Here is a 72089-nt window from a genome sequence, read left to right on the forward strand (position 1 = left end):
ATTGCACTTTGACGTTAGAATAGTGTGTAACATGTTTATCCAAGGAGATTCACTGACCTTATTATTTTAGCTCATTGTTGACTTCTAAAATTCAGATTTCTTTTATCCAAAATATTTTGAAGATTCGATATATGTGTAGAGTTTTGATAATGCATATTCCCTTTGCTAGGAATTTCATGTAGCATTTAAGAGACTTTAATTACTCTTGATAAAATCAGAAGAATAATTATGGCAACATCCCTGTTTCTTAATATGAGTTTAATTATTCTGTTATGGTTATATCAATAATACTGTTTTCTGATATGGGATACTTTTGCCCAGTGCTTATCAGTAGATTTACTGCCTAGAGATTTTCAATATCATGTGAAGTATGTAATGAATAAACAATAAAGCTAAAATGTTTCCTTTTCTGCTTTGTTTCAAGACTTAGGGAAACGTGACAGAAGTAGATCTATGTTAATTCCACCTACCCTTTGATATTTAAAGAGAGGAGTGAAATGAGAGGGATCTCCTCAGTAGGATTGTAAGGGAAATGTGGTCTCTTCTACACTTTTGTCACCAAGTTAGAATTCTTATTTCATATTTCATGCAAGTTTTAAATCCATTCTGCATTTGTTTTTAATTAACAGCCTCTACCCCTTTGTGATGATCAAACTTATATCTTCTTTTGTTTTCTGGTGAAAAAAATGGTTACTTTTCACTTTTGTTGTAAAATGAATGTGACAAGATATGATAAGATCAAATAATGATTGCATGAAGCACTGAGACATGTACCCTGAAAGGGATGGATTTGAAGAATATTCCTTAAACCCAAACAAAATTATTTTCTATTAAAAGGCCCCTCTAAATTACCAAAGAATAAAATGGAAATATGAACATGAAATGAGCCAGATATTAAAAATAAAGAGAAATATAAATAATATAAAAAAAATCTTCATATGAGTAAAAATGAGGCTCAATGTGTTCAGGAAACCTAACTAACAAAAGTGGATTTTAGCTAGCAATTTGAAGCTGCTGATGTTTTTTGCAGATTCCCAAGGTTGATACAGTTCTCCCTCCCACAACTCTGGCATGTATATAAACTCTGAGCTCTCCAAAGCCTACTGCCAGTTCTCTTCCTGGATGAACTGCAACGGAGAGGCTAAAGATGATTCCTTTCTTATCCATATTTTCTCTGCTCTTGCTGGTTGTTGTTAACCCTGCAAATGCCAATGGTCATTATGACAAAATTTTGGCTCATAGCCGTATCAGAGGCCGAGATCAGGGGTAAGTCAAGTTATAACCACCCCCCACCCCCACCTTAACTTATTGTATGTACAATGATGTGTATTTTTCTACTTATTACAAAGTAATAAGAAAAAAACGTGTAGTCTGTAATTTTATGTTTTAAATGTTAAGAATTACTTTCAAAATAACTGTGTATAATTGCTTTTTATGAAATGTTATATAATTTGAATCTAATTAATATTTAACAGGGCATTTCTTTATGATGTCATTTATTTGTGTTTTTATTTTCTTCCAAAAATCTGGAATAAGATTTTCAAAGTTAAAGAATCTGTGATTAGAGATTTTCATTATGTAAACAGCTATGAAATATCTCACATGATGTTAGGGATATTTTTAAGTTTTGTATAAAAATTAAATAATGGGTAATGTAACAAGGTCCTTGAATTTTTTGAAGCATTTAAGATGCTTTTAAATATTAGATTCAGTAAAATTGCAGACAATTTATATTTCTTAGAATAAATTCAGCTACAAGTTAGCATTTTGAAAATTATGTCATAATCTAACATCTTAACCAACCATTTAGAATTTTTTTGAAAAGAATCTTGGCACTTCTTCCTGTGTCTTAGAGGGATTTTCATAATGCTCAAAAGCTCCATGCCTTACAGTGCAAATAAGACTTCCATCTATTTAAGAGAGAAAAACACTTAAAATATTGCAAAAGATATTCTAATCTATTATCTCAATCCAAAGAAATAAATTTTCCTTTGTGCAGCAATATTATTTAAGTTAATTCTAGCCCTCATTTCATTTTATGATGGCTTACCTAGAAATTTGCAGAATATAGTGTCTGTGAACATAGTAAAACTTGTATCTTTTATCCTCTAGTCTCTCATTGTATCAGGGAGCCCTAAAGGCTCCTCTATACTCAAATTGATCACGTGTTTAGCTTAAAAGGAGTCAATGGATTATTTACAATTAAAAGTAATGAGGATGAGATATGTGAAAACAAAATTACATTAAACTTAATACTGCTTTTATAATACTATTAGATTAACTTTTGGTACACTGACATTTTATTCTCAGAGATATATCATTTCTCTCACATAGACTTTAATTTTTCCAATGATTCAGTAAGATTGAATAAAATTCAGGTTTATGCAAGACTTTAATTACATCCTTAAAAATCAAATCCACCTGTTAACTCTTTTTGTAACCATTTTACTGGTAGATATTTAAAAAAAAAAAAAAACTACAGGTAAATGTCTTTATGACAATTCTCTTTCTTTTCTTCTCTCTTTCAAGCCCAAATGTCTGTGCCCTTCAACAGATTTTAGGCACCAAAAAGAAATACTTCAGCACTTGTAGAAACTGGTATCAAGGTGCCATCTGTGGAAAGAAAACGTAAGTCTCATCTTTTTCTTAATGTGCCAGCTCCAAAGACAACACTGTGATGTCTGTCTTTCCTTGGGCATACCTCCTCCATTTTTCTTGAAAAACCTCTCCCAAATCGTGAGCTTCCTAAAAAAAGGAACAGATCGCATACATGAATGCAGAAATTCTCCCTGTATTTCTCCATATACTAGTGGAATTCTCATTCATGTGATTTGGTATAGAATCTGTGTGAGAGGTTGGCTATGTAATTTTTACTCCCTCTTTTCTCTTAGGCAAGTCATTTAACCTTTATGCCCCAGATTTTTTTTATTTTATGTTTACAAAATGGGCTAGAAGAGCAAAATGACCTGACATATTAGGGGTTTTGAGTCACAAATTAATGCTTACCTACAGTTATTTGGAAATTATCTAAAGTACTCTAACTGACCTCAGAGTTTTTATCAAAGCTAAAGTTAAAAGGATTTGAATATTTCAACTCTTCATTTAATTCCAAACCACCAGATTCCCAGCCCACCACTATAGACAAAATGTCCACCACTATAGTCTAAAAGACAATTGCTCTTTTAGTTATATTTTTCACTGATTAACTTAAAATTGGAAAGCATGTTTTATTGCTTGATAAACCTGCTTATTGGTTTAATCTACACTAATAAAAGACAAACATGCAAATTGACCATACCTTAGCTATGCCTTAAGCCATGCCCACCAGCCAATCAGAGTGACTATATGCAAATTAACCCAACCAAGATGGCGGCCAGCAGCCATGGAGCTGGAGCGAGCAGGAGGCTTGGTTGCCTCAATGATGGAGGAAGCCAAGCTTCCCGCTTGCCATGGCCTGGCTCTGAGCTCCACTCAAAGCAACAAAGTTTCAATTATAGAAGGTAAATAAACCCCAGATACTTGCTTTCAGCTGGCTGTGGCCACAGAGCTGGAGCGAGCAGGAGGCTTCCCTCCCACCTGCCCTGGCCAGCTCTGAGCTCCTCTCAAGGCTACAAAGTTTCAATTATAGAAGGTAAATAAATCCCAGAATTTAAAAAAAAAGAAAGAAAGAAAAGTAGAGGCTGGGAGCTTCCATTGCTGGGGGGCTTGGCCAGCCTGAAAATGGCCCTCAGCCCCTCACCCAGACTTACTTTTTGACTAAAACATTATTTCTGTTAGTTTGCAGACATTTGGTAGACTTGTGAGTCATTCACACATTTACAATTACAATTACAAATCCGTAGTGATAATGATCTTGGCCATGATGCAGGCCAGGTCCCAGCTGGAAACTCCAAGGCTCTAGATTCAAAATCTTTGTTCTTTATATTCTTGATTATCATGAGGCATATTTGGAATACACCCTAAGTATAAAAGAAAGGACCTGTTTTCTGACATATTTAGGGAAAATCTTTACTATATCCTCAAACTAATATAAATACCTTAGTGTCAAAAATAAACAAATGATTGATTTCTGGATTTTAAAAATTTCATAGCATATGCTTTACAAAATTTATGTCAAAATGTATTCTATATAGTTCCCCATTTTAATATTGATTTTCTTCCAATGCACAGGACTGTGCTATATGAATGTTGCCCTGGTTATATGAGAATGGAAGGAGTGAAAGGCTGCCCAGCAGGTAAAATTTTAGTTACTGAATTAAATGAGAAATTTATATTGTTTGAAGAAAAAGGTTGAAGTAGCTTGTAGAGAAGTCAAGTGTGTGTGTGTGTGTGTGTGTGTGTGTGTGTGTGTGTTTATACTTCCTAACTATGCCCCCATATATTTGTGTTAATCACTAATTTATCATGGTGGTAAAATATTGCAATGTGCTTTGGATACACTGAATGCTGTACAATGCAACAGACACTTAAATTAAATTATTTTAACTTTCCTTCATGAACAAAAATTTCCTCTAAAAATCTATTTCTTTGAACTTGTCTAGAAACATGTAGCTATTTAGAAAGGCAACATTTTTTTCTAATTGGACAGCTCTGGTTTTATAATATTCCTCATATTGAAAGTTGGTTACCTAAAACTCTGTCTACTAGAGGAAAAAAACAGTTAATCTATTTCCTCTTTGAAATGGTAGCTATTCTGATATTCAGCACCAACCATCACAACATTTCTCCAGCTACCCTCTCTTCTCTAACAGAATCTTCTCTTTTCTTGGGGAAGTGGAAGCCAACCCTACTTCCTCTAATGTTGCATAGACTTTGGATGTCTCACCATCATGTACACCGACTCATAAAAAGCCCCCAGTCCAGTCATCTATTTTCTGATTGTGATCCCAGACTGGTGTTTACAATTCAAGTGGTTTCAAGAAGCTGAGAGACTATCAAGACAAATATCTCACTTTTGGGTGCCCCTAAACTTGTGTTAATATAATTGGTTACCATGTCATATCATTAACTCATATTGAATTTGCAAATCAATTAAAATTTATTACAGGCCTTGTTTATATGAACACTATCCAGTCAGGTCATTCTCAGGATTTTTGTTTTCAACTTAAGCATAGAACTTGCATGGAACCCTGCTATATTTAATCTGTTAATTTTGACTCATTTTCTCCATCCTGTTGGAGTATTTTTAAATCCTGATTTTATCATTTAATATATTAATTATATCACCTTATTATAGTCACAGCTATAATAATCATTTATCCAATGAGATTGTCCAAAGTAGACTAATTTTCAAATATGATAGAATTATAAAAAATAAGTTTCTGCACCAAGCTTAAGTTTGATATTGATATATTAATCTTTCTTCTGGAAGTCCAAGAGAGCTATTCTGGACATGTAAGATACTTTGATCTATTTCTTTTCTGGTGATTAAAAGAAGCAGGTCTGTATATTTCTTTTAAGTACCCAAATCTATCAAAATTATATTTCTATACATAACAATTAGATACTATTTAAGAACTTTAAGCCAACATGAGAGAAAATACCACTTTTGCCATGAAATAATCAGAGATATTTACTGATGATTATAATTGAGCTATTATTGACATAGAAAGATTGACACCTAAACAGACTATATGTTAAACTATAATGATGATTTAAAATTCATTTTTCGTCACAAGTATATACACAAAGGGTATATGAAATAATAGTTTTCAATAGTATTTTATTATTTAGCACTCAAAAGGTAGTTTTCATATAAAATTGATAAGTCATAGAGTTTTATTGCTAAAATTATCAATTCAATGTATTGGGGAACTTACCAATAGTGTAAAGTTTAAATGCTTATAAAATAATATCCTTGAAATAATATCCTAAATTCTTATTTATTTCTTTATTATTTCAGTTTTGCCTATTGACAATGTTTATGGTACTCTGGGCATTGTGGGAGCCACCACAACACAACACTATTCTGATGTCTCAAAATTGAGAGAAGAGATCGAAGGAAAAGGATCATTCACTTACTTTGCACCAAGTAATGAGGCTTGGAACAACTTGGATTCTGTAATTCATTACTTTTTAAATATAATTATTTTTGTTGTCATTATTATTTTATTTTTAATTGCTTTATTAACTTGGAAATTAATAGAAGTTTACTAGTATAGCTTTCAATTATCTATACTAATAAAAGAGAAAAATGGTAATTGGCGTACGACGATACCCTTTTCATTGGCTAATCAGGGCTATATGCAAATTAACTCCCAACTATGATTGGCAGTTAACTGCCAACAAGATGGCGGCTAATTTGCATATGTAGGCACAATGCAGGGAGGTGAAAGGGAAAGCAGGAAGAAGCCCCCTGCCACTGACAGTGATTGGAAACCCAGGGGGGAGCTAAGAGCTGGGGGGCAGGGCAAAGGCGGCCCTGGGGCCGCCTTTGCCCTGCCCCCCAGCCATGATTGGAGAATCAGGTGCCTTTGCCGCCCTGGCCAGTGATAGCAGGAAGTAGGGGTGGAGCCAGCGATGGGAGCTGGGCATGGTCGAAGCTGGCAGTCCCAGGAGCTAGGGGTCCCTTGCCTGGGCTTAAATCGGAGCCCACGATCGTGGGGCCACTGCAGCTGCGGGTCCCCGCTGCCCGAGCCAGACGCCTCAGCCAGAGGCGTTAGGCCTGGGCAGGGGCGGAGCCTGCAACCGCGGGGAGCTGGGGGTCCCCTGCCCAGGCCTGACACATCTGCCAGAGGCCTCAGGCCTGGTCAAGGGGCCGATCCGGTGATTGGTGATCGGAGGGTGATGAGGGTCAACTCCTCTGGCCGAGGCCTCAGGCCTGGGTGGGGGGCTGAGCCGGGGATTGGGGGGATATGATGGTCCCCTTGCCCAGGCCTGAAGCCTGGGTCAGAGGCATCAGGCTTGGGCGGGGGGTGGAGCAAGCGATCAGAGGGAGATGGGGGTCCCCTGCCCAGGCATGATTCCTGGGCCAGAGGCCTCAGGCCTGGGTGGGGGCCAGAGCCAGTGATCGGGGGGGAGATGGGGGTCCCCTGTCCAAGCCTGACACCTCTGGCGGAGGCGTCAGGCCTGGGCAAGGGGCCGATCAGGCGATCGGAGTGTGATGGGGGTCAACGCTTGAGGGCTCCCAGTATGTGACAGGGGGCAGGCTGGGCTGAGGGACACTCCCCCCCCCCGCCACCCAGTGCACGAATTTCGTGCACCGGGCCCCTAGTACATATATAAAGATACATAAAAGGATAAGTTATTGAGGGTAAGGAATAAGTAATTTTCATATATCCATAAATAAAATCCAGCATCCTCATAGCTTAATAAAGAAAAGGCAAACCAAAAATGGACTACTGAACTAGCACTTATTATTATTCTATTTTACTCCTTTACTCTTTCTTTTTTTGGTTGTGAGAAAATATATGTAATTTAAAAAAAATTTAAATATATTTTTATTGATTTCAGAGAGGAAGGGAGAGGCAGAGAGAGATGGAAACATCAGTAATGAGAGAGAATCATTAATTGGCTGCCTCCTGCATGCCCCCTACTGGGGATCAAGCCACAACTCAGGCATATGCCTTGACTGGGAATGGAACTTCTTGGTTCCTGGGTTAATGCTCAACCACTGAGCCACACCCAGCCAGGCAATATATGTAACTTTGACATATCTAATAGAAAGGTAAGAAGCTTAGTGAAATTTTGAATTTATTATATTTTATAGATATATTTTATTATTTTGAATATATGTAAATATATATAACTATTTAGAGATTGACAGATTTATAAACACATGTATGAATATTTAAATGAAGTGTTGTAAACAATGCATTTGATTTTGTGAATAGTCTGATTTACACACACCAAACTATGACGCAGTTCCCAAATCTGTAAAACTGGAATCAAAATGTATTTCTACTTTCTACTTGATGAATTGATAATTGCTACTACAGTAAAAAAATATATATATTTGGTAAAATTTAGGCAGATTCCTCTGGATAGTATCTTGTAACTTTGTGGTTAATTGCTTGCATTATAGAACTCTCTCTTCTGGTTGTCTTTAACCACATTTCTTTTGCTGACTCCTCTTCTTCCTTGCCTTAAGGATGGGTGTTATTACAGTCTATGCAGTAGACTTTCCTCTTTATATACACTTTTGATGACTTCATCTATTACTTTAGTGCAAATAACATGATATCTATGTTCCTTGTACTTGCTCTTTTTGGAACTCCAGGAGAATATTTCTAATGTACATCTTAATATTGCTCTTTGGATACATCATCTTTATCTTTAAACAAAAGGTATCTACAACATATACATTTTTTTCTCTCCATAAACAATTGTTTTTCTCTTTTTTCCACAATTGGCAGTAGCAGTCTCAGTGTTTAGACTTGGATATTGTAAGTCATCCTTACCTCTTTTCTCTCCAGTTCTTACAAACTAGTTAGTCACCCATATCCCATGTTTCATACTTTTAATACCCTCACATTTGCTGTACATTACCACCCCATTAACCTTCCTAAGGCCCATTATTATAATCTAATTATTATAATCCAATGCCACAAATCTTCAGTGGCTTCCCATTGTCAGTTTAATTTACACTTTACTCAGGCATTAACGTTTGATATGTTATTGCCCCACATACTTTTCTTAATATGATCAGAGAAACTCAAATATGTGCTAACCCCACTAGATAACTTCTGCTCTCTTAATATTTATCAAATGGACTCAGAATGATCATTGCACCATTCCTATCCTATCTACCCTTCAAGGCCTACCTGCAAACCTTGAAAAGCTGGCTTTCCTCATTTGATCACTGAAATATTTTTCCACCTTCTATCCTCTATCTTATTGTGCTTTTTGTTGCATGTTATTATGTGATAAGTACCTTAAAAGTATAAACTTCACCGTACCTATCATTGTACTTCCCATAGCACCATGTACACCATGATATCATATATAATTTTGGATGAATAAAAAGGTACAGAATGTTTGAATTCTTAAATTTATTTTTTAATTTGTTTTTGAATAAACATAAAATCATTTATTAAATTCAAATATTGTATACAATGTAATGTTTTTGTTTTACTACTCAAAATAATTTAAATGTCTGATAATTGTATATCCCTGTATGCCTTTACTTTATATCAAGATTGTCACTTTATCAATATATACACTTAAAATATTGTTTTGTCTCTAAAAATGCCCAAGCACTCTACCAGATTCAGGACCTTAACTGAATACCTATACGTACAAAATTCCTTAATTAATTGAAATAATAAAAAATAAGTTATTTATGACAGTTTGGTTTGCTCAGCTGGACAATGCAAAGATAAATTAATGAGAGGAGTGATAGTGTTATTATAAGAATATTAGTAATGAATCACAATAAAATAAACTTCTATAATTTTAATTTTTCCTAGGATATCCGTAGAGGTTTGGAGAGCAATGTAAATGTTGAATTATTGAATGCTTTACATAGCCACATGGTTAATAAGCGAATGTTAACCAAAGACTTAAAAAATGGTATGATTGTTCCTTCGATGTACAACAATTTGGGGCTTTTCATTAACCATTATCCTAATGGGGTAAGTTTCACTAGTAAACAGTACATTTCTAAGTAATGTTGCCCTTAATTTTTTCTGTACTATTTATATAATGTTCACAGAGCTAATAAAAGTTAGTAAATATTGGTGCCATATCATGATTTTGTCCCATGTTTAGGGCAGGTACATTATTGATTCAGTGACTGATTGTGAGGAATAAATTAAATTAACAATAGACTTAGATGTTCTAAAAGAGGACATCTTAGTAGTTGATGAGTTTAAAAAAATAGTAATCAGAGAAAAATAATAAATAATAATTTATCAGAGAGTGTGTCAAAGAATAATCAGAGAATGAGAATTCCCTTTATTCAGCCTCTGGCTACTATACTGAGTTAGGTTCTTGTGTATTTAGATAAGAGTCTTTGTGTAAAACTTACAAGTTCATAGGGCTCTTTCAACAGTCAAATTTCCAGAGTCAAAAAGTATCACTGAAGAGGAAATATTTAGGACATTATTAGAATCAAACTGAGTATATTTATATAATAATTGTTTTTCACTCTTAGAATTTATTTTAGGACTATTTAGACATTTTATGTAAGTTATTAGAAGCCCAATGCACGAAATTCATGCAAGAGTAGGTCTTCTTTCCCCCAGCTGTTGGCACTGGCTTCCCTCTGGTACCTGGGACCCGGACTTACCTCGCAGCCCCAGCTTCATCCAGAAGAACAGAAGGATGTCCAGAAGGACGTCCAGTCTAATTAGCATATTATGCTTTTATTATTATATATTGCTCTACATTAGAAATAGTTGGTTACTATATCTATAAAAGAAAAAAAGAATTTTAAAGTAATAATTCAAATGAAAAATGCTTTTTTCTTATATTTTATGATATGTTAAGTGTAACTATATTTGAGTTCTCTACTGGTTCTGTTTTCTCTTATTTCTTTTTTATGTATAGCAATATGCAAGTTTTAATTTTCAGAATTTATATTCAGAATGTCTCTTTCTTTATGTTAATTTTATTAGTATAAATTAAAAATAGGGAATGAGCTTGCTGTCTCAGTAGTTAATGGATAGCTCTGATTCTTGCACTTTGATTTTCCCAAATAATTATAGGTTGTCACTGTGAATTGTGCTCGAATCATCCATGGGAACCAGATTGCAACAAATGGTGTTGTACATGTCATTGACCGTGTCCTTACACAAATTGGTACCTCAATTCAAGACTTCATTGAAGCAGAAGATGACCTCTCATCTTTTAGGGTAAGAACAAGAAGCAACAGTAGATTGTCATGGATCATGGAAATTCCTTCTCTTTCTCTGTTCGAATCTAAAAACAATAAAATGCTATTAAACAAATCTGGCAGAAAGACAACAAATATATTTCTTGAAATGAAAAGTTTTCATTTTACATAGAATAAATCATCTCATATGAAATAATATTTAGGTGGACAACATAGATGAAAATGATTAGTTACATGACTGCAGTATATTTAGTACATTTACAATGTGTACATCTTAGTGATTTTATGTACTGCTGGATATTGCTACAGTCATACAAACAATGGCAGAATTGTAATTTTTTACAGACAGTTTGAAAAAAGATGGAAAGGACATAGTTGGTGTGCCAAAAAGTACTATAATGTTTCTATACAGTATATAGAGCAAACTTTTATAGTTTTTATACAATGAGCTCATTCTTGTCAGCCTAGGCTAAGTGTCTTGCAATTTTCTTTTGGATTTATAATGTGCAAGCATCTAAAAAGCACATTTGTGTTTTAGGCAGCAGCCATCACATCTGATATATTGGAAGCCCTTGGAAGAGATGGTCACTTCACACTCTTTGCTCCCACCAATGAGGCCTTTGAGAAACTTCCACGAGGTGTCCTAGAAAGGATCATGGGAGACAAAGTGGCTTCTGAAGGTACAAAAATGTTTTCCTATATGGGAAGCTTCCCAGAATTTCAAGAAGAAAATAAAATAAAAAAGAGATTGCCATGCTAAAGTTATCAGCTTTGATAAGCAAAGACAAAGAAAAAAATTTAAGTGAACTATAAAATCTTAAAAAAAAAACAAAGTCTTTGAAAGCATATGCAGAGTAATTTAATAATTAATTTACTAATTAAAGTAATAATATTCTAAAGACTACACTTTTGTACTATTTTCAAGTAAGTAAATAGCAACATTAAAAGAATCAGCAAGTATAGAAAAGGTATTCTAAATCATCAAATTTTAATATTATATACATATTATTAAGTGTTCTTAATTATAGACTTATGCTAAAAAATATGATTGAGTTGAATAAATTGCATGGTTCTCTTGGGCCATTACTTATTGATGTATAAAATTTGTCTTCTTTCCAGTCTCCTTTTCTATTTTCAAATAGATTTTACATTGTGACTAATACATTTCACTTAGCCTCTTCCAAAATACATTTAACCAATTTAAAATTAGAATTTTGAAAATTCAGATATAAAAATAATATAGTTGAAGCATTGATCCCTTGAGACATCCTTCAAAAATAATCTTTACTTTAAATACTTTCTATATGTTGTCTTTAGGGAATTCTTTGTCTTGCCTTCAGTTTCTATTAATTGCTTTACAAATTTATGTACAGGCATTCTGTTATGAGTGGCTAATGCAAGATACTGCTCATGTGTTTTGGGACTAATATCAGTTAACAAATAACTTTACAGGCCTTCTGAATGGAACAAATTTATTTTTTTGCTTTCTCATCAAAAAGTGCTTTTTTATGATAGTGGGGACTTGATCTAACACATTTTGTTAGTATTATACAAATTATTTCATGCAACTGATCTTCTTTTCTTCTTCCTACTGAGCTGAGCTTTGTCTGTTATATATAGTTGATGAAAAAAATTACAAGAACTTCAACAGACTTTGAAAACATTTAGTTAATCCTTTGATAAGATATATATATTTCTTATAAATACTTAGTTTCATAGTGAAACAAGTTTTTTAAGGGTCAAATTCTACTTCCCTTGATATGAATACTTTCTCTTTTTATTCTGTCCTTCAGCTCTCATGAAATATCACATTTTAAACACTCTCCAGTGTTCTGAGGCCATTACAGGAGGAGCAGTCTTTGAGACTCTGGAAGGAAACACAATTGAGATAGGATGTGATGGTAACAGCATAACAGTAAATGGAATAAAAATGGTGAACAAAAAAGATATTGTGACAAACAATGGTGTTATTCATTTGATTGATCAGGTCCTAATTCCTGATTCTGGTGAGTAACAGTTTCATATTCTTCTAATTATTATTGTTTATCAATTACGATGCCTCAAGAGTAAGTCCATGAAAGATGAATATGTAGTACTAGAGGCCTGTTGCACGAAAAGATTCGTGCAATAGGCCTTCCCTTCCCCTGGCTGCCTGCACCTGTTTTCCTTTGGCACCGGGGACCCAGGCATACGCTCTGGCCAGAGCTGCTTTCAAAGCCTTCGCTGTTCCGGCCATAGCCACCTTGATCACTGCTCCGGCCGGACCGCCTTCAAAGCCTTCGCTGCTCCAGCTGGAGCCACTTTCAGTTTTTGCTCTGCCTCGCGCCTACATTTGCAAATTAACCGCCATCTTTGTTGGCAGTTAATTTGCATATCTCGCTGATTAGCCCATGGGAAGCATAGCGAAGGTTTGTCTATTATTAGATAGGATAAGGAATGACATGTGAAACACAAACACAAAATAAATAGTGAGTTAACTGAGTGCTAAATAGTTAACCTGTGGAGTCATGGGCACTCCATGCATGGAAACTTGGTTTTCTTGGATTTCTAATACCTAATACTTATAAAGGTTCTTATAGTGTCAAATATTTCTTAAAAACACAAAGGAAAGATATAGCTAAATGATCATCTTTGAATAAATGAAAGAACTATGGTACTCACAAGAGTAGAGTCTAGCCCTAACCGGTTTGGCTCAGTGGATAGAGCGTAGGTCTGCGGACTGAAAGGTCCCAGGTTCCATTCCAGTCAAGGGCATGTACCTTGTTTGTAGGCACATCCCCAGTAGGGAGTGTGCAGGAGGCAGCTAATCGATGTTTCTCTCTCATCGATGTTTCTAACTCTCTATCCCTCTCCTTTCCTCTCTGTAAACAATCAATAAAATATATTTAATAAAAAAGAGTAGAGTCTAGAGGTGAGCAATAGAGAATTAAAGAACATTAAAAGCAAGAAGACAGAAAGATATTTTCCTTCTAAAATGTTTTGATGTTATTAATTCCCTAAAAGGGAAGCTGGAATTCTTACTAAGGAAAGGCAGGATGTCTTATTAAATTGTCAGTGCAGCAAATAGCTTATAGAAAACAGCCAATAATTAATCTACTAATTTTATGATGATGATAACACTGACATTTTGGAAATTGTGATGGTTTATTTTACAGCCAAACAAGTTATTGAGCTTGCTGGAAATCAACAAACCACTTTTGCAGACCTCATAGCCCAGTTAGGTTTGGCATCTACTCTGAGGCCAGATGGAGAATATACTTTGCTGGCACCTGTGAATAATGCATTTTCTGGTATGTACTACTGGACAATGTCATTCCTGCTCTTCAGCCCCCAACCCATCCACACCATTTTTCTTCAACCATGACTGTTGGCAATAAGAAATAATATATGTTTTACAAGTTGTTGATTGGTTTTTGTATTGGATACCCATACAGTGTGTTAGCACTACATAACCTCTATGGAAATGTCCTTTATTTCAAACATTTTATTTTAATAGGCAATAGCATAAAGGGAGTGAAAGTTTATGATAAGAGGTATTCAGTTGTTTTCTGAATATAACCACATTACCAGCACACATAATGTATCTTAAGAAAAATAAGTCTGATTTTCTTGTTTAACACCAACATAATATTTAGGAATAAACAGGTATATTTTGCATCTCAAAATTTGACAGTAACATCCTATCTAATAAAGAGGGAATATGCTAATCGGCCCTCATGCCAATGCAAAGATGACACTGTCCACAGCCAATAAGAAGTGAATATGCTAATTGACTGTCCCACCCTCAAAGATGGCAGCATCCACAGCCAATAAGGAGGGGATATGCTAATTGACTACCACGCCCTCAAAGATGGTGGCACCCACAGTCACAACATGGCAATGCCCAATCCCTTCAGCTCCACCAGGGTGGCAGATGTGCAGCAAGGCTGGGCCCGCCCCCAAGCGGGCCTGGCTGCTCCAGGAGCCTGCCTCCGGAGTCCCCCAGTCCCCTCAGCCTCCCAGCCGCCCAGGACCAGCCCAAGGCACAGGCAAGCCTTGGATGTTGGCTGCCCAGCCGCCCGGGGCCACCCAAGGGTCAAGTAACCAGGGCCGGCCCAGGCTTGCACTGCCCGCAGTGGCAGCAGCGGAGGTGTGATGGGGGCATCGCCTTCTCCTCATCGCCAGGTCACCTCCTGCCCCTGAGTGCTCCCGGACAGTAAGAGGAGGCTGGCTGGGCTGAGGGACTCCCCCTCTAGTGCATGATTGTAAATAAATAAAACAAGAGAATATTATACACTTCTATATTAAGTTATAAACTATTGTTATAAATATTTTGCCTAGTAGCTTCTATTCAGTGACAGTCTTTAAATTAATGCAACCTGCCATTTTTTTCTAGAAAAGTGATTTTTAAAGACATATTTAAATTTTTAGGCATAATTTAATAATTATATAAACAAACTAGAGGCCTGGTGCACAAATTTGTGCACTGGTGTAGTCCCTTAGCCTGGCCGGTAATTGAGGCCTATCGAGGGGCTGGCTAGCTGCGGGGAGGGGCTGCGAGAGGTTGGCTAGTGGGGGAAGGGGCTGTGGGAGGTTGGCTGTGGGAGTGCACTGACCACCTGGGGACAGCTCCTGCATTGAGCGTCTGCCCTCTGGTGGTCAGTGTGCATCATAGCGAATGGTTGACCAGTCGTTCTGGTCGTTTAGTAATAATGGTCACTTAGGCTTTTATATATTTGGATAAGTGCCACCTATTTTACAACTTTCCAAATACCAAATTATGACAGAAGTTATCAATAAAAATTTCAAATTTCTAGAAATGTTTTTCTTCTTTGTAATAATGATGTCCATATGCATTAATGTTAACCTACCTTTAAGATGTTTTGTGCTTTGATTTTCTCTTTAGTAACGAAGGTAAATTTACAAATGATTCATCAGTAGTCTTTCTGGCTATTTGATATCAAATTCTCAGAAAAATTCTTGGCCACCAGTAGAGTTTAACTTTTTCCAGTGACTACACAAAACTACGTTGCCCTCACAGAAATTAAACCCATTGTTTGGACTGCTTTGAAACATGTTATAGTCACTTGATGAAATAGCTCATTGAGTTTTTGTTGGTGCATAAAATCCATTGTCTTGAGCTTTTAATTGAGTTATATAAGAGTGTAGGACCCATAGTATCAAAGATAAGAATGATTCATTTTCATTATTTTCTCTTACCAAGAGAAACTTTAATGCTTTCTAAATACCATTATATTTTTTTCCTTTAAAATTTATTTATAGATGATACTCTGAGCATGGATCAGCGCCTTCTTAAATTAATTCTGCAGAATCATATATTGAAAGTAAAAGTTGGACTTAATGAGCTTTACAATGGACAAAAACTTGAGACCATTGGAGGCAAACAGCTCAGAGTCTTTGTGTATCGAACAGTAAGTGAATTAAACAGTATAAAATATCTACATTGGCCTAATTGTCAAGTGACATGTACTTGTCAAAGGATGTTTTTACAACATATGTTTCCCAGAATTTTATTTATACAGTTTTAACAATAAATATGCATCAGAAGATCAGGGAGGGAATGTCCTGGCCAGTGTGGCTGAGTTGTTTGGAGCTTTGTCCCTTTGACCAGGTTGATTCCTGGTCAGGGCACATACCCAGGTTATGGGTTCTCTCTCACATCGATATTTCTCTCTCTCTCTCTCTCCCTCTCCCTTCTTCTCTCTAAGTATCAATTAAAAAAAGAAAAGAAAATATCAGGAAACTTAGTAATATGTGTGAAGACAGAAAGTTACACAAAAAGTTCTATGTGTTAATAATTCTTAAATTTGCAATTGTTTAATTATAAATAACATTATATTATAAAGCATTATTTCAATTCCACAAATCACTACAATGTCTCTAAAATAAGCTTTTCATTACTAGTTTTATTTAAGTATAGTTTGTATACAAATTAGTTTCAGGCATGCAATATACTGATTGGACATTTATAAATCTTACAATGTGATCATCACACTTAGTCTAATAATCATCCATCACTGTGAAAACTGATCACAATTTTCCATATTGCCCTTCACCTTTTTCAACCACCCTCCCAACTCTTATCTACTCTGGAAACCATTTTTCAATAAGTCTGTTTTTGTTTTACTTCATATTCCACATATAAGTGAAATCATATGGTATTTGTCTTTCTCTTACTTCACTTAGCATAATACCATCCTTGTTCTCACAAATGGTAAAATTTCATTTTTCATGGCTGAGTAATATTCCATTGCAAAATTAGACCACATATTTTTTATCCACTCATCTATCAATGGAAATCTAGGTTGTTTCCATATCTTGGCTATTGTAAATAATGCTGCCTTGAACATAGGAAGGTATATGTCTTTTTAAATTAGTGTTTTGTTTCCTTTGATAAATACATAGAAGTAGAATTGCTGGATCATATGGTAGTTCTATTTTTAATTTTTTGAGGAGTCTCCACACTGCTTTCCATATTGGCTGCAATAATTTGCAGTCCCACCAAAAGTACACAAGGGCTCCCTTTTCTCTACATTCTTGCCAACACAAGTTATTTGTTGAATATATGTGATTTATTTATTTTTAAATTAAATTTAATTGGGTGCCATTGGTATATAGGTTTCAAGTATACAATTCTCTGATTAATCATCTGTATTGTTTGCCAACCAAACACACTAAGTCAAATATCCTGTCACCATATATTTGACCCCTTTTACCCTTTACTACCTCCCACACCCAATCCCTCTTGTAAGCATTCCATAGTTGTCTGTGTCTAGTAGTTTGTTTGTTTTTACTGTTTGTTCATTTGTGCTTTCAGTTTTGTATCCAACACATGAGTGAAATCATATGGTTCTTGACTATTTCTGTCTGATTTATTTTGCTAAGCATGATATTCTCAAGATCCATCCATGTAGTCATATGACAGTATTTCTTTATTTTTAATTAAATCTTTATTGTTGAAAGTATTATGTATGTCCCCTTTTTCCCTGTATTGACCCCTTCTAGCCCACCTCCATCCACCACCCAAGGCCTTCACTACTCTATTGTCTGTGTTTATGGGTTAAAGAATATATGCATACAAGTTCTTTGGTTGATCTCTTCCCACCCAGTCATCTTGCCGTGCTTACCCTCTGATATTCCACAGTCTGTTCTATGCTACTATGTTTCTGGATCTATTTTGTTCATCAGTTTATTTTGTTCATTAGATTCCACATATGAGTGAGATCATGTTGTATTTGTCTTTGTCTGACTGGCTTATTTTGATGAACATAATACTCTCCAGGTCCCTTCATGGTATTGCAAATGTTGAGTTCCTTCTTTTTTACTGCTGTATAGTATCCCATGGTGTAAATGTACCACTGTTTTTTTATCTACTTGGGTTATTTTCAGATCTTAGCTATTATAAATTGTGCTGCTCTGAACATAGGGATGCATGCATTCTTTCTGATTGGTGTTTCAGGTTTCTTATGATATATTTCCAGAAGTGGGGTCACTAGGTCAAAAGACAGTTGACATTTAATTTTTTGAGGAAACTCCATAATAGCTGCACCAGTTTGCATTCCCACTAGCAGTATACTAGGGTTCCCTTTTCTCCACATCCACATAAGCACTTGTAATTTGTTGATGGTAGCCATTCTGACAGGTATAAGGTGATACCTCATTGTTGTTTCATTTGCATCTCTCTGATGATCAGTAACTTGGAGTATTTTTTCATATGTCTCTTGGCCATCTGTATATCCTCTTTGGAGAAATGTATTCAGGTATTCTGCCCATTTTTAAATTGGATTGTTTGTCTTCCTTTTGTTAAGTTGTATTTGTCACTTATATGTTTTAGATATTAAACCTTTATCAGAAATATCATAGTCAAATATGTTATCTTATACAGTGGGCTCCCTTTTGATTTGTTGATGGCTTCTTTTATTATGAAGAAGCTTTTTATTTTTATGTAGTCCCATTTGTTTATTTTCTCCTTAGTTTCCTTTGCCCTAGGAGATGTATCTGTAAACATATTGCTAGGAGAGATGTCTGAGATTTTCTTTCTTATGGTTTCTTCCAGAATTTTAATGCCATGACAACTTACATTTAAGTCTTGTATCCATTTTGAGTTTTATTCTTGTTTATGGTGTAAGTTGGTGATCTAGTTTCATTTTTTTGCATGTATCTGTCCAATTTTCCCAACAACATTTATTGAGGAGACTGTCTTGACTCCTTTGTATGTTCTTACCTTCTTTGTCAAATATTAATTGAGGGTAATTGCTTGGGTTGATTTCTGGGGTATCTGTTCTGTTCCATTGAACTATATGTCTGTTCTTGTGCCAGTAGCAGGCTGCTTTGATTACAGTGGTTTTGTAGTATAACTTGATATCTGGTATTGTGATTCCTCTAACATTGTCCTTCTTTCTCAAGATTACTGCAATTATTTGGGGTCTTTATTGATTCCATGTACATTTTGGAGTATTTTTTTCTAGATCTGTGAAATATGTTGTTAATTTTTTAATCGTAATTGCATTGCATCTGTAGATTTCTTTGGGTAGTATGAACATTTTAATGATGTAAATATTAACAATCCATGAACATGGTATATTCTTCTACTTGTTTATATCTTCCTCTCTCTCTTTTTTCAACATCCTGTAGTTTTCCACGTATAACTCTTATACCTCATTGGTTACGTTTATTCCCAAATACCTTAATTTTTTGTTGCCATGGTAAATTGGATTATTTGTTTAATCTCTCTTTCTGACAATTCAATTATTGGTGTATAAAAATGCCATCAATTTCTGGATGTTAATTTTGTATCCTGCTAATTGCCAAATTCATTGACTAAATCTAGTAGTTTTTGGTGGAGTCTTTAGAATTTTCTATGTACAATAATCATGTCATTTGGGAATAATGAGAGTTTAACTTTTTCCTTTTCAATTTGGATGTCTTTTACTTCTTCTTGTCTGACCGCTGTGGCTAGAACTTCCAGTACTATGTTGAATAAGCGTGGTGAAATTGGACATCACTGACTTGTTCCTGTTCTTAGGGAAAAGGTTTTAGTTATTGCCTATTGAGTATGATGTTCACTATACGTTTGTCATATATGACCTTTATTATGTTGAGATATGATCCCTCTAGTCCCACTTTGCTGAGAGTTTTTAATAAAAGATAGGTGTTAGGTTTTGTTGAATGCTTTTTCTGTGTAAATTGATATGTACATGTGATTTTTTTTTCCTTTTAATTTGTTTATGTGATGTATCGCATTTACTGATTTGCAAATATCCTTCATCTCCATAATAAATCCCATTTGGTCATGGAATATGATCTTTTTAATACATTGATGGATCCAATTTGCTAATATTTTGTTAAAGGTTTTAGCATATATGTTCACCCAATATACTGGACTATAGTTCTATTTCCTTGTTCCTTTATCTGGTTTTAGAATTAGTTCTCTTTATTGAACTCATGAAAAGACCTTGGAACTTTTCATTCCTCTTGGATTTTTTGGAATAGTTTGAGGAAGATAGGTGTTAGTTGTTCTTTGAAGGTTTGGTAAAACTCCCCTGTAAAGCTGTCCAGGGCAAGACTTTTGTTTGCGGGAAGTTTTTGATTACTGCTTCTATTTCATCAGTTGTTATTGGCTTATTTAGGTTTTCTGACTCTTTCTGATTCAGTTTTGGGAGGTTGTATTTTTCTAGGAATGTGTCCATTTTATACACTTTGTCCAGCTTGTTGGCATATAGCTGTTCACAGTATTTTCTTACAACCCTTTATATTTTCATGGTGTCAGTTGTTACTTCACCACTTTCATTTCTGATTTAATTTTTGGGGTCCTCTCTCTTTATTTTCTGACTAGAAGCTCAGTGCATGAAATTCATGTATGGATAGAGTCCCTAGGCCTTGCCAGTGATTAGGGCCAATCTGTGGGGTGACTAGTGGGGTGATCACGGGTCCCCCGCTGGCACCTGCCTTGGGCCTGTGGGCTGGGGGCAGCTCCTGCATTGAGTGTCTGTCCCCTTGTGGTCAGTGCATATCATAGTGGCTGGTGGTTCCACCATTTGGTCAACTTGCATATTAGGCTTTTATTATATAGGATGAGACTGACTGAAGGCTCATAAATCTTGTTTATCTTTTCAAAGAATAAACTCTTAGTTTCAATAAACTTTTGAATGATTTTTTTCATCCCAATATAATTTATTTCTGCTCTAATCTTTATTATTTCTTTCATTCTACTTCCTCTGGGCTTTTCTTATTGCTCTAATCCTTTAAGGTGTAGTGTTAAATATTTTATTATTAATTTTTCTTGTCTTTTGAGGTAGGCCTGAAGTGCTATGAACCTCCCTCTTAGAACTGTTTTTGCTGGGTCATAGAGATTTTAAGTTGTTTTAGGTTCATTTACATTTGTTTCCAGAACATTTTTTATTTCTTCCTTGATCTCATTGGTAACCCTATCATCCTACATAATAAAAGCCTAATATGCTAAGTGTCTGGTTGTCCAGTCAGCCATTCAACCAATCAAAGCATAATATGCTAATGATATGCTAAGTCCACTCAATTATTCGCTATGACATGCACTGACCACCAGGGGAGAGATGCTTCGACTGGTAGGTTAGCTTGTTGCTGGGGTCTGGCCAATCGGAACTGAGCAAATTGGTCTGGACACTCCCTGGAGCCCTTCCGCAGTCCCTCCTGGACTGGCCAACCTCCTACATCCCTCCCTGGCCCTGATTGTGCACTGGTGGGGTCCCTTGGCATGGCCTGTGCCCTCTTGCAATCTGGGACCCCTCGGAGAATGTTGGAGAGCAGGTTTCAGCCCGATCCCACAGGCTAGGTCAAGGGACCCCACTGGTGCACAAATTCATGCACCAGGCCTCCAGTTGTTTAATAACATGTTATATAGCCTCCTTGTGTTAGAATGTTTTGGAGTATTTTTAATGTAGTTGATTTCTAATTTTATTCCATTGTGGTCTAAGAAGATGCTTGATATGAATTCAATTTTCTTGAAATTGTAGAAACTTGTTTTGTATTCTAACATGTGGTCTATCTTTGAGAATGGTCCATGTGTACTTGAGAAGAATGTATATTCTGCAGCATTGGGATGAAATGTTCAATAAATGATAATTAAATCCATCTGATCCAGTGGGTCATTTAGAGTCACTTTTTCTTTGATAATTTTTTATCTGGAAGATCTATCCAGTGAAGTCAGTAGGGTATTAAAGTCCCCTACTATAACTGTATTGCTTTTGATCTTTCCCTTAAAGTCCTCAAGAAGTGTTTTTTAATATATATTTAGGTGCTCCTATATTGGGTACATATATGTTTACCAGGGTTATATCCTCTTGTTGTATTGATACCTTTAGTATTATGTAGTGACCCTTATTGTCTCTTGTGATGAAATTCATTTTGAAGTCTATTTGTCAGATATGAGGATTGCTACCCTAGCGTTGTTTTGGTTTTGGTTTTTTTTCCTTTCCATTCATGGAAAATGTTTTTCCATCCCTTCATCCTCAGCCTGTGTGAGTCTTTTGGTCCGAGGTGGGTCTCTTGTAGACAGCATATAATTGGGTCATGTTTTTGTATCCATTCCTGTACCCTATATCTTTTGATTGGAGCATTTAATCCATTTGCATTTACAGTTATTATTGATAGGAACTTATTTCTTGACACTTAAGATCTGTATGTCTATGTTTCTCTATATATATTTCTTCTCATTATAGCAGTCCTGTTAGCATTTCTTGCAGTGCTGGTTTGGTGGTGATAAAGCCTTTTTGTCTGGTAAGCTTTTTATTTCACCATCTATTTTGAATGATAGCCTTTCTGGATATAGTAATCTTGATTTCAGATACTTTATTTTCATTACCTTGAATACTTCATGCCATTCCCTTCTGGCTTATAGAGTTTCTGATGAGGAATCAACCCTTTTGTAGGTAACACATTGCTTTTCTCTCTTTAAGATTCTCTATTTTTAATTTTTGTCATTTTAATTATGATGTGTCTGGGCATGGGACTGTTTGGGTTCTCCTTTCTTGTGACTCTATGTGCCTCCTGGACTTATGTGACTTTTTTCTTCAGTAGGTTAGGGAAGTATTTTGCCATTATTTCTTCAAATATGTTCTCTATCCCTTGCTCACTTTCGCCTCCTTCTGGCACTCTGATTATGTGAATATTTTTGTTTCACTTTGTCCCATGGCTCCCTTAAACTGTCCTCCTGCTTTTAAATTGTTTTTTGTTTCTCTGATTGAGTGATTTTTTTTTTCTACTCTGTCTTCTAATTCACTGATCCAGTCCTCTGCTTCCCCATATCTGCTGTGTATTCCTTCCACAGTGTTCTTAGTGTTATGTCGTTCTTTATTTCCGACTGATCTTTTTTCATAATTACTATATTTTTTCTCATGCTGTTGAGCATCTTTGCCATTATTATTCTGAGCTCTATCTCTGATAAATTTCTTGTCTCTGTTTCATTTAGTTCTTCTTCTGGTGAATTCTCCTCTTTTTTCATTTGGTAGTTGTTTCTTTGTCTTCCCATTTTGGCTTTCTATCTGGGTTTTCGTATATATATTAGGTAGATCTGCTGTGACTCCCAATTTCTAATGCAGGATAATGTCAGATGCTGCTTCTGACTGGCACTTAGTACTCTGTTTGAGGCTATCAGTAGTCCACAGCTTGTGGCTCCCTCTGTTGGGGTTGGGTGCCTTAGGAAAGCACCACAATGTGCACCAGGGTCTGCTTTTCTTAGATCAGGGCCTGAGATTATATCAGGACTGACTCAAAACCTCCAGAGATCCACCTCTGCCGGCAGTTTGATTTTTATTCATGCTTGATTAACCTTATGATGACCACAGGGTGGGACGAGATGACTTCCATTAGGGTGTGCAATTGCCTTCACCCCAGCCAAAACTGCCTAGATAGCAAATGTCAATCAGAGAAAGATGTCCTCCACACAGTGAGGGAATGACTCAGCACAGAAGACCAGAAGATTGCCCTCCAAGCTCCAATTCCCACCCCCGCAACCCTGGAATCTCCTGACACAGCTCCAGTCTACTCTGCCCTCCCTCTCCTGGAGCCCAAGGTGAAAAGCTGCACACAAAATGTTGTGCCTTGGTCCTTTAAGAGGGTGCCAGCATTTCCAGCCATCTCTCACTGGCAGACAGCAACCTTGATGCATTTCACAGTCAGGTATTACGTGGGCACCTTTCTCAGTTCTGGTGCTCTGGGCTGGGGAGTCCAGCTTGGGGTTTAGACCCCAGAGTTCTCAGTAGGAAACTCCTAACAGCTGTGATAACACTTTGAAACTTCAGCTGCTGACTGTGGAAGCCCAGCCATCCCTTTCTTGTCTCTACACTTCCTACCAGTCTCTATACAGTCTCCACTTTCCATCTTTGGTTATCAGGGTTCTCTCCAGCTAGTCTTTAGTTGATTTTTCAGGGTGATTTTTCTGTATTTTAGCTGTATTTCCAGTTTGGTCCTTGGAGAGTGTCAGTGTAGCTTCCACTTACTCTGCCGCCATTTTTAATCTCCCCACAGGGTAGTGTTTCATCTTTTCTTATGGCTGAGTAGTATTCCATTGTACATATGTACCAAATCTTCTTTACCCAATCATCTATGGAAGGAAACTTTGGTTGTTTCCATGTCTTGGTCACTGGGAATAATGCTGCAATGAACAAAGTGGTGAATATATCTTGTGAATAAATGTTTTCAAATTTTTTTGTTAGATACGCAGAAGAGGAGTTTCTGGATCTAACTCTGTTCTTAATTCTTTGAGTTTTGTTAACTGCCATTCTGACTGGTCTGAGGTAGTATTTCATTATGGTTTTGACTTGCATTTACTGATGATTAATGATGTTAAATATCTCTTCATCTGTCCATTGGCCATTTGTTTATCAGTTTATAGGGTCTATTATAATTTACAAGATAATTTTTATGTATAATCAAATATGTAGAATGATCTTTTACTCTGAGATCACAATTCAGAAATTGAATCTCTTTTGTTTTTGTTTTTTTGTGTTTTTTTAATTAAATCTTTATTGTTCAGATTATTACATTTGTTCCTCTTTTTTCCCCCCATAACTCCCCTCCTCCCAGTTCCCGCCCCACCCTCCGCCCTCACTCCCCACCCACTGTCCTCTTCCATAGGTGCACGATTTTTGTCCAGTCTCTTCCCGAATCTCCCACACCCCTTCCCCCCCAAGAATAGTAAGTCCATTCCCTTTCTATGTCCCTGATTCTATTATGATCACCAGATTATTTATTCACTTGATTCTTAGATTCACTTGTTCATAGATCATATTTGTTGTTCATAATTTGTATCTTTACCTTTTTCTTCTTCTTCCTCTTCTTAAAGGATACCTTTCAGCATTTCATATAATACTGGTTTGGTGGTGATGAACTCCTTTAGCTTTTCCTTATCTGTGAAGCTCTTTATCTTACCTTCAGTTCTGAATGATAGCTTTGCTGGATAAAGTAATCTTGGTTGTAGGTTCTTGGTATTCATCACTTTGAATATTTCTTGCCACTCCCTTCTGGCCTGCAAAGTTTCTGTTGAGAAATCAGCTGACAGTCGTATGGGTATTCCCTTGTAGGTAACTGGGTTTCTTTCTCTTGCTGCTTTTAAGATTCTCTCTTTATCTTTTGCTCTTGGCATTTTAATTATGATGTGTCTTGGTGTGGTCCTCTTTGGATTCCTTTTGTTTGGGGTTCTCTGTGCTTCCTGGACCCATAAGTCTATTTCTTTCACCAGGTGGGGGAAGTTTTCTGTCATTATTTCTTCAAATAGGTTTTCAATATCTTGGTCTCTCTCATCATCTGGCACCCCTATAATTCTGATGTTGGTACGCTTGAAGCTGTCCCAGAGGCTCCTTACACTATCTTCGTATTTTCGGATTCTTTTTTCATTTTGCTTTTCTGGTTGGGTGTTTTTTGCTTCTTCGCGTTTTGAATCTTTGACTTGATTCTTGCGCTCCTCTGGTCTGCTGTTGGATGTCTGTATAATATTCTTTATTTCAGTCAGTGTATGCTTAATTTCTAGTTGGTTCTTTATCACAACATCGAGGGTCTCATTAGATTTCTTGAGGATCTCACTACATTTATCGGCGGTCTCACCAGTCTTTTCGAGGGCCTTACTAAGTTTATCGGCAGCTTCTAGACAGTTCTTGAGAGACCTTAAAAGTGTGGTTTTGAGCTCTATATCTTCCATTTCTGACATTTGTGTCCTGTTTCTTTGTCTCCGCATTTTTTTATCTTTTCTTGGTGCACCCCCTAGTGGTCTTTGTGTGCAGTCTTGTAGTTAAGCCTTGATTGTTGTCGGCAATACCGGGGTGATTTGACCTCCAGGCTAACTGGCTATGAGAGTCAGCTGTGTCTGCAGTGGGAGAGCTTCTGTGCTGGCTCTCTAGGGTGGTGCTAATCTAGCCTTTGCCTGAGGCTATCCTGCAAATGGCTCTGCGCAGGGCTTGGGCGGGGCGGGTCCCCGGGGATCTACAGGGCGGGCAGGAGCAAGCAGTTATGGCTGCTCTCAGTTCCGTCCCTAGGGGCTCTGCCTCTCAGAGTCCCAGCAACAGCTGCAAATCTCGGAGAGAAAGCTGCCTTCGAGTTCTGACCGAAGCCAGACAGTCCCGCTTCTCCCGTTTGAGTCTGGGTCCCCAGAGACTCACCCGGAACTGGAGCTCAGAGTCTGAAACTCCCTCCCGATTGAAAATAACAACCACACCCTCTGCCACCAGCCTGCTCCGCGCGTGCACTCCGCACCTGAGTATTTCACTTCAGCACTGCACCTCCTCTGAGTCTGGGTATGATATTCTCTTTCCTCCTAGTTGTAGAATTTCCACTTAGCCAGCCTTCCTGTGGTTCTGGATGATGTCTGTTCTGTCCTTTAGTTATATCTCTGAAGTGGTTGTTCGAGGCAGCAATCTCCAGCGTTAACCTATGCCGCCATCTTGGTTTCTCGCCTGAATCTCTTTTGAATAACTCTCAAGATAAACTTTCATAAACAGAAATATTTTTGAATCCTATAAAATGATTCTACTGTACTTTATCTTAAGAAAACATTTTAGAAAATATTGCTTATCAAAATCACAGTGCAACTAGTGGTTTCTGTCCAGGAAACACATACAGCTATAGCTAAAATATTTCACAGAAAGTAAAGCATTTCCTAGAATTGAATTTGACACAGTATCTGTTCATTATAGTTCCACAATTCCATGACAAACATTATAAAGGAAGCAGAAAATGGGCTGTTCTCTAAATTATACATATACCTTTATTTGTTTAAAAGTACTATAACTAAATTAATACTTTCATTTATAAATTGATGGGATATTACAGTTAAGAAAATATAGAAACTATTAATGAAGATCACAAGAGGCACTGATGTCAGGAAACTGACAGTGAAAAAAGGTTCTAAAGAGTTAAAAGGTTAAAGTTTCCTAAGAAGGTTGGAAAAATGGTTGGAACATGAAGAGGAATGGTAGAAAATGTAACAATGGAATTCTATGGAACTTTTATTACTTACTCACAAAACTACCTGCCTGACACCTAAGGTAGCTTGAGTAGTAGCAGAAAACCTGGTTGAATAAGGTGATGTCAGATTTTGCAAGGAATTAAAAACAGAAGAAAGAAGCTTTTTCCACTAGCCATATAGGTCAGGGTACCTCTTAGGAGAGTCAATCTAAAAATTTAATTATGCAATTATTTCCACATAGGAAAATTCAAATAAGGAAATGGAGAGCTGTATCTTTTTTTCCTTTGCTAGGCTGTCTGCATTGAAAATTCCTGCATGGTGAGAGGAAGCAAGCAAGGGAGAAATGGCGCTATTCACATATTCCGAGAGATCATCAAACCAGCAGAGAAATCCCTCCATGAAAAGTTAAAACAAGATAAACGCTTTAGGTAAACTTAATTAGTTTCACATCCACAAAAGAATGAGAGGTATTGGCATATTTGTTTCACAGTTAGAATTCCAAACGGCATTTAATATTCAGTATTGCTGATCATAAAACTTAGAATAATAAGTCTATGAAACTAAATATATTCTCAACATTATTTTGCTTCCTGGTGCAACATAATATAATTTGGTGACTGAAAAAAAACACACAATCTTATAAACTAAACTACTCTTTGAAAGTTTTTTATAATTAAATTTTTAAATGATAATATTTAATAGCAAAGGCTATTTTGTAGAATATTAAATTAAAAATGTTTATTTGCTATAAAGTGTGACCTTTTCAAGTTTTATAGGAGAAAAACAGTATTTAGAAAATTTAAAAATCACACGTAGCCCTAACTGGTTTGGCTCAGTGGATATAGCATCGGCCTGTGGACTGAAAGGTCCCAGGTTAGATTCCAGTCAAGGGCATGTACCTTGGTTGCAGACACATCCCCAGTAGGAGGTGTGCAGGAGGCAGCTTATCGATGCTTCTCTCTCATCAATGTTCTAACTCTCTATCCCTCTCCCTTCCTCTCTGTAAAAAATCAATAAAATATATTTTTTAAAAATCACATGTACCTTTAAATAATTTCCCCATGAAAAAACTTTCTTAACAGGTAAATTGCATATGAAACCTATGAAAATGTATGAATAACTTTCTCATGCTTTCTGAATACATGGATTATATTCTATTCCATGCATTGTAGGTGAGCATACTATATCTAAATCTAACAAAATAAACACATGTCTTTTCTGTTTAGCATTTTCCTTAGCTTTCTAGAAGCTGCAGATTTGAAAGAGCTCCTAACACAACCTGGGGATTGGACTTTATTTGTTCCAACCAATGATGCCTTTAAGGGAATGACTAATGAAGAAAAGGAAATTCTGATTCGTAAGTAAAAGTGAATATGGAATATTTCAGGGTCTAATATCAGGATCTAATTTCTTCCTCAAGGGTTTCTGCCCAGACATCAGCCTCAAAAATGTTTCCTTTTTAAAAATTTTTGTAGAGTCATAGTTTTCATTATTTTCATTTAAGATATGTGAAGGGTCACTCATTAATATTCTTAGTTAACTGCTTACTGTCATGTGTTTGGGCTATGTGTTCATTTATGTTATTTATCAATAGTAACTTGAGAGAACAATTAGATAAGAAATACAGTGTGGGAATATAAAGACAAATATTTTTCTCTTTAGTATTCCTAGCATCAAAATGCCAAAACAAGATGACATGTTATTAAATAAATATATATATTTTCCTTCTAGGCAACAAAAATGCTCTTCAAAACATTATCCTTTATCACCTGACACCAGGAGTTTTCATTGGAAAGGGGTTTGAACCTGGTGTTACTAACATTCTAAAGACCATACAAGGAAGCAAAATCTATCTGAAAGGAGTAAGTTTTATGGAATGAATTTATGATAGTGTTCATAAATTGTAATGTTCATTTTTCATTAAATTTCTCATCGACATTATTCCTTGTTTTGATAGGTAAATGACACACTTCTGGTAAATGAATTGAAATCAAAAGAATCTGACATCATGACAACAAATGGTGTCATTCATGTTGTAGATAAACTTCTCTATCCAGCAGGTTGGTAATTATTGAATTCATTAATATGCTAAATCTTTTTTATTAAAAAACCTAGATTTTTATTTCATACATTCTTGCCAATATTTATTTAATATTCCTCTTCATAGACATGCCTATTGGAAGTGATCAGCTGCTGGAAGTACTTAATAAACTGATCAAATATATCCAAATTAAGGTACAGAATATTATTGGATTTATTTATAATGTGTTGAACATAAGAAACTATAAATGTATACATTAATGAGTAGATGGACACTAGGCTTGGATTGCTCTGTTGATTATGCATCACTGGCCCATCTGTAAAGAAATGACATAAATTCCTTATGGCTTTATTCAACAACAATCCATTAAAATTTACATGAGGCCAAGCAGTGTATTAAGTGTTATGTGAAATATTAAGTTGAATCAGATATGGCTCTTTATGCAAAAATTTTACCATCCAGTAGGGAAGATGAGACATAGAAAAAAACAACTATAATTTTTTTATCCTCAAATATCTTTGTTACTGAATATAAGAAAAAGTATATACTTATAAAAAGTTGTCATTAATCATAATAGTTAAAGGCAAGAAATATTTTGCTTCTTTATTACTATAGAGTCAATGTGTCAGAAAACACATGACTTTGGATTAAGTAATCTATAATTTTCAAGACTGAATTACAAATCTATAAATGTTAAGCTATCAGCCTTATAGCAGGAAACTGGAATTTGACTCATATGAAGACTTCATTTCATATGTAATGATAGCGTTAAGTGTAATGATAGCGTTATTTTATTTACCTTAGTAAGAAATACAGTGGTTCCATATTTTTTAATACAACTAGCCTTAGTTTTATGTTACTAAGTATACATGTCATATTACTACACTTCATGTATAAACATTTATTTTCAGTTTGTTCGTGGTAGCACCTTCAAAGAAATCCCCATGACTGTCTATAGTAAGTACATATGGGTATTAGTCACATATAAGTGGAAAAATAAAAAAATATTAATAATGTTTTTTATATTTACAAACAGAGACTACTGATAATATGGTATTTAGAATTTCAAACAATGGAAAATTGGAACCCACTTTAAATAAGGCTTGAGCTTAGAATGAGACCTCTCATCCTTTGCCATGCCCTCCAACTCCAAGAAACCATTTCCCCACTCATTCAAAAATATATAAGAACTAGAGGCCCAGTGGACAGGATTCGTGCACTGGTGGAAGGCGTGGCCTTGGGGAATTGGCATGCTGTGAGAGCGCCTCTCATCCCAGTCATCTGAGCAGCGCTTCCACTGTGGGAGCACACTGACTACCAGGGGTCAGCTCCTGCGTTCAGTGTCTGCCCCCTGGTGGTCAGTGCTTGTCATAGTAACTGGTCAACCGGTCATTCTGGTTGTTCCACTGTTTGGTCACTGGGCTTTTATTACATAGGATAGCAGTAAAATATAATAGCTAGTATGGCAGAGAAGCAGAAAAAAAGACATACAAACCTTAAAAGAAAGAGCTAGGTAAAATCACTTGAGAGCTACCTGAAAATGCAGATGTGTGGACACAGAAATAGCATTGCCAAGGGATTTGCCGCTTACTATACCCTCAAGTCCTCAGTTGGCTAAATTCAGGGTGGAACACAATGTGACAAAGAATCTTAATATTTATGACTTGGTGGTCAAAAACTCTATCCAAAACTGTACAAAGAAATAAAATTTTTGCCAGGTGATAAACATAGAGTTTCTAGATCCCAAGGTTCTTTAATCCCTGATTCTATCAGATTATCGAAATTTAACCCCTACTATTTAACATTGGTAAAGGATAAACATAATTTGTGGTATTTCTTTTTCAATGTGACTTTTCTTCCTTTGTATTTTTTCTTTTTTTCTTGTAACTTTCAAAGCAGAAATTCTTTTAATTTTGTTTTGACTCTACAATTAAACACTCAATATATAATAGTTGCTAAAAAATTATTTCAATTTCCACATTTATTCTGACTAGAAAATTATTCTATTTTATACCATTAGAATCTGCTATTTAAGAAAATTTTCTTTAAGATTCACACTTGGTATGGAAAAGAAATAAAGACAATATAATGAGCAAAACAAAATGTCTGCTGCTCTTACTAATTTCAATTATGTCATAACTAGAGGCCCAATGCAGAAAATTCATGCAAAAGTAGGCTTTCCTTCCCCTGGATGCCAGCACTGGCTTCCCTCTGGCATCCGGGATTCAGGCTTCCCTTGCAGCCCCGGCTTCACCTGGAAGGTTGTCTGGAAGAACGTCTGGAAGGATGTCTGCTCTAAATTAGCATATTATGCTTTTACTAGAGGCCCAGTGCACAAAAATTTGTGCACTCAGAGGGGAAGGGGGGGGTCCTTCAGCCCGGCCTGTGCCCTCTCGCAGTCTGGGACCCCTCGGGAGATAACCACCTGCTGGCTTAGGCCTGCTCCCGGGTGGCAGAGGGCAGGCCCAATCTCTAGGTGCAGCCCCTGGTCGGGCTCAGAGCAGGAACGATTGGGGAGTTGGGGCACCGCCCCCTGTCATGCATAGAGCAGGGAGGATTGGGAGGTTGCGATGCCACCCTCAGTCATGCTCAGGGTAGGGCCGATAGGGGGGTTGGGGCAACGCCCCCTGTCACACTCAAGGCAGGGTCAATGGGGAGATTGTGGCACCACCCCCTGTCACGCACAGAGCAGGGCCAATCAGGGGGTTGGGGTTCTGCCCCTGTCACGCACAGAACAGGGCCCATCAGGGGGGTTGGGGAGCTCCCCCCTGTCATGCACAGAGCAGGGTCGATCAGGGGGTTGGGGAGCTCCCCCCTGTCACTCACAGAGTAGGGCCGATAGGGGAGTTGGGGCACTGACCCCTGTCACAAACAGAGCAGGGTGTATCAGGGGGTTGGGGCACCACCACTCTCACAATCAGGGGCGATGGGGAGGTTATGGCTCTACCCCATCACACACAGAGCAGGGCCCATGGGGGGGGGCGGTTGGGGTGCCGCACCATGTCACATACAGAGCCGCAGGGCGATCAGGGGGTTGGGGAGCTCCCCCCTATCAGGCACAGAGCAGGGCTGATCAGGGGGTCGTGGCCCCTTCCCCTGTCATGAACAGAGCAGGGCGGATAGGGAGGTTGTGGCCCCACCCCCTGTCACACACAGAGCCACAGGGCAATCAAGGGGTTTGGGCGCTGCCCCCTGTCACGCTGATCCCGGTGCTGGGAGGCCTCTCGGATCTGCTGATTCCGGTGCTGGGAGGCCTCATGGCTCTGCTGATACCAGTGCTGGGAGGCATATTACCCTTTTACTATATAGGATAGAGGCCTGGTGCATGGGTGGGGCTGGCTGGTTTGCCCTGAAGGGTGTCCTGGATCAGGGTGGGGTCCCCACTGGGGTTCTTGGCCAGCCTGGGTGAGGGTATGATGGCTGTTTGCAGCTGGTCACACACCCTTCAGGGTGGGGGTCTCCACTGGGGTGCCTGGCCAGTCTGGGTGAGAGGCTGAGGGCTGTTTTCAGGCTGGCGGGTGATGGTAGCTCCCAACTGCTCCTTTGTTTCTTTTTTTTTTATTCTGGGCCAGCTTTAGCTCTGGCTCCAGCTCTGAGGCCTCTGCTGCTGAAAGCAGGTATCTGGTTTGTTTGAGTTCTATAATAGAAACAATATATAACTCCAGCTCTGAGATCCCAGGGGGCTGAAAGCAGGTTTCTGGGATTTTGTTTAGCTTCTATATTTGTTACAATGTTTCAAACTGCAGGCTCAGAGGCCGGCAAGGCAGGTGGGGAACGTTGGAGTCCTCCGTCACTGAAGCAAGCAAGCCTCATGTTCACTTCCAGCTGCCTGGCTTCCGGCGGCCATCTTGGCTGGCAGTTAATTTGCATATCGCCCTGATTAGCCAATGGGAAAGGTAGCAGTCTTATGCTAATTACCATGTTTCTCTTTTACTAGATAGGATTATTATCCGATCTTATAAAAGAATAATATGCAAATTGACCATCACTCCAACACACAAGATGGCTGCTCCCATATGGTCAAAGATGGCCACCCCCATGTGGACACAAGATGGCCACCACAAGATGGCCGGCAGGGGAGGGAAGTTGGGGCTGACCAAGCCTGCAGGGGAGGGAGGGCAGTTAGGGGTGACCAGGCTGGCAAGGGAGGGCCGTTAAGGGTGACTGGGCCAGCAGGGGAGGGCAGTTAGGAGAGACAAGGCCTTCAGCGGAGGAGTTAGGGGCAATTGGGCTCACAGGGGAGCAGTTAGGTATCATTCAGGCTGGCAGGGGAGTTGTTAAGGGCAATAAGGCAGGCAGGCGAGTGGTTGGGAGCCAGCAGTCCTGGATTGTGAGAGGGATGTCTGACTGACCAGTGGGATCAGGCCTAAATGGCCAGTTGGACATACCTTGAGGGGTCCCAGATTGGAGAGGGTGCAGGCTGGGCTGAGGGACACACCCCCCATGCACAAATTTTGTGCACCGGGCCTCTTGTAGATAATATATGCAAATCCAATATCAAGCCAGCTCAGAATTGTTTTAAAGATTTAGTTGGAATACTTTTGATTAAACCTGGTATATATTTCATTATGGAAGTTACAATGTTTTAAAGATATCCTATATAATAAAGAGGTAATACGCAAATTAACCCTCATGCCCTCACAAGATGGCTGCCTATGACCAGGCCAGCAGCGGGGGTAGTGAGGGACGACCAAACAACTGAACCAGCAGGCTGCGTGGGGTGACCAGGCGGGCACAGGGGCTGTGTTGGGTGACCAGGCTGGCGGGGGCAGTTGGAGGTGACCAGGCCAGCAGGGGGGTGCAATAAGAGGCAACCAGGCTGGCAGGGGGCAAAGCAGTTAGGGGCAACCAGGCCAGAAAAGGGGGACAGTTGGGGGGGGACAGGCCAGCAGGGGGGGGGCATTTGGGGTAACCTAGCAGGCAGGCAGGTGAGCAATTAGGAACCAGTGGTCCAGTATTGTGAGAGGGATGTTCGACTGCCTGTTTAAGCCCAATCCCCGGGATCGGGCCTAAACCAGCAGTCAGACATCCCCTGAGGGGTCCCAGATTGGAAAGGGTGCAGGCTGGGCTGAGGGGACCCCCGCTTCATGCATGAATTTCATGCACCAGGCCTCTAGTATTTCATAAAAAACTAAAGAATCTTTATGGGCTCTATTCATCAGAAATGTTATACCATCTTTCCCTACTAAAGATATATATGTGCATTACTTTTTTTTTTACTTTTCCTATTTAATCCATAATAAATTCACCACTTTCCATATATGTCAATGTAATATTTTGCTTACAATGAGCCACCATCTGTAATTCCTATATTTTCCTTTACTGAAATTAGATCCTCACTCACAGAGAATGTTACACTTTATGAAATTATGCAAGTCTAGTAAATCTCATCTTCCTACTCAATGTCTTGAAACAGCTTTGAGATTTACATTCTGATGTCAAATGTTTCTTTAACTCCTCCTCAACATCAGTTCGGTAGGCTGTTATTTAGAAGCATACATCAAATAGAGGTAGAGACTAATAAAGCCAAAAATTTATATTTTATGTTTCTTTATTGACTGATCTATAAAATTTATTTAATATGCTTGCTACACATTATTCTGGTCCCTAAAATACCATACATCCTAATTTTTGGGGGGGACTGCTGTTTAGCAATTTTGTCAAATATATTGAGGTAAAGAGTAATAAAATCAGTATTTAATCTTTGGCTGGTGACCTGTCAGAACTATTTGCCTTCAGGAAAGTGTGATTGAAACAAAACTAACAATCAACTAAACACCCTAAACTTCAAGTTCCTTAGTATGAAGTAAAAATTTGAGATAAAAGTAATTAACTCATTTTGAAAGTAGCAGTGGATATGACCTCTGTATTTGATCTTCATGGTAAGGTTTCTCTATGGTAGGACCACTTGTGAAGCCAATAATTGGACACAGATTTATTATGCCTTAGAGCTTTATAATTTGAGATCTCAAGACATAAAATTTTGATATGACTGAAACATGGTCACAATTAAGGCCTTTAAGCCATCTTAGTTCAAAAGGGGATACAAATAAACATCTCATAAAACTGAGGTGAGAATGTTACAGAAACCCAAACTATGCTAACACCTCACCTTTAAAATGTCAGTATATCTGTTATGAACGCACAAGTAGCTTTAGTGCAGCATGTTATCTAATGGAGCCATCTTTTAAGGACTAATTAGAAGTTACAAAAAGCCAGTAACTCTGCTTATGAGGCTCCAGAGGCTCATTTTTAGTTAATCTGTACAAACAAAAACCAACCAAAAAGTTGGCTACTATCTTAAATAAATTTTACACATTATTATCTTAGTTGGGTGGATGACATGCATTCAAAATACATACCTTTAAATTTTAAAAAAGATGATGAGGATAAAAATTAATGATATTGTAGCTTGTAACTTAAATAGTCTATACTAATAATAGAGGAATATGCAAATTGTCCAGGACACCATCACAGCAACAGTAATGACCAAACAGCAGGCTGTGTTGGACAACAAGGCTGGCAGGGGGAGCAGTTGGAGGCGACCAGGCCAGGCAGGCAGGTGAGCAGTTAGGAGCCAGCGGTCCCAGATTGTGAGACTAAACCAGCAGTTGGACATCTCCCGAGGGGTCCCGGATTGGAGAAAGTGCAGGCTGGGCTGAGGGGACCCCCTCGTCCCGTGCACAAATTCTGTGCACAGGGCCTCTAGTGATCATATAATGTTTGTTGCATAGAGCTCATCTGGCTGGCTGAGATTTATTTTTACTTTTAAGTATGCTGAGCTATTTTTCTATTTTTCTCTCTAGATTAATGTTATAAAATTCATGAAAAATATTTTGCCTTTTATTTTAATTCTTTTCTAATTGAGAAAGAATTCAACAATGCAATTTGAGATATTATGAATTGCATGAAATTAAATATATTTATTGTCTTCTGTTGCTATGTAGTTAATATTTTCAAGAAGTATAAAAGAAGGTAAGTAGCTTTAGTGGTGCAGTTCAAAATTAGAGATTTCTAGATAGAATTCCCCACTTAGTGAGTCTATATTTCACTGGAACAAATCCAAGTGCCTGGACTTCAGAGTACAACATCTGGCCATAAGAAGATACTACTAGATAATGTACAATGAATATTTCCTTCATCATCTGTATGAACATATTACTGTATCTGATACCTCAGTACCTAGCAAAAACAAGCAAAACAAAAACAAACTGTTTTATTCAGGTTGTTGATATATAAGCATCATTATGTTCCACTTTTTATACTTTCAGCTACTAAAATTATAACCAAAGTTGTAGAACCAAAAATTAAAGTGATTGAAGGCAGTCTTCAGCCTATTATCAAAACTGAAGGTAAAAATCAATGTTATACATGTTTCCTTTTACTGTGAGAAAAGCCCATATAATAGACTGATTTTTATGAATGTATCTACATTCTTTTTTAAACTAACATGCTAAATATTTCTATACAAATGGCATGCTTATGTTATTGAAGAATAGGGAATGCAAATTATTTCACAGAGTGGATTGTGCAGTTCTAATACTTTCAGTACATTTGCTTGTTCTGGACTGAGAAAACAGTAGTTTCACATGAACCTAATGAGCTATTGCATTAGCATTAGTACCCAGATATTCACTAAAATAAACGCTGAGCATTTTTGCTGCAGTTTGATTCCTTCAGAGAATATACTCTTTTTTTGCACCTTCATTTCCAATCTCCCCACATGGATCTCTTTTATACTATTACAAAAAACTTTTCCAAAAAGTGCAGGCATTTTTCATCCAACAACTTAAGAGAGTACAGAAGCTGTATGTTGATGAAAGCTTAAAATTACAACCATACATAATATATTTTGAAATAGAAGAAGGAATAAATAGCTGGTGCAGTGAGTCAAATCTTAGAAACCTTAGTTCTAACCCTGAACTCATATGTATGAGTTAAACATTTCTCCTGATGTTTCAGACTAGAACATTAAGCACTCACTTTTCTCGTTATACTTACTGTCTATGTGAGCCAGCTTCAATATCTTTGCGCCACCTTTATCTAATGTATTTTAATTATTACTGAGAGTCAGACCTCAATAAAATTTCATTTTCGTGTCTAACCATCTTAATGTGGTGACTTGACAAATGCTTATCTTCATAGCCATTTATAATTTCCTGCTCTAAAATGATACTGATATTTCCTCCTCATTGTTTGCACTTTTAAAGATATACTGATGATTATTGAATTCTCACTAAATAAATTAGACTCCAAGATGTTTCTTATTTTAAAAAAGAATACTTAACCAAATTTCAGAATAAAGAATAAATCAATGAAAATTCAATTCAATACATACTTATTGAGCATTTCTTTTGCTGGTTACTCTCCTAAATGCTGGAAGCAAATATGAAAAAGAAATATTTTTTATGAAAAACCTTGCCTTCATAGAGCTTCACTATAAAGGATATTTCTGAAATATCAGTTTAAGTTCCTTTAAAGAAATGTTGAGTCAGATGATTTATTAACTCATTTCCTATCCTTAAACACCTTAAGTGTACTTTTCTTTTGAAATATCTATACTTTAAAAATCTGGCCTTATGTTTTGATACTCAGTACCCCTATAGATCAAATATCATGGTGTGAAATATCTATTGTTTAAAATAACTATACTTTTGTTTTCCTCATTTTATTTTGTTCTAGACTATTTAATTCTGGGTAATTGAGAATTTCTGGACAAAGCAAATAAATCCTCTCAAAGATAAGCAAATATAGTTACCCTCAGCTGTTGAAGGTTGTTACAGAATAAGTTAAATGTACTGAACTTTATTTTTCTTCTCCTCTATAAAATAGCCTTGATTAACTAATGTAGTAATCAACTTTCTAACATTCAAAATTATTTTCTACTGAAGCAAAATCATTTTGCAAGTCAAATACAACACATTTAACTTTTGCATTTGAAGTACTGTTTATTACTTAGTAAATTTTTGCATCATTCACATATAGAAGGTAAGTACTCAAATTCTTTTAGCCATAAAGCCTGAAATTCAGTATCTTAAAAGTAGGCATAAATTTGGGATTTTTAAATGTTCAATCTTATGCTCATTGGATTAAAAAGTGTAATATAGTAATTAAAATTTAATAAAGAAGTAGTAATAGACAATCTCAGTATGGTAAAATAACACTAACAATAATTAGAACAACTCAAATTTGTATATACTATATGATTCACAAAATATAGTCACATATTTTATGTGATCATACTTTATAACTACGAATGAATGGATGTATTTACAAATCAATGTAAGCCCTATTACAGATGAAAGTAATTTTAATAGAATACCAAATACTTCCTAATTTGAAAAAAATGGGAATTGTTTAAAACTGAATTCATAAATCCTGAAATCACTTTCATGTTTGAGTAACACCAAATGTTGAAATAAATTTATCGTCCTGGTAAATTTAAAGGACTACTTAACATGATAATTTGTTTCCTAAAACAATGTCTCAGGACCCACAATAACAAAGATGAAAATTGAAGGTGAACCTAAATTCAGACTGATTAAGGAAGGTGAAACAGTAACTGAAATAATCCATGGAGGTGCGTTATGTATGTTTCCTAGTGCCTTGTTGGGATCTCTATGATTATTTTAATCACAGGAATTGGTTTAAATATATTGAACATCTGATGTTTCCTCTTGGTTTTTGTTTTATGTAAATCATGGGAGTACTTTTCTCAGTTATGGGTTCTTATTAACCTGTCAAATAAAATATAAATGCCCTTTAATTGATCTAGTTGGAATTAATTTAACTATTAAGACACCAGGTTCAACAAAACTGTCATTATTTCTCTATATGCAGTGATGACTGTGAAATATAATGATGACAATAATTTCAACAAAAGGACATATTGGACTTAGAAGAAAAAATCCCATTGTATTAGACTGACCAGTAAGCCACTGTTAAGATTATCATAGAGTTCTCATTCTAATAATGTAGAACTCTCTGGATTCTCACTAAATACTCATTCCACAGTCAGGAAACAAATATGACATGGAGAGTTAGCTTACTAGATGGCCTTTGCCCTTACCCAAGATTCAGGACACAATTATGAGTTTTCAGACATCTGTTGATCTGAATTTATTTGAGTTGTGTTCCCAAAATTATTGCAGTGGAATCTTGATTCTCAAACTTAATTCATTCCAGAAGGCTGTTCGAGAAACAATTTGTTCAAAAACAGAATCATTTTTTCTGATTAGAAAGAATTAAATTGAATTAATTCATTCTAGACTCCCAAATAATTCCCTGTTGTATCCTTTCTTATATAGAGTACATTTCTAATGTACTATTTATTCTATAAATAAACACTTTTTTCCTTAAATTTATCGAACCACCCCCTACTAGCCTTAAAGGAACCACTTTCAGCATTCATTCCAGGGGTGTCTTTCAGGTCAGTATACAGTATCTTCCCTTTTCCACAAATCATTGCCTCTGAAATGCTAGCACCAGCTAACTGCTTTTTCTTTATACAAATCAACAAAAATATTTCTATCTCTTTAATTGCCTGAGATCATTGTTTCATGAGCACTTTCACACCTTTAGCAACACTTGATGGCCTCTTTATATTTTAAAATTGTGCTAATTGTCCATCTAGCCAGCAACAAAACAACAAAAATATTCCCAGCACAATTTCCTGAGATGTTAACAACAGGAGGTTTTGTGGTAAACTGACTCATACTCACAGTCTCTCATTTGTTTGTAACTTTAGAGATGTTGTTTGTTTGTTTTTTTATTGATTTTTTATTTTTATTGATTTCAGAGAGGAAGAGAGAGGGAGAGAAAGAAAGATAGAAACATCAATGATGAGAGAGAATCATTGATCAGCTGCCTCCTGCATGCCCCACACTGGGGATCAAACTGCATCTTAGGCATATGGCCTGACTGGGAATCAAACCATGACCTCCCGGTCCATAGGTCGATGCTTAGCCACTGAGCAACACTGGCTGGGTACTAAGAGATGCTTTTTGTCATGCTGATATATCAGCATTAAAGGTTTGTTAGGTCAAGAACTGAAGTTTTGTTCACAATCAAGACATTTTTCTGTGGACTACTTGGTCAAGAATCAAATTGTTCGAGATGGGAGATGTCTGAGAACCGACTTTTGACTGTATAATTAAATTCCAAATGGTATTGTTTTGAGAAATACATTTACTCGTTAAAATGTCTAGCTTTTGACACCATGAGGTGACGAATCAAATGCATTTTTCTACCCCTAATTTCAGAGCCAATTATTAAAAAATACACCAAAATCATTGATGGAGTGCCTGTGGAAATAACTGAAAAAGAGACAAGGGAAGAACGAATCATTACAGGTAATCTTTAATTCCATAGATGTAACTGTTCCTTGGATTATAAAAATCAAACTACAGTTAATCCTAAAATATCTCTATAAGAATTATTGTATCCTGAAAACAACAATCATAAAGAATATATGCACCCCTATGTTCACAGAAGCATTATTTACAATAGCTAATATTTGGAAACAGCCCAAGTGGTGTTTAGTAGATTAATGGGTAAAAAAGTTTGGGACATTTACACAATGGAATACTATGCAGCAGTACAAAAGAGGGATTTCTTATCCTTTGGGACAGAATCTCCATTCTGTCCAGGATAGAATTATATTAAGCAAAATAAGCCAAACAGAGAAAGACAAATATTACACAATCTCACTTATTTGTAGAATCTAATGAACAAAATAAATTGACCAACAATATAAGACCTGAAGCATAGAGGCATGGGACAGACTGACATACCTTGGTGTGGGGATTAGGGACATGAGAAGAGATAAACCAAAGAACTTATATATACTTACATAAATAGCTCATGGACAGGGGCAATAGGGGGGGTGAAGACCTGGAGGGATGGGTAGAGGCTGGGAGGAAAGAGGTAAATGGGGGGAAAGTGGAAGACATCTGTAATACTATCAATAATAAAAATATATATTAAAAATAATTATTAGAGGAACTGTCATTTTCATGGTGGTTATTGAAGTAACTATTTTTTTGGCAGATATAATATTATTCTAAATGTATAATCTATGTTTTTCTCTGAGTTGGGAATTTGTAGACAAATCTATAAGAATTTGTTTTTATTATGTGCTTCATACACATTATATAATGTATTAGTATATCCTAGAACCAAAACCATTCCCTCTTTTGGTTTTCCAATAATCTTAAGGTCTACACATATACATACCAGAATATATGCAAGTATGTATAAAACAATTAATAATTTCAGTAAACCTCTGTATCAATCTCCCACCAATAAATTAGCTTAAAATTCTGAATACAACTATTCTATAAGTATTTGTTTAAATGAGTGATTAGCAACTATGGCCCATGCCGCCTGCTCATGTAATAAAGTTTTATTGGAATGCAGTGTTAATTCATTTATATAATGTCCATGAATATTTTCACACTATAGTTACTAAGTTGAATAGTTGCAACACAGGCCATATCACCTACAAAGTTTAAAATGTTTACTATCTGGCCCTTTACAGAGGAAGTTTATCTACCCCTATATTATTCCTATTTTTTTATTGTCTTTCCTTTAGGTCCTGAAATAAAATATACTAGGATTACTACTGGTGGTAGAGAAACAGAAGAAACTCTGAAGAAATTGTTGCAAGAAGGTCAGCATACTAAAAAAAAAATAAGAATATGACTTTACCTAAGCTGTCTGTAAAGACTAATCTTTGAGAGGCTTTATATGTGTTTTTTATTTTATTTTATATCATTTCTTTGTTTAAGTTCTATACCAACATAAGAGAAAAAAATTCAAACATATAGAATGAAGCTTAAATGACAGTCACATTGATTGTTATGTTACATATTTGTTATATATTGTTCAACAGATTTATAAGGAAACAGGTTTATTGAAAAACAGCACTAAAATCTGAGAAAGAACCAAGTGTTGGTCTGGAATTCAGTGTTGGGCAGATGTGTTTATATCAGGTCTCCTGTCTTCTTGCTACATAAATCAATTTCTGTTATAAACATGTACCCTCTCAGAGGTCACCAAAGTCACCAAACTCATTGAAGGTGGTGATGATCATTTACTTGAAGATGAAGAAATTAAAAGACTGCTTCAGGGAGGTTAGTAAAAAAGAAACAACTAACCCGTTAACAGGTGTGGTGACTGAATTCTTCAACTTTTTAAAGACTGAGCGTTCACAATTTTTTTAAAGATGGGATCATGTGTTATCTTAACAGATTGATTTGTTCAATGGTAGTTTAATTAATATCTATAAATTATAACTACATTAAGCAGTCTTTAAAAAGTATGGTATAAAGCTTGAGGAGCACTGAATATCTTTTTGCTTTGATATACATAATTATAAGAGTATTTTAAGTATGTGAAAAGGGGAAACTTTTAAAATTGGTAGTTATTTGAACAAACCCAACTTGACATATATTTTATATTTTAAAAAATGTATTCACTGCTCCCACAACAATAATACAAGGCATGTTTATGGAATCTTTAAGCTCATAGTTCTAGAAAAAAAAAAACAGTGCATTTAGTAATTTTCTTTCCTAAAACTACATTCTTGGGAATGTGTATCTGTTTCTTCTAACAGTCTATGTGATAATCTATACCTGGGAATGTAAATTATTTTGCATATAATATTAATCTTAATCTTTAAAGTATGGAATGTTCTCTGTCTGTGGCATTAAAAGGACCTACCTACTTATAAAGGCAAAAGAGAAAAATAAGAATTCACAATCTTGTGCAAACTCTGAATAGTAATTATTTGAAGAAATAGCAATGTCATAAATATAATGCAGCTAATTTTTATTTGAATAAATTAATTTTCAGTTTATTTCATTAAAGATAAAATGTTGACAGGTTGTTTTAAAGAAACAAGTAATTAAACTATTATAGAAATATCAAATATTCTCTTTGAAATATACCATGAATTGAGAACATTTGAGAATGCTTAGCCAAAGTATGGCCCAGATGGTTTTTTCCTGTTTAAATTTTTAAAAATTGTATCACTCTACCCAAGAAAATATAAATTATCTTGGGACCATGTATAATCATTGCTTTTTTTATTCCTTATTTTAATACAGATAAAAATTTCTTATATAATGTTAAAACTGTTCAGCAATAGTAAAAATAAATATTTTTATACAAACAATAATTGAATTTCCCCTCAATAGAAAGATATGTATCTAAAATATGTAAGATTTCCTTTCAGACAGCAGAGGATATGTGACACAGCCAAAGCTCTAAAGAAATCAAAGGTTTCTGTAAGATCTAATACAGAATTCACTCATCCACCTCCAAAATCTTAAAAATCTTAATATATTCATTTGAGTGAAGAGGCAAAGACATTTTGAAGATTAAATTAAATTCTTTTTTTTTATTTTTTAGTCCTTGCCACACTAAATAGCATTGTAGAATGGCAGTATTTCCTTTTTTTTTTTTTTAATGTATCTTTAGAGAATGAATCAGTTAGTAGCTGTACCTGTGTATATTCTTTAATTTATTTAAACTTAAACTTTATGTTAGTATGTTTTCTTTCCTTTACTAAAGTCCCATTAACAAGTCTATTATAAACAATGAATTACATTCTCAAGAATAGCTTTACTCAAGAAAAGAAGATAACCTGCTGCAAGATAATAATATTCTATTTTTAGTTAATAGACTCTTCCTTAACTCCTGTTTCTGTTAATTGCAGAGGTTGATTCCTTTAGTTTCCACTATATGGTTTATCTACATACCTATGAAGCATCAGTTTCCACTATTCCACACCATAAATTTTTATTAAAACATTTCCAAGGTTTTTATTTTTATCAGTATAATCAGTATAGTTATTAGTACAAATCTGAATATTGGTTAGATATGCTAGTTATTTTTCCATTCCTGTAAAATCATTTGGTCATCCCTGAATCACAAGAGTCCTCTTACCTAGAACTTAAGAGGCACTGATTTATAAAGAAGCTGATATTAATAGCAATTAGGTCATGCCCAGCCAGTGTGGCTCATTGGTTGAGCACTGACCTATGAACCAGGAGATCACAGTTCGACTTCTGGTCAGAGCAGATGCCTGGGTTTGGGGCTCAGTCCCCAGTAGGGAGCATGCAGGAGGTAGCCGATCAATGATTCTTTTTCATCATGGATGTTTCTATCTCTCTCTCCCTCTCCCTTCCTCTCTGAAATTAAAAGAAAAAAATAGGTCATGCAAGACTGGCCTTTTTCCTTTGAAAATCCCCAGATAATTGGTCTATATCCAAACTTTGGTCCTTATCTCTAAGCTTGGAGTTTTCTATTTGAACTGTTCATATTGTGGTACATTTTGATGAATTGGGTATCAATCACTGAAGTCATGACTAAGTGGTACCCTTGGGTACTAATATTATGATTTTTCACCAAAATACATTAGACTCCTTAACTAAAAAAATGTTTTCACAAAATGCATAAAGTTTTTCATTCTTATCTTAGGCAGAACTGCATTAACCAAAAGCACTAAAGTAATTAAGGAAGAATATCAAAATATGGAGAAAGGAACTAAAAAGGTCATGGAAGGTTTTGACAAATCTGACTATATAACCTGTGAAGATTTATGGCCTTTTTAGACAATAGGGAATCAGGTTGTAGATCTGACTCCCAATCTGGGCTCCAACTCTAACTTAAGTTAGCTGATTTATTTATTTTTTGTCTTGGTTTCTTCTCTTGAATAGTGGGGCTAGTAATGTTACCTACATCTAAATGAGTTAATATATGAAAAATGCTTGGAATAATGTTCAGCACATATGAGCTCCCAGTAATGCTAACTAGTATCAGTATTTTGGTCAGTTAACATTAATCTGGTCGATATAGTAATATTTTACACCCTATTTTAAATTTCCAAAGTAAAAGTCACATACAAATGCAAAAATCTCACAAATAATTGAGCTGACATGCTTTGCATGTTTCACAAAACATGTGGTAGAGAAAGTGCCTTTGTTTGTACCATTTTGATTCTCTAAACATGCCCTGTTACAACTCTCATTCAGTTTGAAATAGCAGAGGGCCCCTGGGAGGAACTCTGATTTTTGTGCACTTCATTTACACTTTTTTCTAAAGATGTTTGTTTGCCACAATGAACACTTATTTTGATATTGTCATACCAAAATAGTAATGAATTAGAAAATTAACTAACTGGATGTTCATCAATTGGATGCTATCAAGTGAACAGAAAAAAAATCCAACTCTTAGTGCTAATTTTGAAAAGTAATGTTGTGAATACTTCTCTGATCTTGTTATAAATTGTACAATAACTTATTTGGAATTTAACAAGTCCATTATAAAAATGGTCTTATTCACTATTCAAAGGTTGGATCCCATTTTTTTTTCTTGACAATGTTTATAAGACATATTTTGTTATCAAATACTTTTAAAGTTAAGAAATTTATCAATTAGAACATATTCTGTAAATCAGACTTTCCTATCTCACATAAACTTTACCCCACTATCCAATTTAAGGAAGTTTTCCACAGTTCTGTATTTTTATTATAGCACTAATATGGTGTTAAATCATGTACATCATATATTCTGTGGAAAGGAAAGACATGTTGGAAATCTGCCACATAGAACTAAAATTTGTAAAAAGAAATTTAAAACGTTTCTTTTTACTTGGTGTTATATAGCCAAAATTACTATTGGTGATAGGTTCATGCCTTACCTTTTATGGAATACTAGAGGCCTGATGCATGAAATCCTTGCAAGGGTAGGCCCTTGTAGCCACCCCAACGGCTGCTGCCTTGGCCCCTGCAGCCCCAGCGTCGTCTGGAAAGTCCTCCAGAAGGTCATTCTGCTGTTTGGCCATTCAGGCAATTTGCACATTATGCTTTTATTATAATATGTTAGAGACTTTATATATGCATATATATTAGAAAAAGTTTGACTTAATTATCTAATATAGATAATTTATAAAAATCAAGAAGTCAAAATTTGAAGAAAATATAAAGGTAAGCTGAAAAATGAAGTCACTGTAGGAACCTCTGTGATCTCAAATGATCAACAACAAAGTGAAAATGGGAAGTTAGGGATTAGGAAGATGGCCACTGGCAGGAAGGTAGGGAGGGAGAGTGTGAGAGCTCGAAGGAGCAATAGAGGAGTGTGTGGACATGTGTAGTGTGTATGTGTATGAACTAGGGACAGTTAGATTCTGCAGGTCTTCCAAGGGGCTGCCAAACCAGGCAGGCTTAGACGGCAGAGCCCCGCTCCCAGTGCAGACACTCCTGGGTGGCCAGTGTGGGCACAGAGAACACACCATCTTGAGAAACAGAGCTACTTGAGACTAGGATCCTGGCCTCAGCACCACCCAGTCTGGTCTTAGATGCAAACTAGGACCCTGCAGCCACTGGGGACAGAGACCTGTGACCACAGCTACAGACCCACAAACACCAAGAATCCAGACATCCCCGCAGCAGATTTCTGTGAGTAACAGAGCCCACCCTCCTCCCCGCAGGCTTACAGGCAGCACCATAGTAACTGACAGACCTGCCCCTCGCACAGCATGTGCAACTGCAGGAATTTGAGCCTGAGAGCTTGCAGAGATTGGGAACATGTTCCCCGCAGTACCTCTGCAGGAACTTGAGTCTAGGAGTGCTCAGACACTGGGAATTTGTTCCCCTCAAGGCAATCGGGCAACCAAACCCGAAGCCCACGCACAGCAGTAGTGCCACCAGACTTTGATTCTGGGCAAGCGCTCACTGAAGTCCCCCAAGCTGACCGGGACCCCAATTCTCCAGGCTGGAGGCAGCACTAAGCACCAGTGACGTGACTCTGTTTCTTATCATATGCGCCTGGAAGCCCTGATTCCCAGTGCCTTCACACGAAGAGCCAGTGACTCCAATTCTTGGTGCATGCGCACACAAGGGCCCTGAATCTCAGCGCAAGGCTTAGATATTGGATTCTTGGGGAATCTGACTACAGGCACATGCTAGGGGGCTCCGATTTTCAACACACTCCAGGGGGGGTCTCTGTTTCAGTGTGGTACAGGCAGGGTCCCTGATTGTAGGTGTGCACACGAGGACACCCTGAGTGCTGGTAACCCTGACTCTGGGCAAACCTGGTTCCCACCAACCAACGACAGTCACACATCTTAGTGTCGGAGCTCTTCAGTAACAATAGGGTGGTGCGCAGCTCCCACTGCACATGGCCCAGGCCCATGCAACTCAACGTTTGAACTATCTGGTGATAGTCAAAATGGGGAGATGACACAATCCCCAGAGGAAAGAAAATGAGGAGTTGCCAAGAAAGGAAATTAGTGAAATTGAAGCATGCAACATGACAGAAAAAGAATTCAGAGTAATGGTTGTACAATTCATTCACTGGATGGATGAGAAAATCAACAACCTATGCAAGAATCAGGAAGAAATGAAAAGTGATATAGCTACAATCAAAAACACCGTGGAAGGTTTCAACAGTAGACTAGAAGAAGCAGAGGACCAAATTAGTGAGTTAGAAGATAAGGTTGAGAAACAAGCTCAATCTGAACAGTAACTGGAGAAAAAAATTTAAAAAACAGAAGGAGAGCCTAAGAGAGATTTGGGACAACATGAAACAAAGTAAAATATGCATAATAGGGCTGCCAGAAGGACAAGAAGAGCAGCAAGGATTACAAAATCTATTTGAAGAAATAATGACAGAAAACTTCCCAGATATGGGGAAGAAAAAAGTTACACAAGTACAGAGAGTCCCAAGCAAGATGAATCCCAAAAGACCCTCACCAAGACACGTCATAATTACAATGGCAAATCTTCACGACAAAGAGGGAATCTTAAAGGCTGCAAGAGAGAGACAGAAAGTTACCTACAAAGGATCCCCCATCAGATTAACAAATGATTTCTCAACAGAAAAACATCAAGCTAGAAGGGAATAAAAGGAAGTATACAAAGTGCTGCAAAGCAAAGGTCTGAATCCAAGAATTCTCTATCCAGCAAGACTATCAGTCAAAATTGAAGGGGAAATCAAGAGCTTCACAGATTAAAAAAAAAAGGCTAAGGGAGTTTATGATTACCAAGCCAGCAATGCAAGAAATGCTAAAGGGAATGCTGTAAAAAGAAATAAAAAGGTAAGAAAGAACACAGGCACAAAAATAGAAATGATGACAAACAAGTACCTTTCAATAATAACTTTAAAAATAAATGGACTAAATGCTTCAATCAAAAGACATCAAGTAGCTGAATGGATAAAAAAACAAGATCTATACATTTGCTGTGTACAAGAGACCCACCTCAGAAGAAGGGATTCACACAGACTGAAAGTGAAGGAATGGAAAATTATCTCTCAGGCAAATGAAAATGAAAAAAAGCTGGGGTAGCAATACTTATATCTGACAAAATAGACCTCAAAATGAAGGCCATAAAAAGTGATAAGTAAGGCCACTTCATAGTACTAAAGGGATCTATACAACAAGAGGATATAACCCTGATAAACATATATGCACCCAATGCAGGAGCACCCAAATACATACAAAAAAACTCCTGGAAGATATCAAGGGAGAGATCAACAACAACACAATCATAGTAGGGGACTTAAGGACACAAGTGACATCACTGGATAAATACTCTAGACAAAAAATCAGCAAAGAAACAGCAATCCTAAATGACTCTCTAGATCAAATAGACTTAATTGACATCTTCAGAACATTTCAAAACAAAGACAAGGAATATACGTTCTTCTCAAGTGCACATGGGACATTTTCAAAAATAGACCACATATTGGGTCACAAGCAAAGTCTCCCCAAATTCAAGAATATTGAAATTATACCAAGCATCTTCTCAGACCACAATAGCATAATATTAGAAATTAACTACAATAAAAACAATCCAAAAAACTCAAACACTTGGAAGCTGAATAGCATGCTACTAAATAATGATTGGGTTACCAATGAGATCAGAGAAGAAATTAAAAACATCCTGGAAACTAATGACAATAAAAACACAAAATCCAAAATTTATGGGACACAATGAAAGCAATCCTGAGAGGGAAGTTTATAGCTCTACAGGCCTACCTCAAAAAAACAAGAAAAAATGATAGTAAATCATCTAACTCTACAACTCAAAGAATAAGAAAGAGAGCAACAAGAAAAGCCCAGAGTGAGCCGAAAGAAGGAGATAATAAAGATCAGAGCAAAAATAAATGATATAGAGACCAAAAAAACAATACAAAAGATCAATGAAACCAAGAGCTGGTTCTTTGAAAGGATAAACAAGATTGACAAACCTCTAGCCAGACTCACCAAGAAGCAAAGAGAGAGGACCCAAATAAACAAAATCAGAAATGATTGAGGCGAAATAACAACAGACCCCAGAAAAATTCAAAGGATTGTTAAAAAATACTATGAGAAACTCTGCTCCAACAAACTAGACCACCTGGAGGAAATGGACATATTCCTAGAAAAATACAACCTTCCAAAACACAATCAGGAAGATTCTAAAAATCTCAATAGGCCAATAACTATGGAAGAAATTGAAGCAGTCATCAAACAGCTCCCAGCAAACAAAAGCCCGGGGCCAGATGGCTTCACAGGGGAGTTTTATCAAACATTCAAGGAAGAACTAAAACCTATCCTCCTCAGAATATTCTAAAAAATTCAAGAGGAAGAGACACTTCCAAGCTCATTCTATGAATCCAGTATTATCCTAATACCAAAACCAGATAAAGACAACACAATGAAGGAGAATTATAGGCCAATATCCCTCATGAATATAGATGCCAAAATACTCAACAAAATTCTAGCAAATCGGATCCAGCAATACATCAGAAAGATCATACACTATGACCAATTAGGATATATCCCGGGGATGCAAGGATGGTACAATATCCACAAATCAATCAACGTGATACATCACATAAACAAATTGAGAGATAAAAATCACATAGTCATATCAATTGACAAAATCCAACACCCTTTCTTGATAACTCTCAGCAAGGTAGGAATAGAAGGATCATACCTCAACATAATAAAAACCATATATGACAAAACCACAACCAACATCATACTCAATGGTCAAAAACTAAAACCATTTCCCCTAAGAACAGGAACAAAACAGTGATGCCCACTCTTTCCACTCCTGTTCGACATAGTACTGGAAGTACTAGCTATTGTGATCAGAAAAGAAGAAGAAATAAAAAACATCCAAATTGGAAAAGAAGAAGTAAAACTATCCTTATTTGCAGATGATATGATACTGTACATAGAAAACCATAAAGACTCCATCAAAATATTATTAGACTTAATAAACGAATTCAGCAATGTAGCAGGATACAAAATTAATGCCAGGAAATCTATGGCATTTATTTACACCTATAGTGAACTTACAGAAAGAGAAACTACAAAAGCAATCCCATTTATCATTGCACCCAAAAAATTAATATATCTAGAAATAAACTTAACTAAGGAGGTAAAATTCCTATATGCGAAAAACTACAGGACACTGAAGAAAGAGATAGAGAAAGACATAAACAGATTGAAGAACATACTGTGTTCATGGATTGGTTGAATCAAAATGTCCATACTACCCAAAGCAAACTATAGATTCAATGCAAAACCTATTAAAATACCAAGGGCATATTTCACAAATATAGAATGAACATTCCAAAAATTCATGTGGAATAAAAAAAGACCTCGAATAGCTGAAGCAATCCTGAGAAAGAAGAACAAAGTAGGTGGGATCTCAACACCAGATATCAAGCCGTATTACAAAGCCACTGTTCTTAAAACAGCTTGGTACTGGCACAAGAACAGACATAAAGATCAATGGAACAGAGTAGAGAACCCGGAAATTGACCCAAACCACTATGCCCAATTAATATTCGACAGAGGAGGCAAGAGCATACAATGGAGTCAAGGCAGTCTCTTCAATAAATGGTGTTAGGAAAATTGGACAGATACATGCAAAAAGATGAAACTAAACCACCAACTTACACCATACACAAAAATAAACTCAAAATGAATAAAGGACTTAAACGTAAGATGGGAAACCATAAAAATACTTGAGTAATCCACAGGCAGCAAAATCGCAGACATATGCCGAAGGAATTTCTTCACTAATACTGCTCCTAGGGCAATGGAAACTAAAAAGAAAATAAACAAATGGGACTACATCAAAATAAAAAGCTTTTGCACAGCAAAGGAAACCATCAACAAACCAACAAGAAAGCCTACTGCATGGGAGAACATATTTGCTAATGTTATCACCAATGAGAGTTTAATCTCCAGCATTTACAGGGAACTCATACAACTTAATAAAAGGAAGTAAACAATCCAATCAAAAAAGGGCAACGGACCTAAATAGACACTTTTCGAAAGGACATACAGAAGGCCGAAAGACATATGAAAACATGCTCAAAGTCACTAATTATACGAGAGATGCAAATTAAAACAACAACACGGTATCATCTCACACCTGTCAGAATGGCTATCATCAACAAATCAACAAACAACAAGTGTTGGAGAGGAGGTGGAGAAAAAGGAACCCTTCTGCACTGTTGTTGGGAATGCAGACAGGTGCAGCCACTGTGGAGAACAGTACCCAAACCACTAATCCCAATTAATATTCGACAGAGGAGGCAAGAGCATGTAATGGAGTCACTAAAAATGGAACTCCAATTTGACCCAGTGATCCCACTTCTAGAAATATATCCCAAGAAGCTAGAAGCACAAATCAGAAAAGATATATGCACCCCTATGTTCATTGCAGCACAATTCACCATAGCTAAGATTGGAAACAGCCTAAGCGCCCATCAGCAGATGAGTGGATTAAAAAACTGTGGTACATCTACACAATGGAATGCTACGCTACTGTAAAAAAAGGAATTCTTACCATGTGCAACAGCATGGATGGAACTGGAGAGCGTTATGCTAAGTGAAATAAGCCAGTCAGAGAAAGACAAATACCACATGATCTCACTCATTTGTGGAATATAGTGAACAACATAGGCTGATGAAAAGGGATAGATCCAGAGACAGAGAAGCAGCAATAAGACTGTCAAACCTCAGAGGGAAAGTAGGGGAGGGTGGGGGTAAGGGGGAGAGATCAACCAAAGAACTTGTATGCATACATATAAGCCCAATCAATGGACACAGACAACAGGGGGGCGAGGACATGAGTGGGGGGGGGGCGGGGGGGGGGTTATGGGATGAATGAGGTCACATATGTAATACCTTAATCAATAAAGAAATTAAAGATTGAAAGAAAACAGGATGGTAGGGCTTCCAGGTAGAGCTTATTGATGAAGTACAAGAAAAATAAGGGAATTTAGAAATATTTTAAACTGAAAAAGCCCAAAACTACACAGTTATAGACACTTGAAATTCTTAAAAATAATTTTCTTATTATTTTTAACTAGTTTTTTTTTTAATGGTTTTTCAGGATTAGAAGTAAATCTGGAGATATGTAGGCACACATTTTCTGAATTGCTTATTTTTTTTTATTTCTATAGTTATTAGCCTAATGATACTTTGTTGTCCTCATGTACTAAAAGGTAATCATGACTTAATTTACAATGATAATTCACAGAGGCAAAAGTCTGATAACATTATAAATAGAAATGAGTGGATATCCCTGGGAAGATACTTCTGCTAAACTTTATATAATGTGAAACATCCCTTCATCAAAGTCATGCTTTTTTCAAAAAGGGTGAAAAAAATCATGTAAATTATGTACTCTTTGTTGAAGTGGCACATTATACAGAGCTCCAAATGCCACAATGTAACAAAATATTTTGCAAATGGTGAGAATTCATTATGATACATGGAAAATAAGTTTCTGTTTTGTCTGTTACCAATGCAAGTCTCATGTTTGTGAAATTCACTACTCCAAAAGAAAATCTACACACTTAAGTGATGTTTATTTAAAATTTTATATTTTTATGCTTAATTGTGGTCTTCTGTCTGATGCTGGCCATAGTTTCAAAGTTTTTCTGACTACAACTATTTCATTTTAGACACACCTGTGAGGAAGATACAAGACAATAAGAGAGTTCAAGGTAAATGTATTAACTATAGTAATGTACATATGTAACACATGTGTTGTTAAAAGAAACCAAAGAAAAGGAGAGTGCTTTCATATATTTTATTGGACTTTGTTGTCTATTAGGGAGAACAGTTAGCCAATGGGGGTAGAGTATTTTGATAGCAAGAAGATAAATTGTTTATATTCTGCACTATTAGTACAATCTAAGAATAACAAATATTAAGGAAAAAGTAATTATACTCATCTAAAGTGCTAGATACATTGAACCCCTTAGAAAACTCAAATAGAGTGAATATGGAAAGAAATCCTTAAATATCAGAGCTGAACAAAAGTAAGAAAGGAGGATTTGAACTTTGTAAAATGTTATTTTTTGAGATGAGACTAGAGTTGAAGTATAAACACTGTCCACATACAGGCAATTGTTAATATAACTGTTCAAAATTTTGATATCATGTGTAGATTACATATGCATAATTTACATCCCATGCGCTACCATATTCTTTATAACTATGTTTATGTGCACTTTCTAATCTTCCACTTAGGTTACCTTACATTCTAATACATTAAAAAAATCAAAGATTCCCCTTATGGAACTTGGAATAAATTATAAATTTGGAATTTCTAAAATAATTACATGCTGGTAGTCAAAAGAAGTTACAAGTCTTACAAATGCATTATGGGCATATCTGATTTTAAGCTAATCCAATACAGACATTTGAAATTAAATAATCAATGGTACATGTAATTTTTAATTAAAATTTATCAGGGATTTCTTCTGAACTTTCAAATTCATTCAAATTTTCTTGAGAACTAAAATCACCACTTTAAATTATCATTTTCATATACCTTTATACAAAGTATAACCTTGATTTTATCATCATAAATGAAGGATATTAAGAAACTAGAGGCCCAGTGCTTGAAGTTCATGCACTCGGCAGGGGGGTGGGGAGGAGGGTCCCTCAACCTGGCCTGTGCCTTCTCACAGTCTGGGAGCCCTCAGAGTATGTCCAACTGGCGACTTAGGCCTAAGCTGCCAGTCAGACATCCGTAGCACTGCTGTGGAGGTGGGAGATGCTCCCACCACCGCTGCTGTGCTTGCCAGCATGAGCCCAGCTTCTGGCTGAGCGGTGCTCCCCCTGTGGGAGTGCACTTTCCACCAGGGGGAAGCTCCTGTATTGTGTCTTCCCCCTGGTGGTCAGTGCACTTCACAGAGAACTGTTGTTCTGCTGGTCATTCCGCCATTCAGTCAATTTGCATATTAGCCTTTTATTATATAAGATATGGTCTTTTATAGACATAGTTATACCTAGAATATCATATTTTTAAACTTTAATATTTCAATACATTTATTATCTATATGTTCTCTTTTCTTCCTAATCAGGATCTAGAAGACGGTCAAGAGAAGGTCATTCTCAGTGAAAATCCAGACAAGACGACAAAGTTTATACAACCCTAAACCCTGACATTAAAGAATTATTATGAAAGCCACTTTGATTTCAGGAAATAAACCATGACTGCAAAAAAAAAAAAAAACAATCATTGAACAATTCTGAATGCAAATTTAATTCTTTTTAATTAGGAAAATGAGGGGAATTGTGGACTTTACAATCTCAATTGTGAGATGGGAACTGAGGGAATTCAAACACCTTATAGGTTTTTACATCTTGACATTAAACATTCTGACGAACTTTGGGATCCATCAAAGAAAATCCTTATCACTGGATCCATTACAATTCAAATCTCAGTGGTGAGCCGTTATCTGATTCAGAAAATTAAGCCTTGAATTTATTTAGTGGATAGAGAAAATGTATGCAATCAGTTACTTCTCCATGAAAAACTAACTTATAGAAAAGGGTGCTCAATATTAAGAAAACAACCCTAGCCAGTTTGGCTCAGTGAATAGAGCATTGGCCTGAGGACTGAAGGGTCCCAGGTTCTATTTTGGCCAAGGGCGCATGCCCAGGTTGCAGGCTTGATTCCCAGAGGGGGGTGTGCAGGAGGCAGCCAATCAATGATTCTCTCTCATCATTGATGTTTCTATCTCTCTCTCTTCCTCTCTGAAACCAATAAAAATATATATTAAAAATATTAAGAAAACAAACAAAACTTTTACATCAAAAGGTTTTGCACATTTCTAATGCAATGTGGGTTTACTGGTAAATTATGTATTTCTACAACTCATTTTATACTCTTGAAATATTTGTCATATGCTGTTTGCAGTACATATTTTTATATCAAATATTTCAATATAACCATACATTTTTCAGCTATAAAGAGAATTACTTCAAATTGGGTAATTCAGAAAACTCAAGATTTAAAGTAATAAGTGGTTTGGACATGGATTTTTATACCTCCTTTGTTGTAACAAATACTCATTAAAGGAAGCTGAATAAATTTAGTGCTTCTTGAATTTTAAAACTATTGCTTTGAAAAAGAATCATTATATAATAAATCAATTATTAAACATGAGCTGAGTACCTAATATAACCCCAGAACTGTACTAAATTGCGAGGAGCAAATGATGAATTACACAGTCACTGTCCTCAAAGGGTAGGGACAAATCACCAATAACCCATAATGCACCACGGCCTTTAATCAGCACTATACAATCACAAATACATCAATTATTTTTTGTCTATGATTGAACTAGACATAGGAGTAACCACAGAGAACTCTGAACTGAAACTGAAGTAATATTAGAGTCCATTGCATGGCAAAAGAGGGAAGAAAAATATTTGTTTGTTGAGAATGATAAAGGTATCAGATTAATCTACCCAGATCTCAATAAGTGTCATTCTTGCTTGGACTAGTTGATATAAGAGCATTTAAGAAATAGAATGATTAGTGATTGTGTAATAAAATTATATCATGCATTGTAAATCAGTCATTGGGAAATTATAAAACTAAGGAGGGCCAAACTAAAGATATCAGTCTTGACTATACTTACCCAGCTTGGATCAGAGGTTCAGTTTTAAAGTACCACTACAGGACCTGGAAACTTTTTGGGTAGCTGAGAAGCAATTTGGGTGAGGAAATAAGACATAAAATTTTGATAATATTGCTTGGAGAAAAAGTGTTTGATAGCCTTGTTTTTCCAGAATGCTTTCTAGTCTGGGCCAGTGGTAAGATCAATGTCTAGTATTTAGAGACCTGGCCAGGAAATAAAATGTTGTACCAATTCACTACTCATATAACGAATCCTGGGACTTTAATGTCAATTGGATGGGGTGTGGCTGTGATCTCAAAATGATTCAGAGGAGGTGGACATAAGATGGTAATGGTAGAAAATACTAAACTATCATTAACACAGATGGTTATAATACAAACACATAGACTGTTGGTCAAGTTACTCTAGAACAGTGGTTCTCAACCTGTGGGTCGCGACCCCTTTGGGGGTTGAGCAACCCTTTCACAGGGGTCGCCTAAGACCATTGGAAAACACATATATAATTACATATTGTTTTTGTGATTAATCACTATGCTTTAATTATGTTCAATTTGTAACAATGAAAATACATCCTGCATATCAGATATTTACATTACAATTCATAACAGTAGCAAAATTACAGTTATGAAGTAGCAACGAAAATAATTTTATGGTTGGGGGTCACCACAACATGAGGAACTGTATTCAAGGGTTGTGGCATTAAGAAGGTTGAGAACCACTGCCCTAGAAGCTCATGAGTTAATTAAATGGACAAATGGAAAATATATTTATTCTGTTAGCCCTCTTCAGGGTTTTCATTTGATGATGAGCCAGGCGTTCCAGAGCTGGAATTTGAAAATCATAATTCAGGACAATAAAAATGAGGTTGAAAGGTTGAGGTCTTTTTAAAGATTTCTAACTTAAAGACTTTTTTTAACCACAGAAGAAAAAAAATAATAAGTATTGGCTCATCTTATCTAATAAAAGAGAAACATGCAAATTGACTGTACCTCCACTACACTCACAAGACACGCTCACAAGCCACACCCGCCAGCCAATCAGAGCAACTATATGCAAATTAACCCAACCAAGATGGAGGCCAGCAGCCAGGGAGCTGGAGCAAGCAGGAGGCTTGGTTGCCCCAGCGATGGAAGCCAAGCTTTGTGCCTGCCTTGGCCGGCTGTAGCCTCCAATCAAGGCAACAAAGTTTCAATTATAAAAAATAAATAAATTCCAGATACCTGCTTCCAGCCAGCCTCCACTGGCAGTTAGGGTGGCTGGGGGCCATGGCCAGCCTGCAAACTGCCATCAGCCCCTCACCCAGGTTGGCCAGGCACCCCAGCAAGACCACCCCACACTGAAGGGGCTGTGGGGAGTATGAAAATGGCCCTCAGCCCCTCACCCAGGCTGGCCTGGCACCCCAGGGGAACCCCCACCCTGAAGGGGTTGTGGCCAGCCTAAAAACAGCCATCAGCCCCTCACCCAGGCTGGCCACACACTCCTATATAATAAAAGGGTAATATGCACATTGACCCTAACAGCAGAACGACTGGGAATGACTGGTCACTATGACACACAGTGACCACCAGGGGGCAGATGCTCAATGCAGGAGTTGCCCCCTGGTGGTCAGTGTGCTCCCACAGCAGGAGCTCTGCTCAGCCACAAGACAGGCTGATGGCTGCCAGTACAGCAGTGATGGTGGGAGCCTCTCCCACCTCCTCAACAGCACTAAGGATGTCCGACTGCAGCTTAGGCCTGCTCCCCACTGGCAAGTGTACATCCCCCGAGGTCTCCTGGGCTGTCAGAGACATGTCTGACTGCCAGCTTAGGCCCGTTCCCCCAGGGATCAGGCCTAAGCCAGCAGGTGGTCATCCCCCAAAGGGTCCCAGACTGCGAGAGGGCACAGGCCGGGCTGAGGGACACCCCCCCAAGTGCACAAATTTTTGTGCACTGGGCCTCCAGTTTATTCATAAGCATAATGATTAATAATTGTCAGGTCTATGCACAAATCCCATACAAATGCATGGACACAATTCAAAAAGATATTAAATTTAATGCAGTATGCCATTTTTCTTAATTTGCTAAATTACCACAAACAGAAGATAAAAATTAATTAAAATGTTATGTTCTCATTATCTAACTGACTAAACATTACTTTCTAAATCAAATTTGTTAGTTTTTATATTCATGTGTTTATTATTCAAGACAGAAAACTAACTTATAATAAGTTGAACAAAACAATATAATTACTAGTTAGATATTTGTAAACATATTTTAAAAATTTCTAAATTTAGAGACGTAAGATGGCGGCAATATAGGCAGACGCGTCCCAGGTCGTGTCCGGGAGCAAATGGAATGAGCAGCTGAAACTAGTAACACCCACACCGAATTGGTGAAATTGCTCAGCTGGTGAGACGGTTTGCAGCCGGGAAGAGCAGAAATACCCTGGAAAGGTAAAAAAAAAACAGGGATTTGGGCAGGAAAGTTTGCCAGACCTCTGAGCCCAGAGGGTCGGAGGGAGACCGCGTGGCAGACAGCCGCGTCCCTTGGGACAGGCACAACCCCTGACAGGGGAAAGGAGAACCACGGGATTCCTGGCGCCGCCAGGGAAATTCAGAGCTGGGTTCTGTGATCAGGGAGGACTGAGCCTAAAGGGGACAGCCTGAAGGGCTGACCTGACCATGCAGTACCGGTAAGAGAAGAAGCTTACAGAAACCAAGCCTTCCCCGTTTCCGCGGCCTGCGTTTGTTTGTTTGTTTTCACTGAATCCTGTTCATGGGACATTTCGGATACAGACACTCACCTGTGCTGAAGAGAGGGAGTGTGTGCAGAGGAGTGGAATCTGGGGAGAGACTGGGGAGAGAGGGGGAGCCAGGAGAGGTGGCAGCCAATTGAGTGCTGAGACACCCCTGAGCCAAGGACTGGGGCAGCCATTCTCTCCAGAGAGTGAGACTCCTCCCCCCTGCCCCCAGGCAAGGAGCACAGCCACACCCATATTCCACCCTGTATGAGATCAAGGATTAAAATAACCTTATCAGTCCCTGGGAGTTCAGGATCTGGCCTATAGAGGGATTTTCAATCCCAGCAACAACACAGCGCCGGTAACTAACTATTACGCAGTCAGCTCTGGGCAGTGAACTTCCACTGGACAGAGAGGCCCTATAGCCTCAGAGGCCAACCCCAGAACACTGCCACCCAGAGGCTGACCCACAAACTGACTCTTTGCTAAACACAAAATAAGGCAGTCTGGGAAACAAATGCGGCCTGCTTTACAATAAGGACTGTGGTTTAAACACAGAGGAACAGTATATCGCAGGGAAACTCAACACTTTCCTGAATACCTGGCAGGTCTAAGGCGAGCCACACTGAAGAATAGAAGAACCGAAGGACCTTCACTACTGCAATTTTTTTTTCTTTTTTCACCTTTTAACTAAGAAACCAATTTTTTTCCTTTTTTTTTCTTTTCTTTTTTTTTTTCTTCTTTTTCCATCACCTGATTTTACCCTTTTAATTACTACCTTCTTATTTTTAACCAGTATTATTACTGCTACCATTTTACCATTTTTTAAAGTGCCATTTTATTTTCTCTTTATCTTATTTTGGGATTAGTGTTCTCCATTCTATTTTCATCATTATATTATTGGTTGTTTCTAGTTTGCATTCATCTCCAGGGAACTTTTCCTGGAATTTGTTGGAATTAATGGCTGTTCTATAGGAGTATTCTCCTCATATAAAAAGTCTATTCCCCTCTTCCACTTCATTCTCTCTTTTCGCTCTATTTTTTTTTCTTTTCTTTTCTTTTCTTGCTTTTATTTTCCCCCCTCACATTTCCCAATTTTATTTTTGCACTCCTTTTTTTTTTTTTTGGTCCCTACTTTTCTTTTCTTTTTTCTCTTTTATCTTTTTCTCTTCCTTCTTCCTTATCCCCTAATTATCTTAATTCGGGTGGTCACCTTTATTTGGGGTTATTAATATCGTGAATATATTTGTGTATATTGCCTGGTACATGGTGCCTTGTTGTGTTGTATTTTGTGCCTTTAAATCAACGCAGCAGATCCAAGCAACAGCAACCTCCTGAGCACCACACCCTCTGCTGAGGAAAAGCAGCTGTGCGTGAAACCTTGCCCCACAAGCCAGAAGAGCCAACACAGCTGTGAACAGCACCCACCAGAGGAGTTGCTGCCAACTGAAGAGCAGCTGATACTGCAACCACCCGAAGAGCAACCACAGACCAAGGAATCACTGCCACCAAGGGAGCAACAACTGAACGACTCAATGTCTAGATATGTCAGTGAGATCAAACATGGGTAGACAAAGAAACCCCCAAAGGAAAGAAAAAGAGGACTCGCCAGAAAAGCAGCTAAGTGATACAGAGGCATGCAACATGACAGAAAAAGAATTCAGAATAAGAGTCCTAGCGTGCATAAACCGGATGGAGGAAAAAATCGACAACCTCTGCAAGAAGCAAGAAAAAACAGATAAAAAAATCGACAACCTCTGCAAGAAGCAAGAAGAAACAGATGAAAAAATCGATAACATATGGAAGAAGTTAGAAGAAACAGATGAAAAAATCAACAACTTAAGTAAGACCCAAAAAGAAATGAAGAGTGATATAGCTGCAATGAAAAACTCCATTGAAAGTATCAACAATAGACTAGGATAAGCGGAAGACCGAATTAGTGAATTAGAAGACAAGGAAGCAAAACACACCCAAAATGTACTGCAATTGGAGAAAAAAATTAAAAGACAGGAGGAGAGCCTAAGGGAGCTTTGGGACAACATGAAAAGAAACAACATACAAATAATAGAAGTACCAGAACAACAGAAGGATGAACAAGGATTAGAAAACCTATTAGAAGAAATAATATCAGAAAACTTCCCTGAGGTGGGGAAGAAAAAAGTCACACAAGCCCAGAGAGTCCCAAACAAGGTGAACCCGAAAAGACCCACACCAAGACACATCATAATCACCATGGCAAATGTTCAGGACAAAGAGAGAATCTTACAGGCTGCAAGAGAGAGACGGAAAGTTACATACAAGGGATCTCCCATTAGATTGTCAAATGATTTCTCAACAGAAACACATCAGGCCAGATCAGAATGGACAGAAATTTACAAAGTGATGCAAAGCAAAGGACTGAATCCAAGAATACTCTATCCAGCAAGGCTATCATTCAAACTTGAAGGGGAAATAAGAAGCTTCACAGACAAAAAAAGGCTAAGGGAGTTTATCACCACCAACCCAGCAATGCAAGGAATGCTAAAGGGACTGGTATAAAAAGAAGAAATAAAAAGCTCAGGAAGAAAACAGCCACACAAAAAAAGAAATGGCTACAAACAAGTACCTTTCAATAATAACTTTAAATGTAAATGGACTAAATGCTCCAACCAAAAGACATCGAGTGGCTGAATGGATAGAAAAACATGACCCATACATCTGCTGTCTACAAGAAACCCACCTCATTAGAAGGGACTCACACAGACTGAAAGTGAAAGGATTGAAAAATATCTTTCAGGCAAATGGAAAGGAAAAGAAAGCTGGGGTAGCAATACTTATATCGGACAAAATAGACCTCAAAGTGAAGGCCATAACAAGAGATAAGGAAGGCCACTTCATAATACTAAAGGGTTCAATACAACAAGAAGATTTAACACTGGTAAACATATATGCACCCAATGCAGGAGCACCCAAATTCATAAAAAAACTCCTGGAAGATATCAAAGGAGAGATCGACAACAATACAATCATAGTAGGAGACTTTAATACACCACTGACAGCACTGGATAAGCCCTCTAAACAAACAATCAGCAAAGATACAGCAATCCTAAATGACTCACTAGATCAGATGGACTTAATAGACATCTTCAGAACACTTCACCCCAAAGCCAGGGAATATACATTCTACTCATGTGCTCATAAGACATATTCAAAAAAAGACCATATATTGGGTCACAAGCAAAGTATCCCCAAATTCAAGAAGATTGAAATCATAAAAAGCGTCTTCGCAGAACACGATGGTATAATATTAGAAATAAACTACAATAAAAACAACCCAAAATACTCAAACACCTGGAAACTATTAAATATTGATTGGGTTACCAATGAAATCAAAGAAGAAATTCAAAACATCCTGGAAACTAATGACAATGAAAACACAACAATCCAAAACCTATGGGACACAATGAAAGCAGTCCTGAGAGGGAAGTTTATAGCTCTACAGGCCTATATCAAAAAACAAGAAAAAATGGTAGTAAATCATCTAACTCTACAACTCAAAGAATTAGAAAGAGAGCAACAAGAAAACCCCAGAGTGAGCAGAAGGAAGGAGATAATAAAAATTTCTAAATTTAAAAAAAATAAAAATAAAAACCTACAGACAAGAACCATAGAACTAGAACTGCAAATTCAATTCAAATACACACTGGCTCAGGAATTTTGGGGTTTGTCTCTAGGTGTTCCCATGGTATGAAACATGGTTACTGATAATTCCTGTTGATACTCAAGAACTCAATTTTACCTAACCATACATGTTAAAATGTGCCATACCATTAAATTTTCATGCTGCTCATTCAAGTCTTACTCTCTTCATTAAAAATAGATTATCAGAAGGAAGATGGCGGCGATATAGGCAGACGCGTCCCAGGTTGAGTCCCGGAGCAAATGGAGTGAGCAGCTGAAACTAATAACATCCACCCCAAATTCGCGAAATTGCTCAGCTGGTGAGATGGTTTGCAGCCGGGAAGAGCAGAACTCCCCTGGAAAGGTAAAAAAACAACAACAGGGATTTGGACAGGAAAATTTGCCAGACCTCTGAGCCCAGAGAGTCGGAGGGAGACCGCGTGGCAGACAGCCGTGTCCCTTGGGACAGGCACAGCCACTGACGGGGGAATGGAGAACCGCGGGATTCCTGGCACCGCCGGGGGAATTGAGAGCTGGGTTCTGTGATCACAGAGGACTGAGCCTAAAGGGGGCAGCCTGAAGAGCTGACTAGACCATGCAGTCCCAGTAAGAGAAGAAGCTTACAGAAACCAAGCCTTCCCCGTTTCCGCGGCCGGCGTTTGTTTGTCTGTTTTCACTGAATCCTGTTCATGGGACATTTCGGATACAGACACTCACCTGTGCTGAAGAGAGGGAGAGTGTGCAGAGGAGTGGAATCTGGGGAGAGACTGAGGAGAGAAGGGGGGCCGGGATAGGTTGCAGCGAATTGAGTGCTGAGACACCCCTGAGCCCAGGACTGGGGCAGCCATTCTCTCCAGAGAGTGAGACTCCTCCCCCCAGCCCCAGGCAAGGAGCACAGCCACACCCATATTCCACCCTGTATGAGATCAAGGATTAAAATAACCTTATCAGTCCCTGGGAGTTCAGTGTCTGGCCTATAGAGGGATTTTCAATCCCAGCAACAACACAATCCCAGTAACTAACTATTACGCAGTCAGCTCTGGGCAGTGAACTTCCACTGGACAGAGAGGCCCTATAGCCTCAGAGGCCAGCCCCAGAACACTGCCACCCAGAGGCTGACCCACAAACTGACTCTTTGCTAAACACAAAATAAGGCAGTCTGTGAAACAAATGCAGCCTGCTTTAAAATAAGGACTCTGGTTTACAACACAGAGGAACAGTGTATCGCAGGGAAACTCAACACTCTCCTGAATACATGGCAGGTCTAAGGCGAGCCGCACTGAAAAATAGAAGAACCGAAGGACCTTCACTACTGCAATTTTTTATTTCATTCTTTCTTTTTTCACCTTTTAACTAAGAAACCAATTTTTTTCCTTTTTTCTTCTTCTTTTTTTCTTTTCTTTTTTCATCTTTTTTATTAACCTGATTTTACCCTTTTAATTACTACCTTCTTATTTTTAACCAGTATTATTACTGCTACCATTTTACCATTTTTTAAAGTGCCATTTTATTTTCTCTTTATTTTATTTTGGGATTAGGGTTCTCCATTCTATTTTCATCATTATATTATTGGTTGTTTCTAGTTTGCATTCATCTCCAGGGAGCTGTTGCTGGAATTTGTTGGGATTAATGGCTGTTCTATAGGAGTATTCTCCTCATATAAAAAGTCTCTTCCCCTCTTCCACTTCATTCTCTCTTTTCGCTATTTTTTTTTCTTTTCTTTTCTCGCTTTTATTTTCCCCCCTCCTTTTTCCCAACTTGATTTTTGAACTCCTTTTTTTGGTCCCTACTTTTCTTTTCTTTTTTCTCTTTTATCTTTTTCTCTTCCTTCTTCCTTATCCCCTAATTATCTTAATTCGGGTGGTCACCTTTATTTGGGGTTATTAATATCATGAATATATTTGTGTATAGTGCCTGGTACATGGTGCCTTGTTGTGTTGTATTTTGTGCCTTTAAATCAACGCAGCAGATCCAAGCAACAGCAACCTCCTGAGCACCACACCCTCTGCTGAGGAAAAGCAGCTGTGCGTGAAACCTTGCCCCACAAGCCAGAAGAGCCAACACAGCTGTGAACAGCATCCACCAGAGGAGCTGCTGCCAACTGAAGAGCAGCTGCTACTGCAACCACCCGAAGAGCAACCACAGACCAAGGTATCACTGCCACCAAGGGAGCAACGACTGAACGACTCAATGTCTAGATATGTCAGTGAGATCAAACATGGGTAGACAAAGAAACCCCCAAAGGAAAGAGAAGGAGGACTCTCCAGAAAAGCAGCTAAGTAATACAGAGGCATGCAACATGACAGAAAAAGAATTCAGAATAAGGGTCCAAGAGTGCATAAACTGGATGGAGGAAAAAATCGACAACCTCTGCAAGAAGCAAGAAGAAACAGATGAAAAAATCGATAACATATGGAAGAAGCTAGAAGAAACAGATGAAAAAATCAACAACTTAAGTAAGACCCAAGAAGAAATGAAGAGTGATATAGCTGCAATGAAAAACTCCATTGAAAGTATCAACAGTAGACTAGGATAAGCGGAAGACCGAATTAGTGAATTAGAAGACAAGGAAGCAAAACACACCCAAAATGTACTGCAATTGGAGAAAAAAATTAAAGACAGGAGGAGAGCCTAAGGGAGCTTTGGGACAACATGAAACGAAACAACAAACGAATCATTGGGGTACCAGAACAACAAAAGGATGAACAAGGATTAGAAAACCTATAAGAAGAAATAATATCAGAAAACTTCCCTGAGGTGGGGAAGAAAAAAGTCTCACAAGCCCAGAGAGTCCCAAACAAGGTGAACCCGAAAAGACCCACACCAAGACATATCATAATTACCATGGCAAATGTTCAGGACAAAGAGAGAATCTTACAGGCTGCAAGAGAGAGACGAAAAGTTACATACAAGGGATCTCCCATTAGACTGTCAAATGATTTCTCAACAGAAACACATCAGGCCAGAAAAGAATCTACAGAAATTTACAAAGTGATGCAAAGCAAAGGACTGAATCCAAGAATACTCTATCCAGCAAGGCTATCATTCAAACTTGAAGGGGAATTAAGAAGCTTCACAGACAAAAAAAAAGGCTAAGGGAGTTTATCACCACCAAGCCAGCAATGCAGGGAATGCTAAAGGGACTGGTATAAAAAGAAGAAATAAAAAGCTCAGAAAGTAAACAGCCACACACACACACACAAAGAAATGGCTACAAACAAGTACCTTTCAATAATAACTTTAAACATAAACGGACTAAATGCTCCAACCAAAAGACATTGAGTGGCTGAATGGATAAAAAAACATGACCCATACATCTGCTGTCTACAAGAAACCCACCTCATTAGAAGGGACTCACACAGACTGAAAGTGAAAGGATGGAAAAATATCTTTCAGGCAAATGGAAAGGAAAAGAAAGCTGGGGTAGCAATACTTATATCGGACAAAATAGACCTCAAAGTGAAGGCCATAACAAGAGATATGGAAGGCCACTTCATAATACTAAAGGGATCAATACAACAAGAAGATATAAATCTGGTAAACATATATGCACCCAATGCAGGAGCACCCAAATTCATAAAAAAACTCCTGGAAGATATCAAAGGAGAGATCGACAACACTACAATCATAGTAGGGGACTTTAATACACCACTGACAGCACTGGATAAGTCCTCTAGACAAACAATCAACAAAGATACAGCAATCCTAAATGACTCACTAGATCAGATGGACTTAATAGACATCTTCAGAACACTTCACCCCAACGCCACCGAATATACATTCTACTCATGTGCTCATAAGACATATTCAAAAATAGACCATATATTGGGTCACAAGCAAAGTATCCCCAAATTCAAGAAGATTGAAATCATAAAAAGCGTCTTCACAGAACACGATGGTATAATATTAGAAATAAACTACAATAAAAACAACCCAAAATACTCAAACACCTGGAAGCTGAAGAGCATGCTATTAAATATTGATTGGGTTACCAATGAGATCAAAGAAGAAATTCAAAACATCCTGGAAACTAATGACAATGAAAACACAACAATCCAAAACCTATGGGATACAATGAAAGCAGTCCTGAGAGGGAAGTTTATAGCTCTACAGGCCTATCTCAAAAAACAAGAAAAAATGGTAGTAAATCATCTAACTCTACAACTCAAAGAATTAGAAAGAGAGCAACAAGAAAACCCCAGAGTGAGCAGAAGGAAGGAGATAATAAAGATTAGAGCAGAAATAAATGGCATAGAGACCAAAAAAACAATATAGAAAATCAATGAAACCAAGAGCTGGTTCTTTGAAAGGATAAACAAGATTGACAAACCTCTAGCCAGACTCACCAAGAAGCAAAGAGAGAGGACCCAAATAAACAAAATCAGAAATGATAGAGGCGAAATAACAACAGACCCCACAGAAATACAAATGATTGTTAAAAAATACTATGGACAGCTCTATTCCAACAAACTAGACAACCTGGAAGAGATGGACAAATTCCTAGAAAAATACAACATTCCAAAACTCAATCAGGAAGAATCTAAAAATCTCAAAAGGCCAATAACTATGGAAGAAATTGAAGCAGTCATCAAAAAGCTTCCATCAAACAAAAGCCCAGGACCAGATGGCTTCACAGGGGAGTTTTACCAAACATTCAAGGAAGAACTAAAACCTATCCTCCTCAGACTACTACAAAAAATTCAAGATGAAGGAACACTTCCAAGCTCATTCTATGAAGCCAGCATCACCCTAATACCAAAACCAGGAAAAGACAACACAATGACAGATCTGGAGAACCAAGATGGCGGCGATATAGGCAGAGGCGTCCCAGGTCGTGTCCCGGAGCAAATGGAGCGAGCAGCTGAAGCTAGTAACACTCACACCGAATTGGCGAAATTGCTCAGCTGGTGAGAGGGTTTGCAGCCGGGAAGAGCAGAACTCCCCTGGAAAGGTAAAAAAAAAAAACAGGGATTTGGGCAGGAAAGTTTGCCTGACCTCTGAGCCCAGAGAGTCGGAGGGAGACCGCGTGGCAGACAGCCGAGTCCCTTGGGACAGGCACAGCCCCTGACGGGGGGAAAGGAGAACCGCGGGATTCCTGGCGCCACCAGGGAAATTGAGAGCTGGGTTCTGTGATCACGGAGGACTGAGCCTAAAGGGGGCAGCCTGAAGAGCTGACCTGACCATGAAGTCCCGGGAAGAGAAGAAGCTTACAGAAACCAAGCCTTCCCCGTTTCCGCGGCCGGCATTTGTTTGTTTGTTTACACTGAATCCTGTTCATGGGACATTTCGGATACAGACACTCACCTGTGCTGAAGAGAGGGAGAGTGTGCTGAGGAGTGGAATCAGGGGAGAGACTGGGGAAAGAGGGGGAGCCGGGAGAGGTGGTAGTAAATTGAGTGCTGAGACACCCCTGAGCCCAGGACTGGGGCAGCCACCCGCTCCTGAGAGTGAGTCTCCTCCCCCCAGCCCCCAGGCAAGGAGCACAGCCACACCCAGATTCCACCCTGTACGAGATCAAGGATTAAGATAACCTGATCAGTCCCTGGGAGTTAACAGGGTCTGGCCTATAGGGGGATTTTCAATCCCAGCAACAACATAGCGCCGGTAACTAACTATTATGCAGTCAGCTCTGGGCAGTGAACTTCCACTGGACAGAGAGGCCCTATAGCCTCAGAGGCCAACCCCAGAACACTGCCACCCAGAGGCTGACCCACAAACTGACTCTTTGCTAAACACAAAATAAGGCAGTCCGGGAAATAAATGCGGCATGCTTTAAAATAAGGACTGTGGTTTACAACACAGAGGAACAGTATATCGCAGGGAAACTCAACACTCTCCTGAATACCTGGAAGGTCTAAGGCGAGCCACACTGAAGAATAGAAGAAACGAAGGACATTCACTACGGCAATTTTTTTTTTTCTTTTTTCACTTTTTAACTAAGAAACCAATTTTTTTCACTTTTTTTCTGTTCTTTTTTTTTTTATCTTTTCTTCTTTTTCCATCACCTGATTTTACCCTTTTAATTACTACCTTCTTATTTTTAACCAGTATTACTACTGCTACCATTTTACCATTTTTTAAAGTGGCATTTTATTTTTTCTTTATTTTATTTTGGGATTAGTGTTCACCATTCTATTTTCATCGTTATATTATTGGTTGTTTCTAGTTTGCATTCATATCCAGGGAGCTGTTGCTGGAATTTGTTGGGATTAATGGCTGTTCTATAGGAGTATTCTCCTCATATAAAAAGTCTCTTCCCCTCTTCCACTTCATTCTCTCTTTTCGCTCTTTTTTTTTTCTTTTCTTTTCTCGCTTTTATTTTCCCCCTTCCTTTTTCCCAATTTCATTTTTGCACTCCCTTTTTTTGGTCCCTACTTTTCTTTTCCTTTCTCTCTTTTATCTTTTTCTCTTCCTTCTTCCTTATCCCCTAATTCTCTTAATTCAGGTGGTCACCTTCAATTGGGGTTATTAATATCATGAATATATTTGTGTATAGTGCCTGGTACGTGGTGCCTTGTTGTGTTGTATTTTGTGCCTTTAAATCAACGCAGCAGATCCAAGCAACAACAACCTCCTGAGCACCACATCCTCTGCTGAGGAACAGCAGCTGTACATGAAACCTCACCCCACCAGCCAGAAGAGCCACCGCAGCTGTGAACAGCACCCACCAGAGGAGCTGCTGACAACTGAAGAGCAGCTGCTACCGCAACCGCCCGAAGAGCAACCACAGACCAAGGAGTCACTGCCACCAAGGGAGCAACCACTGAACTCTCAACCTCTAGATATGTCAGTGAGATCAAACATGGGTAGACAAAGAAACCCCCAAAGGAAAGAGAAGGAGGACTCTCCAGAAAAGCAGCTAAGTAATACAGAGGCATGCAACATGACAGATAAAGAATTCAGAATAAGGATCCTAGAGTGCATAAACCGGATGGAGGAAAAAATCAACAACCTCTTCAAGAAGCAAGAAGAAACAGATGAAAAAATCGATAACATATGGAAGAAGCTAGAAGAAACAGATGAAAAAATCGATAACAAATGGAAGAAGCTAGAAGAAACAGATGAAAAAAATCAACAACCTAATTAAGACCCAAAAAGAAATGAAGAGTGATATAGCTGCAATGAAAAACTCCATTGAAAGTATCAACAGTAGACTAGGAGAAGCGGAGGACCGAATTAGTGAATTAGAAGACAAGGAAGAAAAACACACCCAAAATGTACTGCAATTGGAGAAAAAAATTAAAAGACAGGAGGAGAGCCTAAGGGAGCTTTGGGACAACATGAAACGAAACAACATACGAATAATAGGAGTACCAGAACAACAGAAGGATGAACAAGGATTAGAAAACCTACTTGAAGAAATAATATCAGAAAACTTTCCTGAGGTGGGGAAGAAAAAAGTCACACAAGCCCAGAGAGTCCCAAACAAGGTGAACCCGAAAAGACCCACACCAAGACACATCATAATCACCATGGCAAATGTTCAGGACAAAGAGAGAATCTTACAGGCTGCAAGAGAGAGACGGAAAGTTACATACAAGGGATCTCCCATTAGATTGTCAAGTGACTTCTCAACAGAAACACATCAGGCCAGAAAAGAATGGACTGAAATTTACAAAGTGATGCAAAGCAAAGGACTGAATCCAAGAATACTCTATCCAGCAAGGCTATCATTCAAACTTGAAGGGGAAATAAGAAGCTTCACAGACAAAAAAAGGCTAAGGGAGTTTGTCACTACCAAGCCAGCATTGCAAGGAATGCTAAAGGGACTGATATAAAAATAAGAAATAAAAAGCTCAGAAAGAAAACAGCCACACAAAAAAAGAAATGGCTACAAACAAGTACCTTTCAATAATAACTTTAAACCTAAACTGACTAAATGCTCCAACCAAAAGACATCGAGTGGCTGAATGGATAAAAAAACATGACCCATACATCTGCTGTCTACAAGAAACCCACCTCATTAGAAGGGACTCACACAGACTGAAAGTGAAAGGATGGAAAAATATCTTTCAGGCAAATGGAAAGGAAAAGAAAGCTGGGGTAGCAATACTTATATCGGACGAAATAGACCTCAAAGTGAAGGCCTTAACAAGAGATAAGGAAGGCCACTTCATAATACTAAAGGGATCAATACAACAAGAAGATATAACCCTGGTAAACATATATGCACCCAATGTAGGAGCACCCAAATTCATAAAAAAACTCCTGGAAGATATCAAAGGAGAGATCGACAACAATACAATCATAGTAGGGGACTTTAATACACCACTGACAGCACTGGATAAGTCCTATAGACAAACAACCAGCAAAGATATAGCAATCCTAAATGACTCACTAGATCAGATGGACTTAATAGACATCTTCAGAACACTTCACCCCAAAGCCAGAGAATATACGTTCTCAGGTGCTCATGGGACATATTCAAAAATAGACCACATATTGGGTCACAAGCAAAGTATCCCCAATTTCAAGAAGATTGAAATCATAAAAAGCGTCTTCGCAGACCACGATGGCATAATATTAGAAATAAACTACAATAAAAACAACCCAAAATACTCAAACACCTGGAAGCTGAAGAGCATGCTATTAAATATTGATTGGGTTACCAATGAGATCAAAGAAGAAATTCAAAACATCCTGGAAACTAATGACAATGAAAACACAACAATCCAAAACCTATGGGACACATTGAAAGCAGTCCTGAGAGGGAAGTTTATAGCTCTACAGGCCTATCTCAAAAAACAAGAAAAAATGGTAGTAAATCATCTAACTCTACAACTCAAAGAATTAGAAAGAGAGCAACAAGAAAACCCCAGAGTGAGCAGAAGGAAGGAGATAATAAAGATTAGAGCAGAAATAAATGACATAGAGACCAAAAAAACAATACAGAAAATCAATGAAACCAAGAGCTGGTTCTTTGAAAGGATAAACAAGATTGACAAACCTCTAGCCAGACTCACCAAGAAGCAGAGAGAGAGGACCCAAATAAATAAAATCAGAAACGATAGAGGCGAAATAACAACAGACCCCACAGAAATACAAATGATTGTTAAAAAATACTATGGACAGCTTTACTCCAACAAACTAGACAACCTGGAGGAAATGGACAAATTCCTAGAAAAATACAACATTCCAAAACTCAATCAGGAAGAATCTAAAAATCTCAACAGGCCAATAACTATGGAAGAAATTGAAGCAGTCATCAAAAAGCTTCCATCAAACAAAAGCCCAGGACCAGATGGCTTCACAGGGGAGTTTTACCAAACATTCAAGGAAGAACTAAAACCTATCCTCCTCAGACTACTAGAAAAAATTCAAGACGAAGGAACACTTCCAAGCTCATTCTATGAAGCCAGCATCACCCTAATACCAAAACCAGGTAAAGACAACACAATGAAAGAGAATTACAGGCCAATATCCCTCATGAACATAGATGCCAAAATCCTCAACAAAATCTTAGCAAATCGGATCCAGCAGTACATCAGAAAGATCATACACC

At 37.6% G+C, this 72089-nt stretch overlaps 1 protein-coding gene across 5 annotated transcripts; it reads left to right on the forward strand.

Annotated features, from left to right (window-relative positions):
• Positions 1-1092: 1092 nt before the first annotated feature.
• On the forward strand, positions 1093-55649 carry POSTN (periostin). 5 transcript variants are annotated; one of them, XM_059684345.1, is made up of 22 exons: positions 1093-1266; positions 2530-2628; positions 4171-4235; positions 5903-6060; positions 9408-9572; positions 10647-10793; positions 11313-11454; positions 12568-12780; positions 13930-14064; positions 16037-16185; positions 27501-27637; positions 28436-28566; positions 28941-29071; positions 29167-29269; positions 29377-29444; positions 30162-30207; positions 36522-36602; positions 40512-40601; positions 41843-41920; positions 42300-42383; positions 53233-53274; positions 54643-55649. In XM_059684345.1, the coding sequence occupies exons 1-22, from the start codon at positions 1148-1150 to the stop codon at positions 54678-54680; spliced, it is 2421 nt and encodes an 806-aa protein (XP_059540328.1). In that variant the 5' UTR covers positions 1093-1147; the 3' UTR covers positions 54681-55649. The 5 variants fall into 5 exon arrangements, with proteins under 5 accessions (XP_059540328.1, XP_059540327.1, XP_059540329.1 ...); XM_059684344.1 differs by lacking the exon at positions 36522-36602 and adding an exon at positions 38741-38830; XM_059684346.1 differs by lacking the exons at positions 36522-36602; positions 42300-42383 and adding an exon at positions 38741-38830.
• Positions 55650-72089: the final 16440 nt, after the last annotated feature.

This window comes from Myotis daubentonii, chromosome 2, assembly GCF_963259705.1.
Source record: "Myotis daubentonii chromosome 2, mMyoDau2.1, whole genome shotgun sequence".
NCBI classification, from domain to species: Eukaryota; Metazoa; Chordata; class Mammalia; order Chiroptera; family Vespertilionidae; genus Myotis; species Myotis daubentonii.

Bases quoted from the DNA above. Each gene is read 5' to 3' on its own strand.
- POSTN (XM_059684348.1), top strand. From the start codon at position 1,148: ATGATTCCTTTCTTATCCATATTTTCTCTGCTCTTGCTGGTTGTTGTT. The intron at 6,061-9,407 runs GTAATTCATTAC...AATTTTTCCTAG, and splicing joins CTTGGAACAACTTGGATTCT to GATATCCGTAGAGGTTTGGA. The intron at 10,794-11,312 runs GTAAGAACAAGA...TTTGTGTTTTAG, and splicing joins ATGACCTCTCATCTTTTAGG to GCAGCAGCCATCACATCTGA.